The sequence below is a fragment of the Aulostomus chinensis genome, chromosome 3, assembly GCF_037954235.1.
Source record: "Aulostomus chinensis isolate RoL2024-O1b breed Wild chromosome 3, RoL_Achi_v1.0, whole genome shotgun sequence".
In the NCBI taxonomy this organism is placed as follows: domain Eukaryota; kingdom Metazoa; phylum Chordata; class Actinopteri; order Syngnathiformes; family Aulostomidae; genus Aulostomus; species Aulostomus chinensis.
Window position 1 is genome coordinate 8208453 of NC_141322.1, and position 56162 is coordinate 8264614.

At 41.3% G+C, this 56162-nt stretch overlaps 3 protein-coding genes and 1 long non-coding RNA gene across 11 annotated transcripts in view; 1 reads left to right on the forward strand and 3 right to left on the reverse strand.

Moving 5' to 3' along the window:
- Positions 1 to 7722, reverse strand: part of pdrg1 (p53 and DNA-damage regulated 1) — a 15812-nt gene extending 8090 nt beyond the window's left edge. Inside the window, exons 1-2 of one of the 2 annotated variants that reach the window (XM_086198456.1) lie at positions 7560 to 7722; positions 5928 to 6003 (exon numbers count right to left, since the gene is read on the reverse strand). In XM_086198456.1, coding sequence (XP_086054582.1) covers positions 5928 to 6003; positions 7560 to 7643 — 160 coding nt within the window. In that variant the 5' untranslated portion in view covers positions 7644 to 7722. The remainder of the gene's footprint in view (positions 1 to 5927; positions 6004 to 7559) is intronic. The other variant, XM_086198455.1, reaches the window with a different exon arrangement.
- Positions 7723 to 19968: 12246 nt separating this feature from the next.
- On the forward strand, positions 19969 to 29321 carry LOC147267553 (uncharacterized). The gene is made up of 3 exons (XR_015112046.1): positions 19969 to 20057; positions 20377 to 20517; positions 28496 to 29321. It is a non-coding gene; the product is annotated as an uncharacterized LOC147267553 (long non-coding RNA).
- Positions 21512 to 27397, reverse strand: LOC147267554 (uncharacterized). Of its 5 annotated transcripts, none has more exons than XM_086198457.1 (6): positions 27247 to 27397; positions 25772 to 26016; positions 24365 to 25363; positions 23257 to 23412; positions 22863 to 22955; positions 21512 to 22535 (listed from the first exon to the last, which is right to left on the reverse strand). In XM_086198457.1, exons 3-6 carry the CDS (start codon positions 24593 to 24595, stop codon positions 22212 to 22214), a joined length of 804 nt encoding a protein of 267 aa, XP_086054583.1. In that variant the 5' UTR covers positions 24596 to 25363; positions 25772 to 26016; positions 27247 to 27397; the 3' UTR covers positions 21512 to 22211. The 5 variants fall into 5 exon arrangements, with proteins under 5 accessions (XP_086054583.1, XP_086054584.1, XP_086054585.1 ...); XM_086198458.1 differs by having other exon boundaries at positions 27236 to 27345; XM_086198459.1 differs by lacking the exon at positions 24365 to 25363.
- A 1273-nt stretch (positions 29322 to 30594) lies between the features above and the next one.
- LOC147267555 (uncharacterized) lies at positions 30595 to 54175 on the reverse strand. 3 transcript variants are annotated; one of them, XM_086198462.1, is made up of 5 exons: positions 53926 to 54175; positions 53708 to 53780; positions 50965 to 51033; positions 34333 to 34394; positions 30596 to 34251 (listed from the first exon to the last, which is right to left on the reverse strand). In XM_086198462.1, the coding sequence occupies exons 2-5, from the start codon at positions 53771 to 53773 to the stop codon at positions 32976 to 32978; spliced, it is 1473 nt and encodes a 490-aa protein (XP_086054588.1). In that variant the 5' UTR covers positions 53774 to 53780; positions 53926 to 54175; the 3' UTR covers positions 30596 to 32975. The 3 variants fall into 3 exon arrangements, with proteins under 3 accessions (XP_086054589.1, XP_086054588.1, XP_086054590.1); XM_086198463.1 differs by lacking the exon at positions 50965 to 51033 and having other exon boundaries at positions 30595 to 34251; XM_086198464.1 differs by lacking the exon at positions 53926 to 54175 and having other exon boundaries at positions 50936 to 51033; positions 53708 to 53781.
- Between the last annotated feature and the right edge of the window lie 1987 nt (positions 54176 to 56162).

The window sequence follows — 56162 nt, forward strand, 5'->3', positions numbered from 1 at the left end:
AGGAAAATTAGTTCCTCCAAAGGGAACTTCTTCTGTAGCTTCTACAGTTTTATGTCAAGAATGCTTTGCATTCCATCTTAATATCAAATCCTTGTGTAGAATGCTGTCCTAGAGAGGGTTATGCAGGAGCTTTAGGACTGAGATGGCCTCCTTCAGAGGTTTCACTTTGCAAAACACCCAATGAGTCCTGTGGATAACTTAAAATTTATGTTCATATGAAACATGTATATAAAACTGAAAATATAACCTATGTACACCAAAGGATGGAAAGATATTTGTTCTGTCTACACAACAGAAACAGAATAATGGCTCAAATGAAAATATCTTAGAATTGTAATTTAGTGCTAATATTTCTTCAACTTGTTTTTTTCAACCTATTACAATGAAAAACATTTGACATTTACAGAGTAAACAGATTCATTTAGACTTACAATATATAATTAATTTACTATTTCTTCTAAACAGGCTAGTTTTCATTAATGCACCTTGACAGTTTCAATGACTGCTTCTGCCATCTTCATCAGAAGAATCACCAGGTGTTGGTTTGAGATGTCAACAACAACACAGCACAACACGACACAGGCAAAAAATGGGTATGTAATCTATCAAAACACCAACTAACTGACATAGAACAACGAGTGTTCTCAGGCAGTTTAAACTTCGCCATAACCCCACAATCGATACCAAACGAAGAATTCATAGTAGCAACGGATTTAGCGTGCCAGAAAATAACAACCATAGGTGAGAAAGCACGAAGTAACGGGGATACTGGAATCGGCCAAAATCACACACAAAGACAATCAGGGAAGAATGGGAGGCTATACAGGAAATAGCAAAACAGAAATCTATACGGATATTACCTGCAGACAAAGGCAGAACAATGGTTGTAATGGACAGAACAATACGAAAGTCAAATGACTACCATGCTGGATGATAAAACCACTTACGAAGTTTCGAAAACAGATCCCACAGCGGACAAGAAAGAGAAACTGAAAGCTCTGCTAAATCCATTAGTAGACGAGGGCAAAATAGACACAATTACAAATATCTAGTACACCAGACCAGTATCACACCTCGAAGATAGGGCGGCAGGGACGGCAGCATCAGGATCGAGGTTAATAGAAAGCCAATACAGACTGACCAATACTTACTGTGGCCATCAAACACCCAACAGTCCATACACTTTCAGTGGTCCGCACATTGTTTCACAGATCAAACATAATACCAGACACACAGGACAGGGATGAGGAGGAGGAACATATCACAAGGGCACTCGAAGCCTGCCAGTACCCCAGCATGGGTAATTAATAAAAGGTTAACGTGAGGCCAACAGAAACAACAAACCAGAAACGAAAAGGAAGGGAGGTTCAAGACCAGAGAACCTCTGCCTTGGCATGGTCACCTTACCATATGTCAGAGGGGTTACAGAGCGTCTTCAGCTAATAATGCGAAAACATCGTATCAGTACCACTGTCAAACCTCATGTAAAACTATGGCAAATACTGGTACACCCCAAAGATCAAATCACCCCAGAGAAAAAAAGTGACATAATATGTGAGATACCGTGTAAAACATGCAATAAGACATATATAGGAGAGACAGGCAGAGTTAATATTAATTAATTATTATTAATAATTATTATTAATTTGCCATTTACAATTTCATCAACATTGTGTTTGTTGTTGTTTTATATAGTAAATTTAAAAGTTAGGTTTCTGACTGCTTGATTAAAAATTAGGGCCAGCCCATTATATTGGTTAGCTGATATGTTGTCCTTAATCAGCCTATCATGGGCCTGTCACAAATATATTGCATTGGTGTATATGTTTTCCAAAATATGTTGATATAAAAAAACAACTTTTTACTGCACTTAAAATGCATTTAAAAGTGCATATGGGGATTTAAAAATAGTGTAACAGTTTGTCCAGCAGAGAGCACTCCAGTGCCTCCGCCTTGTTTGTTATACTAATTTATTTTTCTACAATTCTACAATTTCATTTAGCAGACGCTTTTCCCCAAAGCGACATACAACACAAGCAAGAATTCAGACTTAAGGAAAAACCCATAGTAAGCGCAAAAGTGCTTCAGTTGTGATTTGGTCTCTATTCAAATAGTCATGTATGACAATGTTAAATATTTTATAATAAAGATACATGTTTAAGAAATTAGCCTTTTGAGTACCTTTAGAAACTCATATCGGTACAAAATTATTTCAGAATGAACAAAAAAGGGTCTATTTTCAGTCCAGTATAAAAATTCACTTACTTGGTCAAGGCAACACATACTTTTTACTAGTCAGTAGTTGCACATATCAATTATTGGTGACAATTTGCTGTCCAAAATTGATAACTGGCTCAAAAATCCCAGCCCCAAATAAAAGATAAAATAATTTGCCATTTGATGGTCAAAATCAATTGCATAGATTAATCAAATATTTGTTAGTTGCAGCTCTACTCACTTCATCAACACAAGTCAATGCTACTTTGAATGGAGTTCTGTTTGGCATATGGGTTTAATCCGGTTTTGATCCCTCCTCTGATTTCACTGTATTTTAATCCAATATTGTACATATTATAATGTGTCATGGAACATTATTACTTGCACTGGCATTTCTTGGACAAGCTCTCTTGAAAAAGAAGCTACTTCTCAATGAGAACATGTAGTATAAATGAAGATATTGCTTTTGTGCTTTTTCACTTTGTTTGAGAAAAGACCACAGACACAGATCAAACAAATTATTAGGCCTATCTTCAGATAGACAGATCAAGAGACAGAAACAGTGCAGCACACATAAGATGAGAATCCTTACCTTTCATCAGTTGAAAGTTGAAACATATCAATTCTGAGGAAAGGTAAGATCAGTTTATCTGTCTGATAGAGGGTGAAGAAGGGGAGATCTCTCTTGCAATACTGCTGAGGATCATCACTTGTAGGATGAGCAGGGGATCCTTGCAACTGCCCTCGACAGGCTCAAAAGACTAAACCTTAAGCTCCAGTAGCAGTGCTTCCCCACTTCCTAGATCCCTGATTGACGCTGCTGCTGGAGGACGCTTCAGAACTGAAAAGGCTCAAGCTGCCACCCTTTGCATCAGGATTAGTGCAGTATTCACAATACTAATATGAATATTACCAGTACTAACATTAACACCAGCACTGTGTTTTTGTTGTATTTGCTAGCACTTAAATGATATTATTAGCTGAAGTTGATGCAAACTGTTGATGTTGTTATTGTTTGCTTTCTGCCCCCAGTCTCTCTCCACTCATCTTTCTCCTTCAAGTCTGTTTACCTCCCTGTCTGTCTATCGTTCTGTCCTTCATTTCATCCTCTCTTTTCTTCTCTATATTTTTCTAAATTCCATTACTTTTTTTTGTCTCTGTCCTCGCTTGCTCTCGTTCCCCACAACTGGTCAAAGTAGACGGCCATTCCCAATGAACCTGGTTGTGTTTTATGTTCCTGCCTGATAAAAGGAAGATCTTTTTCATTGCAGTCTGTGCTTGTTCATGGAGAATTGTGGGTGTAAACTAATATAAGGAGTGAGGTGCTCGACCTTCTCTAATTGTAAAGTGTCATGAGATAACTTTTGTTATGATTTGGTGCTAAACAAAATAAACTGACATTTCCTGAAACTTCACTGCATGGAAAACACTATGAACTATGATACATAGGTACAAAATTTTTATCACTAAACACTCACAAGCATCTATAAAAAAGGTTCCAGCTTGCAGTGTTTCTGAAAATGGAGCAAGAAGCAGGGTTTGACCACAGCCATCGAAGAGGCGTCCAAATGGGTGGTGTTGGTTAGTGGACATCCAAATGAGAATGAAACTGACAGCACTTTTTTTTTTTATGACTGGGTATTTCTGTCATCTGCATATACTATTGAAACAATATCTAATCATATTAACCAATACTGAATCAAATCTATATCAAATTGTGACCCAAAGAATAAAAGTCAAATCAAATTGTGAGGTCCTTGACAATACCCTGTCCTAAAGTTTTACCTCATAATTGTCTCCAGTGTGTCTTCACATTAACAGAATACTACTTACAAATGTGTCCAGTTTTGATGCAAATACTTTGATTTTTGAGTGTCACAAGTTTATGCAATGATAAGACCATTTTGAGTGTCATAGGTTCTTCTCCATGAGTGGTTTAGTATTATGAAAAATTGATTTTTTTTGTTTTGAGTACTGCCTTCAGAGTCGTGAGAATAAGGTTAGAGTTTCAGGAAGTGCATCTGAGCAATTGAGAGGAACTAACTTTTCAAGCCAATGGTGTCTGCAGAACTTGACTTCACAGTGCTACATCAAGTGGCAGAGGCACAGCCCTCATGATGAGCAGGAAAATCATGGTACGGGCTCAAGAGTGTAACCAGGCTTTAGACTAACTTTTCCCTCTGGTAGCACTGGTGCTACTAACTTTCTCAGTTGGTTGCACCTTTTCTTGGGTATCAGCATAGTACCCTGACCTTGCATGCTAATAAATAGTTATCTTCATTTACATAACTCCGTCAAACAATGACAATGCTCGAAACTTGACATTTGCAAAATATTTTACTTGATGATGTGTGCCTGCACAGTGTATGATGTGCGTACCACACAGGGGCAGTGCAACAGCATATGTGCAAATGTGGAGGTGCTGCACAACGGCAGTGCCGTGGCAGCCTGAGCTGATCGCCGCTATGCTAGTCATTGCTAACATGTCCCCCAGAAATGGCTTGGCGTGCTGCTTTGCAGGAAATACACAATGAGTCTATTTTTTGGCAAACAGCTCATCAGTCTTCACAGAGCAGATCCAGCCACATAGGAAGTCCCCACACAAATGTGCTTGCACGGCTTGGGTCAGTTTATTTTTCCAGCCCTAAATTGTGCTTATTTAAAAAAAAAAAAAAAAAACATGTGATATTGAATATGTACTTCCATAGCATGTTGTCAGTGTAGTCCATTTGCTACGGCTACAAGTGCCTGTAAACAGAGAGCCAGACTGTCACACACAACACCGAAATACCTTGACAGTTACATGCCAGTTCACATTTTATTTATATACTATCTTTTTACTAGGCTAGGCTCCACAACTTTGGAATGCACTTCCACTAGCAATCAGACAAGCTAGCTCAGTGTCCTCTTTTAGACCCCTCTTAAAAACTCACCTTTATAGCTTGGCTTTTAACCGAGTTCTCTTTTGCCCATGCTTTTATTTGTTTTATCGTCTCATCTTGTTTGTTTGTTTTGTCTTACTGAAATGCGTAGATAAATTGTGTTGTATGTCTGTGAAGCACTTTGTTAACTTGTGTTTTGAAAGGCGCTACACAAATATGTTTATTAATTATTATTTTTTAATTATTATTTTCATTATTATTATTATTATTTAGTAGTAGTAGTAGTAGTAGTAGTAGTATTGGGTCATTTAGTAATTCTATTTGATGCCTTTTTAGCTCCACTTCCACGACTTTACCAAAACCTATAAAAAATATAGTGTTTCCTACAACTTTTCAAGGACCTTGAAACTGTATTTTAAAATTGAATGACTTTTCCTCTTTATTCCTGACCGTAACAAAACCTGAGCTCAGAATTGTAGTCTGAAGCAGGGATGTCATTCGATTTTTTTTTCTTATTCCAAACTTTTAGTCCTTTGACCAAGCAATCTATTTTGAGGCCACAAAGGACTTTATACATCCATTATAACAGGTTAGCAGTGATCCTGGATCAGAATACATGAGCCAACAAGGTACACGCTTACAAATTCATTCTGGTGAACAATTGCTTATAGTATGATTTCATATACAGTCATCTACAAGCAAACTATCTCCACATTATGTCAAGTCATTCACTGTAATCACTGTTGAGTTGAACTAAGCCATTGCACACAAACACACACAAACACACACACACCACTGAGTAAACTTCCTGTCATGAGAGTCACCTACCAGAATTTGACACTTCATTCTTCAAAGCATGTAATGCTTCTCTGTTTCTGTTTCTCTTAGTGTCCAGGTCCATGATCTGAAACAAAATTGTTCACACTGTGAGACTGTAGACCAGTTTAGTTGGGTGATTATTGAGGCTAATAACTGCCCTGGATTCATACCGAGAACAAAGACAACAGTTGGTTAACAGGTTTATATTATGGATATACAATATTAAGGAATATTGGATATAAGAACAGCGGTTTGCGGTTATGATCTCGGCCAATTTCTAAGGATGATACAAAAACTACACCAAAAAAAAATTAATTTTTAAACTTTTTACCACTTTTGTTAATTCTATGAGCCAAGGTGTGTTTCGGAAATAGAGTATTCAGAGTTTAGACTGAGTGGCATCACACATAGAAAGTTCTTTACTGATGTCCTCAAACAGGTCTTTTTTCAAGTTAAACTGTTCATGACAGCAATCATTCTAAGGTATGGATCGAATGTTTCTACTGACTCGGGCAAATCTGGGCAATAAGTAAAGGACTGTTCTCACACGTCTTGTTTAATCAATATGCGTTTAATAGTTATTTATCTATTATGTGCGTGTGTATAAGTGAGGGTAGGATGGAGCAGGAGATTGACAGGCGGATTGGGGCGGCATCCGCAGTGATGGGGGTGCTAAACCAGTCCGTTGAGGTAAAGAGGGAGCTTAACCAAAAGGTGAACATCTTAATTTACCGGTCAATCTTTGTTTCAACCTTCATCTATGGTTATGAGCTATGTGTAATGACCGAAAGAACAAGAAATGAGTTTCCTCCGCAGGGTGGCTGGGCTCTCCCTTAAAGATAGGATGAGAAGCTCTGTCATTCAGGAGGGACTGAGAGTAGAGCTGCTGCTCCTCCATGTTGAGAGGAGTCAGTTGAGGTGTTTCGGGCATCTGGTGAGGATGCCTCCTGGACGCTTCCCACGGGAAGTCTTCCAGGCATGTCCAACCCAGAGGAGGGCTCAGGGCGACCCAGGACATGCTGGAGGGATTATATCTCTCGGCTGGCCGCTGCTGCCCCTGCGACCTGGACTCGGATAAGTGGAGGACTTTTTTGGGTTACGTTATTTAATTCTTTTACTTTTCATCAATGACCTACATACCACACACACTAGCCAGCCAAGAGAGCGAGTAAACACTCAGAGGAGAGAAGTGTAAATGTAGAACAGACAAGCGATGAACGAAAAAAAGCCAAACGGCAGTCTGAGTAAAATTACAGCCCAGCGATAAAGCTCATGAACAATCAAGACCATAAGTAATATTATCCATAGACAAAACCCAATGTACTCCACGGAAAACCCTTAACGTTATAAAAATAAAATATCTCACTGAAATCGGTAGAGGAATGAAATAAAAATAAACGTGTAGGTCAACGTCCAAAGTTACACATTTTTAAATCTTAGATGTCTCACTTGATAGATACCGAAATGGGGACGTATTATTTATGGTGAATGATACATTTTGAAACGAAAAAGATGTAAGACTTCAACTTGGAAAGTTAGCTTAGATCAGCTACCTTCCCATCTAAATTTGTATCCGTTCTGCAGGTGGCTTGTTCAACTAATTTTGAACAGCTTGTCGATCCCATATGAGTTCGAATGTACCTGTTGTTTACTGGTGAGAACATCCTCGGCTGCTTCTTCGACCTCCGACAAATAATACACGGCCTGCTGAGAGGTGGCGTCCATTTGTTCAAGTAAAAGTACTTTAGCCACTTCCTCTCAATTAAAGGCGAATCACACCAGACGTCATTTGGTGCGTATCGCCACCTACTGTACCGGAGTATGCTAGGCTAAATTGTATAGCATCACTTTTTCCATATCGTCACCTTCTTATGATATTGCCTTAGTCATTTTTTAGGGCCTGAGCCAGAGGGTACTTCAGGCGAAGACCCAATGGTGTTTGTAAGCACACTCAAACACTAAAAACTTTTTTTAAAAAATCACACTAAACAAGGTCCAAATCTCACCAAATTTCACAGGCAGGTCACAGGATGGGAGAGGGGGTGAGGTATAACATTGGTTTCAATGGGGGGGGCTGGGTGGGCAAGAGAACATCTGTTTCGCAAGGAATTGTTTCTTTCTTTATTATTCTTTCTTACAACGTCACTTCGATCCTTAATTTGACCCCCTAAACATGCTCCGAATTTTGCGAATTTTGGCACACACGTCGGCGACGGCGAAAAATTTTATATTCTGAAAAAAAATCTGGAAAAGCTCAATAGCGCCACCTAGAGACACAAAAAACACCATAACACACCGTAGGAACGTCCTAGAGACACGGGACTGACACCGTTGGATTCGTCTCGTCGAGACCGAAAAATCACACACGTACCACTGCTCTAACTCTAACCAGATTTGGACACAAAGGTCCAATTTTGGCCGATAACACTCCCCAAACAAAAACTATCTCCTCCTAGACCGTTCACGCGATGTCTTCGAAAATTGAACACATGACTCAAGACACTTTAAAGATCAAAAGTTGAGAAAGGCGACAATATAACCCACTCAGTTCCCATTTTATAAGCCCTCAAAGTTGGGCCACTTTTTTCACTTATAATGGAAGTCAATGGGGAGCAGATCTCCTCTCAGGTACATAGTCTCAAACAATCACTGATCACATCTAAACTACAACTCCCATAGCTTAGAGAAACACACCGTTGGATTCCTGACAAAAATCCCTACAAGACTGTGCTATTTGATTACACTTTGGGCCAGGATCTGGGGAATTATTAGGCTTTGAAACAGTAAAACTGTCTCGGTCCTCCTCTGCTCTCCAGTCTGACAAAGCTGGTAGAGAGCAGGGGGCGGGTTTATTTTAAGGGCCAGCTCTCAGCTCAGCACTCAGACTGAGCATCGCATTGAGGCTTCTATCTCCTCAACTACAAGTCGCACCGATTTCGTTCTCACACCGTTGGAGTCAAGCCGGCGTTTGGCACCCGGCCGCGGCCGCGCGGGGGCTCAGGCCCTAATAACGCTGCTTGCGGCTTTAATTTTAATTTTTTTTTTACCTAAATCAACTGGTTATGATGTTTTCCCTCCAGCTTTTTGTGTTTTCTAAAAAAACTTGAAAAAATGATTTAGGCTATTATTTTAAGGGGGGGGGGTTATGTAACTTTAATTCATCATCATTTAATATCAAAGCTCTCTTTCCAATTCCATATGCTTTCCCTTTACCCTCCACACCAAAATCAGCAGGAATCCAACAAACTGTATTTTTAATACAACATTCTCAGCATGATTGTAGACATTTACATTAACAATTCATTATTTATTGCTTCTTTTAAATTCGTTCTTTTAAGAGCTGCATTAGAGTTAGAGCATATGACAACTCTCTCTGAGGCTGTTCCACATTTGTCCATGTGAATCTAAAAAAATTAACATCTTTTCTACAGTAAATTCAGATCATCTATCATGAATGATTTTACATACAGCCACATTAAATAAATGTATTATATACTCTAGTTCATTATTCATTAGTTTTACCAGCAAATTTTAGCATGTAATTAAAATAATTCCTTAGATTTATTTTGATTAATTCATTCATCCATCAATTTTCTACCACTTATCCTGTTAAGGGTTGTGTGGGGGCTGGATCCTATCCCAGCAGCCTTTGGGTGAGAGGCAGGGTACACCCTGGATGGGTTGCCAGTCCATCACAGACCCAACACATCTAGACAGACAACCATTCACACTCACAGCCACATCTATGGTCAATTTAGAGTATCCAATTAGCCCAGTTCCCTCTTGCATGTCTTTGGACAACTCTGAAGCCAGAGTACCCGAAGAGAACCCACGCAGGTACAAAGAGAACATGCAAACTCCACACAGAAAGACCCTGTGCTCGAGCTGGGGCTCGAACCCGGAACCTTCTTGCTGTGAGGCAACACTGCTAACCACTGCACCACCGTGTCACCCCCATTTTGATTAATCTGTTATACAAAAAAAATCCAATTAATTTTATGTTGTTATGGCAAAAACATGAGTTAAGGTGCACAGTACAGAAAATTTAAATTAAGAAGAAAAATAGCAGCTTCGTTAAAATGAAAACCACTGCTCCAGCAAACCAACCCAGTTAAACTATTAAATGTGGTTTGCTAAATATTCGATCTCTCCCATCCAAGTCTCTCCCAGTGAACGATTTAATTAAAAATTATTAAATTGCTGTATTAGCACTTACTGAAATCTGGGTGCAGCAAGATGAATATGTTAGTTGAAATGAATCTTCCCTTCCTGGTTATATTAACTACCATGTACCTCGTACCACTGGCAGAGGAGGAGGAGTAGCTGCAATTTATCAGTCAAATTTGCTTATTCACCCTCGACCTGATAGTTCATTTAACTCATTTGAGAGCCTTACTGTCAGCTTTTCCCACCCTGACTGGAAAGCAGAGAAACCACTGTTACTTGCAGTTGTGTATTGTCCTCCTGCACCTTATTCTGAGTTCTCAAGAATTCCCTGACTTTCTGTCAAACTTAGCATTGAATTCATATAAAGTCATTATAGTGGGTGACTTTAACATCCATGTGGACGTTGATGATGATTGTCACTTCTGGATTCAGTTGGCTTCTCTCAGAGGGTAAACAAACCCACTCACACGTTTAATCACATCCTTGATTTAGTACTCACTTATGGAATAGAAGCGGACAGCATCACAGTTCTTCCTCAAAACCCCGTCTTGTCTGATCACTCCTTAATTACATTTGAATTTACTTCAACAAATTACATCTTACCTGGGATAAAAAAACAGCGTCAGTAGATGTTTGTCTGACACTGCTGTTTCTAGATTTAAGGAGCTTATTCCAGCAGAGCTTGCTGCCACATCTTGTAGTAATATAATCGGCAGTTATGCTGATTTCACCCCCACGCAGGTAGACTATCTTGTGGACAGCGCTGCAGCAGCACTCCTTGTGACACTTGATCCCGTAGCTCCCCTGAAAAAGCAGGTTATCAACCAAAAAAGAATAGTTCCCTGGTACAGCCCAAAGCTGCATGCCTTGAAACAGAAGACCAGACAACTGGAAAGGAAGACACATTCCAGCCAGCATGAGGAAGACCACCAAGCCTGGAAGGATAGTTTATTAATATATAAAAAAGAACTCCGAATGCTTGAAGCACTTACTACTCATCCTTAATAGACAAGAGTAAGAACAACCCCAGGTTCCTCTTCAACAATGTGGCCAGGCTAACCAAGAACCATAGTGCTGTTGATCAATGCATCCCCCCAACTCTCAGCAGTAACGACTTCCTATCTTTCTTTCCTGAAAAAATTGTGAACATCAGAACAAAGATTGCCAGTAATGGAGGACAGATTACAGTTCCCAAAGAAGCACCTCCCAGACTTGGTGCATACTTGGACAGCTTCTCCCCCATCGACCTGTCAGACTTACGTAACTTCTGCAGTTACTTCCTCCAATTTAGCCACTTGTCTGCTGGATCCTGTCCCTACAGGCCTACTTAAGGATGCCTTCCCCCTTGTCAACACTTCTATATTGAAACAAATTAATTTTTCCTTAGTCACAGGCTATGTGCCACATGCCTTTAAGGTGGCTGTCATTAACCCTTTACTTAAAAAAAACTTCTCTTGACCCAGATGTGTTAGCCAACTATAGGCCTATATCAAACCTCCCCTACATCTCCAAGATCATTGAGAAGGTTGTCCTGGAGCAGCTACATGAACATCTGCAGAGCAACAAGCTCTTTGAAGCCTTCCAGTCTGGATTCAGGGAACACCATAGCTCTGAAACAGCACTGGTCAGAGTCTCTAATGATCTTCTTATAGCTTCAGACAGAGGTCTCATCTCTGTACTTGTACTTTTGGACCTCAGTGCTGCATTTGACACCATCGATCATAGCATCCTGCTAAAGAGACAAGACCATGAAATTGGGATTAAAGGACCTGCCCTAAAATGGTTTAAATCATACTTATCTGACAGGTTTCAGTTTGTGTATGTTAATAATGACCATTCGGAGTGTAGCAGAGTTACATATGGTGAACCACAGGGTTCAGTTTTAGGACTGATTCTCTTTATTCTTTACATGCTCCCATTAGGTGACATAATCGCAACTCTACTTGTCGATGGAGCTAGATGACATAATCCAGTTTACTAATCTGCAAGACTGCTTGAAAAATATTAAATCCTGGATGTCCTCTAACTTCTTACTTCTAAATTCAGATAAAACTGAGGTCATCGTGTTTAGACCTAAACACCTCAGGGACACCTCTCTAATCGGATCACTACTCTAGATGGCATCACTCTGACCCCGAGTACAACTGCAAGGAACCTTGGAGTCATTTTTGACCAGGCTCCTTTACTGTGGAACCAGCTCTCTCCATGGGTCAGAGAGGCAGACACTCTGACTACTTTTAAGTCTAGGCTTAAAACTTTCCTTTATGACAGAGCTTTCACTTAGGGCTGGTTCAGGTAACTCTGAACCATTTATAGTTATGCTGCTATAGGCTTAGACTGCTGGGGGACACATCAGGATACATGGAGCCCTCTCCTCTCCTCTCCTCTCCTCTCCTCTCCTCTCCTCTCCTCTCCTCTCCTCCTCGCACATTTTGGAACTGTCATTACCATTACTTGTTGCACTTTGTAGTTTGGCCTTGGTGTCTCACAGTTGCTCTGTTTCCACAGATCCACCGGAGCTCCATCTCTCTGCTCCAACTGCTGCCTGCATCGCCCCTCCTACCCCCCCCCCCCCCTTTTTCCCCTGCTGTTACACCAGCCTGCTCTCCCCTCCCATGAACCAGTCTGCCATCCAGTGCCCCATCAAGCTGGCTTGCTCTCCCTGCCTCCCCTACCAGAAGCTAGCTTCCTTCTTCAACTGTTATTAACATTTCCATGTTTCCCACATTTTGTATTGTATACTGTTTTCTTCTCTGTAACAACATCTACTGCACGTCTGTCCATCCTGGGTGAGGGATCCCTCCTCTGTTGCTCACCCTGAGGTTTCTCAGATTTTTCCCTGTTAAAAGGGTTTTCTGTGGAGTTTTTCCTCAGTCGATGTGAGGGTCTAAGGGCAGAGGATGTTGTTATGATGCCATGTAAAGCCCTTTGAGACAAACTGTTTGTGAAAACGGGCTACACAAATAAAATTGCCTTCCCTTGCCTTGCCAAATTGACCGTAGGTATGACTGTGAGTGTGAATGGTTTTCTGTCAATATATGTTGGCCCTGTGATGGACTGGCAACCTGTCCAGGGTGTTCCCCGCCTTTCGGCCAAAAGACAAATGTGTGAACAAAGCAGCAGAGAAGCCTGATATAGAGATGGATATTAAATATAGCAAAGCAGAAATTAAAAGTAGAAAGAAAGTGGAAAATGGCAGTTTTTAATGGGATAAAGAGCAGTCTGGGAGACACCTGTAATATTCAAAGGCAAGTGGAAAAAGAATGGGAATACAGAAGTAAATGAGAAGCTAGGCTATTATATAAGGCTATTATGGATTGTCCTAAATACCATTGAGCCATTAATCTCACAACTTCATGAAAACCAGATGACATTAAATCTATGTGGTTTACTGCAAAGAAAATCTAGTGACATTTCTTTTCATTTTTTGAAGAATATTGAGTTGTTTCAAGAATCTAAGTTGACCACTTGATCCACACTCCAGTCTAGTTGGTGGCGTTAATGCACCAAAAAGCTGGTTGCTAACCACATCAGTGTGACTCACCCGCCGAGAGTATGTTTTTTTTACTGCGTTATTTTTTTAAGAAATACATATACAGAAAAAAAAATGTATGTATATACTGTACTGATAAAGTTCCTGTAAGAAAACTGTAAAGCTTGGTTTGCCGTCGGACCATTTCCTCTTATGAATATGAAATTTACCTAAGCTGTCCAAAGAAGATGAAGTCCTTCTTGACTTGGTTGTCTTCAAAATAAAGAAGAATTTCCTTTTCTTGCAGATGTAAAGAGTGTCCTGTTTTCCTTTAAATAAAATTCTCCACGTTGGACCTGAATGTTCAACAATATAAGCAGTGATAAAATAAATGTTCAATAGATTCTTCACACAAGCCACAGAAATTACTCACGTATTCAATTTCAATTTTAAATCTAAGGTTTTTTTAGCAGGATAATTTATTTGTGTAATTTTGAAAGATCCCTCCTGAATCTTATTAAGACAAAATTTGCCTCTGATCAGCCACACTTTTTTCCAATCAATGTCATTGTAAAGAGAATTCCAATAAATTTTTGCAGAACGAACATATTCATTTCTCAAAAGATTTCTAATAAATTTGATGGATTGATTTGATTCCCAAAAAATAAATTGCATACTGGAGCTGACACATAAATTTCAGCTCTACAACCAAAAAGGAGCTGCACTCACCCGCTGGGAGTTCCCCAGCATAATTTGTGTGCGACACAACAACAATGGAAGACATGGAGTGATGATAACCAGCATAAAAAGACCAGGCTATACGATGAAGCGTCTATTGCCCTGGAGTATACCGTGAATACGGTAGGAAATGAGGAAAGACCTGTGTGTGTTTTATGCCCCAAAACTCTGGCAGTGGACAACATAAAACCAAACCAATTAAGACAGCACCTGGAGACTTTATACCCCAGTTAAGTCAATAAGCCTCTGGACTTTTTTCATCAAATACTCGATTATTGCAGACAATTTGTAAGCACGGCATCGGCCTTGTACAGAGTTGCCCACCACATCACAACGTGTAAAACACTTCAGACATTGCAAACATCCTATATCTGTGAGATTGCCTTTTCTATTGTTGCTTCACTAAAGAATACTGCACGAGTTAAGAGGAGTAATATGAAGTTTGAAGCCCAGATTTGAAAGGATGTGCAGAGCAAAAAGGGCTCACTGCAGCCACTGACTACATTTATTTCCTTCCCGAATATTTGCAGAATGTATTTTTTTTGTATTTGTACTTGGAGATTTAAAGTGCATCTGGCAGTGTGATGGCAAATTGTATTGATTTTGAATGTGTTCAGAAAAATGCAATGAAATAAGTTTGAAAGAATTGAGAAGTTTTTTATTTAAAAAAATGCTCAAACTGAGGTAGCTGACAGTTTCAAATGTTTCAGGGTTCAAGGTTTTTTTAATGTCTTCTGGATAGACAATATATTCAGGGAAAGTTTTATTTAATTAATTAATTTATTTGTTAAAAGCGGGACAGTGCATATTAATGTACATTTGCATGTAAATATGCCAGATTGTAGCCAAAGGCTAGTTTCCATCCGTAGTCCCACTGGCAGGTTGTTCTTACGTATAGACAGACAAGGTTATTGTTATGTCTACGTTACGTACATTCAGAAAAGTAGGAAACCACAGTTATAACAAAACAAAGACAGTCCCTCAGAACCAGCGAACCAAATACAGTCATGGACAAGAAACAAAACAAAACAACAAACAGACAGTACTGACTTCAGTGTACTGAATTCACACATAACTACTGCACCAGGCCCAGTTTGAAGTGCATATAGGGATTGACTGTAAAGTGCAAGGTGCTTGGTATATTGCAGCTGGAATGATTGCACAGTACCCGGCAAGGTGTACAAGATGCACAGAGCATAGTAAAAAATGATTTGAGTAATTGCACAGAACCCAGTATGATGCAATAAAGTTCAGAGTGCATAATATATTACAATTTAGTTAAACATGTTCACAGATTTGGCGTCCTCTTAACAACTGTTTAAGTTGTTTCTTGAATATGCTAAAACTTGAGCACCCCCGTATGAATGTTGGGATTTCATTCCAGAAGGAGCACCCCTTGAATGATAAGGTGTTCTGAGCAAAAGATGATCTCCTAAAATGGAGTTCACAGTCTCCTCTTTCCGTGGCTGTACTCACTCGTGTGGTAGGGCCACGGACAGATCTCTTTTGAATGAACTCATTCAGTGGTTGAGGCGCCAAGCCATGTAGAACTTTAAAGATAAGACAAGATGACTTAAATTGTTTTAAGTTATCGAAATTTAAGAAATCATATTTGTCGAGAATGCTACAGTGGAGGTATGAAAAGGACTTTTTATCCTGGACTTTGAGGGCTTTTTTGAGACAGGATTCTATGGGTTTAAGAGTAGAGTCACAAGTGTAAGATCAGCTGGTGATACAGTAATTAATATGCGAAAAAATCATGGTGTGGAAATACGTTATGGCTGCTCTGTCAGTCAGGGAAGATCTGATCTGTTTGAAGTTGTTAAAGTTAAAGTTAACAATTTTTACAACATTTTTAATATGGCTTTTAAATGATAAAGTTGGGTCCAAGATGACACCAAGATATTTAAATTCATTAACATTCTGGAGCTCCTCACCCCTCAAATAAACTTTAGAAGGAGACCTGTGTGATTTGCTAAATGTGATGCAGACCTTTTTTTTAGCGTTAAGTAAGAGGCACGAGTTAGTCAGCCACTCCTGGATTTTAGCTAATGCAGTTGTTAATTTTACAGCTGCGTCTTGAGGGGTTTTAGCAGGCCAAAATATTACCATATCATCGGCGTACATAATGGTATCAATGTTGGGACAGACATTTGGCAAATCATTAACATACAGGGAAAATAATAACGGACCTAAATTGGACCCCTGAGGGACCCCCACGGGGCAATGTAAGCAAGGAGATTTATGCCTATTAATTCTTACACAGTTCTTTCTGTTTGATAAATAAGATTTAAACCAGGTAGTGGCACTGTCAGAAAAATTAAAACCAGAGAGTCTAGAGAGGAGGACCTCATGATTAACGGTGTCGAAGGCCTTTTTGAAATCGATGAAAACTGCACCAACACAAGAGTTCCTATCCAGGTAATTCTTGACCTTTTCAACAAAAGCACAGACGGCTGTCTCAGTCGAGTGGTATTCACGAAACCCAAACTGCATGGGGTGAAGTGGTGGGCCATGCATATCGAGATGCCCTTTGATGGAACTAGCAATCCACTTTTCAGTAATCTTAGAGATCACTGGGAGAATGCTTATAGGTCTGTAGTTGGCAGGGTCAGTTTTGTCGCCAGATTTTAAGACAGGGGTTATCGTTGACACTTTCCACATCGATGGGACAGTCGCCTGGTTGATGGATGCACTAACCAAATGTGTGATTGGTTGAGCTAAGGAATGCTTGTGGGATTTTAGGAAGCTGGTGTCGAGGCCGTAAATATCCTTCGCTTTTGAGTTTTTGGTAGCACTTTATAATAACTATACACTATAAAGCATTAGTTGAGCATTAGTAAATGTCTTATTCATCATGAACTTATCATTTGTAAAGGATTATTCATGTTAATAATCATTAGTAAACACAGTTATAAATGTTGAAAATACACCTTATTAAGCAGTAGTAAAGCATAACTGGAATTCTTAATTCATCATGAAATTATCATTTGTAAAAGATTATTCATACATTACTAGCTATTAGTAAACACAGTTATAAATGTTTGAACTATATACTATTGATGATTACTTAAGCGTTAGTAAATTCTTAATTCATCATGAATTCATGATTTGTATAGCATTGATGATACATTACTAAGCATTAGTAAACACAGTTATGAATGTTTTATTGTACCTCAAGAACCCAATCCTTAAGTGATTAATATTTGTATGCTCATACTTTGTAAACGATAATTTCCCATTTATAAATAAAGTGCCACGTCAAGTACAAACGAGCTAGTTATGAGTCGCTAATGGTCCTTTATATCATTTGGAAGGTCTAAGGATAGACCATATACAAACCATTTATATGTACATTTATACGCACATTTGTTCATGGTTAGTGGGTGTACTTATACATGTTTTATAAACACTTATTTATACTCAATCGATGAATTATTTAGGCTGTTACTACTCATCAGTTAAGTCATTTCCGTGAGCCCATCTAAAGTGAGGACTATCTATGCCTTATAAAGCATTTATTAACGAGATACTGTACAAGCAGTAATATAGAAAATGACAATATTTATTTGAACAAGGGCTGACACAAAATATTGCAGTTTCATAAAATAATACTTCTTACATGGCACGTAAAAAACTAAGCACTCTGCAATCATATAAATGTAAATCCAAACAAATAAATAAATATTTATATACAGTAATTGTATGAATGTAAAAACAAAACACAAACATCTCTTATTTTTTTTGTCATTTTAGTGAGAGTTGTAGAGCTCCCAGCAATGGTGTCCTCCATCAGGCCAATCTGACGCAGGTGTAGACCCTGAGAAAATCTTCAAAGACAAAAATAAACATGTAAAGAAATGTTAATTGAATTTCCTTACAGGTATTGTTGGACCGTATTCATCCCTGTGAGCCACAGTTCTTGGCCCCTTACGTAATTATGCAGATGCAAGTGGATATAGAGCATAGCAGTGGGTGTGTTTTACTGGTGCAGGGGAAAAACCAGCCCATCCATTTTCCCCATAGACTTTTACAAAAATATTGATAACAATTATTTTAGGCCTACAAACAAGCCATCCACGAGGCTGGTGAGTCATGATCATGAAACCTTTGATCCTTTGTTTAGCCATTATTATCATCAAAGGTTTTATGGTGACGATTCACAGTTCTAGGCTTAAAATAATTGTTATAAATATTTTTATAAAAGTCTATGGGGAAAATGAATAGGCTGATTTTTCCCTGAACCAGTGAAACAAACCCACTGCTATGATCTATAGTGGGTGTTGTGTGCTGAAGAGCGAATTGGTCAAAAATAATGAAATTGATAATTATGAATATAATTATCGATTAATATATAAATTACTAATTAATATTAAATATGAATTACACGGGGCACCACCCTGATGAGTTCAGGGAAAATATAATATGACCGAACTTGTAACAGTTATCAGTCTTGAACAGAGTTTATCTACTAAACAGTCAATATTCTGTAATATTAACTACCTAGGGACAGCTCTGATGATTGAAGGATGAGATCCGAGCACTGGCTATTGCTTAGACACGTGACCACAAGTTTGTACACAAAAGACACTACTACTTCTCTCATGTAATAAAAATATATTTATTAACACAGTGTATCAATCAATCAGCAACACGTTGGTACAACTGTTATCTAACGAAAGACACAAGTGATAATATGTGTGTGTGCGTGTGTAAACGTGTGTGAGTGAATGAAGGGGGGGTATGGTTGCCTAGCAACCAGTTAGCGTCGCAGCAGGGCTAAAAGCTACGCTAGTTAGCACCGTGGAGGTATAACTTACGGAATGTTAATCACTAAGCGGAGCGCTTAGCGAGAGAGAGAGAGAGAGAGAGAGAGAGAGAGAGAGAGACAGACAGACAGACAGAAAGGAAGAAAGGAAAGAACAAAGATGAACCCAAAAATGTGTGTGTTACCACACTTGCGCAGTATTAATAACCGGTAACAACTTCTTGAGGTCACGGTTATTAATAACTAACATCAATAAATAATATATAATGCTATGTAATTTCTGCAAATTACAGGACTTCGTCACATAAACAGAGCATTCATAGACATTATACAACACACTAAGCAATTTCTCTGCCCAGAAAATGCCTAGTAAAGGGAATCCTTATTTGACCAGGTGGAGCGGTAAGGGATTCAGTTTCCGTGTTCCGGAGCGCGGTTCGGCTTGACTCGGAAGGCAGCAGAGTGCTCCTTACCAAGCATACTGATCTTGGGTGTTGAGTCTCTTCTTGAGCTTCATGTTGTGATGACAAAGTCTACATTTCATTTTCCTTTTTAAAAAGTTCTTCTTTTGAAGCCACTTTATCAGCTTCAAGGATTTTCTTGATGAAGTGCCCTGAATGAGCTTCTTTATTTACCTGAATCTGCTCATCACCAAAATTGCGTGTGTTCCTCCCTCCCAACTTTGACCTGTTGTATCAAAGATTTATTTGCGCTCCTATTAGATGTAGCCTACTGTCAATATGAGACGAAATGAAAAGCCCGGGCTCTGATGGTTCACGTGATTGACTCAACCACTCAGAACCGCGGGGTCTTTCCGTCACGTAACTCACACAACCACTCAGAAAGGGGGAGGATTTTTGAAGCAACTGTATCCTGGTGGCCAACTCTGGTATTGCAGAGTTGTAACTGACTCATGCCGGCAGAAACGCTCGTGCGCCTGCTCTGTGGACCAAATGCGGAAGTAGATGGTACATAAGCGCCCTCCGCGTGTCAGGTGAGGAACGTCATTGACATCGCACGCTGAAGAACGCACATGGAGGGAACAGGGGCGACCATAGGCGACCTTTCCCCCCAGCAGTGCACTGACAGAGATGGACGTGGAAAACACCGAGCCAACTCAGCCAACTCGCAAAACAGCCCGTGGTCGGGGGAAAAAGAAACCCGACAGCGTAGAGATTAATTTGGAAGACAGGCCTGTTGACCTGACTAGTGATGAGTAGCGTGTTTACGTTAGAAGTGTGTGTGTGCGCGCGCGTGCGGATTCATTCAATCTAGACGATAGATTAATCCCATAATTATTTTTTTTTTATCAGGCACATCCATAGCCCCAACTAAACAACTGGCACAACAGAAACTCTGCTGAGTTGGAGATCTGCAAAATGAAGATAGTCAGCAAGAGAAAATTGTTGATTTAACAAAGGAGAGAGACTTCTTAAAAGAGCAGCTCTCAGCAGGTAAATTATAATAAACTGAATGTAGTAAGATTGGTTGCCTACAGTTGGATCCAGACTTATTATAATGTTAATGCATTTTACCTTTGTTTTTGTTTTGTTTTTGTTTTCTGTTCATTTCTTGCAGTGACTTTGCATTTAGGTATGTTCAACCATAGACCTGAGGCCAATTCTACAAATGTCTCCGAAATCATTGGTTCGAAAAGTGAGGTCCGGGGACCCCCAGGGGTCCTTGAAGGAGTTCCAGGAGGTCCCAACTAAATGATATTTAGTAACCAAATGGACCCTTATGGATCTGTTTATCAAAGAGTGTATTTAATGGAATGTTATGGACACAAAATTAACTTTAGTTTTACATTATAAATCGGGTCACAGAGATAGAAAATGCCATTAGGGGGTCTGTAGCCTAATGCATGCCATACTGCTAGAGCTGTAAAAATATTCCCTTATGTATTTCGCTACGAACACCCATCTGAAAATATTTTGTTCCAGGGACCCCCCAGAAGCAACTATGTACAGTATTTGTGTACAAATGTATTCTCAGGTATATTCAAAGATTTGCAAATCTGTTCAAAAATAGCGTGTAGGCTCCTATGTTAAGAGTTTGTACACTGAAAAAAGAAAATAGTTGGACCAACTTAATTGAATTGTTTCAATTGGTAACACCTAAATGAATTAAGTTTGTTGAAATTAAGTTAATAAGTTAGAATAACACAATTGATTTAAGTCACGTACTTAATAATTTAATTGTTCTCAAATCAACGTTTTGCATTAATCCAACTTAAAATTAAGGCAAGTCAACTTAAAGTTTTCAGTTTTTCCAGCTCAATAATTTGCATTACCCCAAAGTAAAATACTGCTTCTTTCTAACCTAATACTATAGTTTCATGTAAATTACTTTTTGTAGTAACCTCAAAATGAAATTTTAGTTTGTTAAATATAACTGAAATGACAATTTTTAGTTGAAAATATATTTAAAAAAAAAAAACTCAAAATCTGATGTTTGTTTTATACTTTATTTTATCCATATAAATTATTTTATCAATGTTAAGAACCATTAACTTTATGGCCACCAACACAGCTTTTGGCCCAACATATTACACATTTGTCCTTTTCAAAAACATATATACACAAAATACATAAAAAAATGTAAGTAGGACCAAACCTTTTTTGTCAGCTAAGTGCAAAATAGTTCAAGTATTACACAAATATGGCTAACAATCTCAACACATACAGTGTTATCACAAATATGAAAAACTGCAAAGAGTATACAAAAACCTCTTTAACCAGCTATAGCCATTGAATATTATGCATCTGAACAGTGTTACTGAACAATGGGGATGAAAAAATATGAACACTTATTGTGGAGTTTTAAATCACACTGTTACACACTTTCACAAGTGTTTGTTGTTTAACTGAACATATCAAAACTGAAATGCGACCTTTCGCTACAAACGGGAGGAAATATGTCTGGAGAAAACAACAATAAACTACTGCCTTAAATCTGTGTAAAAGCATTTCAAATTGTGGTTAGAGTTGTTGACTCCCTTCATTGTCTCTTGGAGCATAAAAAAGGCCCAACATCAGAAAGAGACTCAATTTTTTTTACATGCTATATGTCCAAACACCATTGTTCTTTCACAATATGGCACTGGGCAATTTGTTGGCCCAGAGGTGGAATACATCGTGGTGTTTTGTTACTGCGAGTTTTGAAGTTTGCTATACAGATTATGGACTTTGGGGGACATCTTGTGCTGATCAAGCTGCATGATGACCTTTTGGAGCACTTCAAAAGTGAAGCGAAGGGGTTTTGGATAAGCTAGGTTGAGTGCATAAATCAAACCTAGAAGCAGGGCACAAGCTGAAGCAAATGAGGTCAGTTCATGCAACACTTCCATGCCCTCAATGACAATGCCAATGTCTTTAGGTGGCTGCTGCAGTCCTTCCCCCTTCTTCCGAATGACAAACACTGCCATGGTGAGCTGCTTCATGTCCCTCTGAGCATCATCTGCTCCAGAGTCCTACAGAGGGGTACAGGACACAAACACAAATTATCAGTGGCCTCACTTCTTACTGTGACGGTGTTTTTCCGTGATGTACCAATATGTGTTATGTGCTGGGCTATTTCTTGGCTGGGTGTCATCACACACCACAACCAGCAGAGAGGTTTATCAATCTGACCATCTAACTGTAAGCAAGAAAGATAAGATTTCCTAAAATGTCAAACCATTTCTTTGAACTTGTATAATCATCTATGCCACTTATGACAGTTGAAAAAATCTCTCTTATAGTACACTAAATCTAGGATATTTTGTGTGTCCCTTTGACAAGTAACTGTTGAAACTTACAAGATACTCCTTGATCAGGTCATCTGCATCTTCTCCCAGGAAGATGGTGAGAGCTTTCAGCACACATTCCCTCCAGAGATTAATGTCCACAGTCTAGAACAACAAAGGTTGATTTATTTTATTGTTCTTAATCTCACAAGACAGACATCATTACTCTTAAAGCTTATCACTTACACTTACTTTATTTAAAAACAGTCATTTACAAGCCCAGAAATTCATTATAGAAAGAAAAAGTGATGAGCTTGGTGGTGTAGTTTTTGAGTCGCTAAAAACATCATGCATATGAAATCCATGATGAGCATTGGCCTGCCCATATTAATGTTTTATGAACGATACAGATATATTGTGACACCCTATTAGTTATGAAGGGTCTCGTTTGATGGTACAGATTTACCTGGTCAAAAATGTCCATGATATCTGCAGTCTTTTGGCGTATTGCCCCTCCTTTGGCACGGATGACTTTGATCAGCTGACTTGAGTGCATGTCTAATTGGGCCATGAACTTCTCCTCAAGAGGAACAGTCATGAGCCTCTGGAACTCTGTATTAATCTAAAAACAAAACACAAAGGACAGTATACAAACTCAGAAGACACAAAGTAACCACTGAAGCATACCTGCCAAAAGGTCAATACCCCAAAAAGTATAACATATGTGGAAATTACAGTTATACAATCTCAAGAAGCATACAGACTTTGATCACTTCAGTTCCATTCTTATCTCTTTCTGCGAGAAGAGTGCAGGCCATCTGGCCTTGAAGTCCTCAATGCTTGGTTCTTGGTTTACCACCTCATGTCGTCTGTAGGCAAACGCGTTAGCCATTTTGTCTGCAATGACCCTTTCGTTGTTCCTTATCCCGATCTCGGTCAGAAGTTCCAATCTCACTTTTTCCAAGCTATCCAGAGTCTCACCAGTAGGAAAGGATGGATAAAAGTTAGCTTCAGACCGTTTTGGCTTCTTCACTTTTTTAGCAGGGAAAGCATCTGTAGTAGCTTTAGATTTCAGGGAGTTTACAGAGCTCTGGACACCCCTGCAATTTGAGCTGAGTCCTGTAGTTTGCCATTTTGTACTTAAGTCGCTGTTTCCAACCGTAGCAGCCATTGAATGAGCCAGGTTCTTTCAAACATGGGTGCTTTTTTATTAGGGCCTCTGCAGCTGCGCAGAAATGTGCTTCCTCTGGGTAGGCCTTGTATCGGTAAATTTCTTCTGCTACTCTTTTCAGGATATCAGACAGCATTCAGGAGCTCACAGTCAACATTTTTTGGCTCACATGGTACTCAGCATTCCCCTTCTCTAGCTGTAGCTCTGTGTCATATGAAAATTGGGGAATTGCAAAGTCCTCTGGCCACTGTTGTTTTCGAGATGACACAGACTCAGGGGATGAGAGGATTATTGTATCATTTGAGGCCAATGAAGCAGCGTCATCGGACTCAAATGAAAGAGACAGAGATGAAGAGGACTCAGTGGCACTGATCAAAGTTGGATTTGTTTGCTGGTGGATCACCTTGATTGTCCCCAAATCCTGAAGGTCAGTGGTAGAATTCAGATTGAAGAAGTCGTTGCCAAAATCTTGGTCCATGTATTGCAGTCTCAGGTTACCCTTTAACCCAAAGATAGTCTTTATCTCGCTGAGAAGGTCATCAAGTGACTCTGGAATGCCATTTGGAAGAGTCAGTTTTTCAGTGTTGTTCTCCCCTAAAATCACCTTCAGTCTTGCAGCTGTCGAACCAGCCATGATGGGGTGGTCTGAGAACACTGGCTAGCTTTTCAACAATTGACCGGTCAACCTGGCATCCACTGTTTTTTAGTACTTGGCTAATAGTCCTTTGGGTGATCGGCAGAGAAAGAGAACCAATCAAATAGTTTAACTCTTGCAAAAGCTCGTCTACAGCTGCATTAGACACAAGAAAGATGTGTTCCAACTTAAGGAGCACTGAAGCTATTTTAAGCTCAACATCCTTCTCCAAGTTGTCAGAATCCCCATTGTCAAAAGCAGAATTTAAATTGATATTACTCTCTGTATTTTCCCCACATAAAATATCACTGGCAACACTGGCACAAGATTCTTCAACAGAACTTATCCCGGGCTTAAAGGTGTTCACTGTACCAGAGTGTTTTCTGTATTTGTGACTCTTGAAGTTCTCATCGACATTGGTTTTATATTCACAGTTTTGGAACACACATGTAACAGTCTCCTTATTTTTAAGATGCTGATAGATATGTTGAAAATATTCCCTTTCTATGGAGAGTTGATTATGGCCACAAATATGGCATGTGAACGTGGATACAGCTGTGGTGACTGTTTGTTGGGCAGGGTGATTTCTTGATAGATGGCTCAGTAGGGCATTCCAAGTCTTGAACCTACATGCACAATTTAAATAAGTGCATGGATATGAGTAGCCCCGTCCTAAATGCCTATGAATCAATTTGTAGTGCTTGAGCAGTTCAGATCTTTTTGTTAATGCTGTCCAACAGTCCTTGCATCTCCACATGAAGCACAACACTGGAGAAACAAAGAGATGGCTTTATTTGGCGTATATAAATAATTGAGAAAAACACAGAGTAGGGTTGGAAATATTACAATACATCAATATGGTGATATGAGACTAGGACAAAGCGAATCATTTATCGTTTATTCATCAAATGTAGTCAGCCCTCTAATTTGATTTTAAGGGACACGTTCACAAGTCTGTCTTAAAGCAAAACCCAAATGCCCATATATACATTGAAAACCATTTTGTTGCAATTGTTTCCTCTGTCAATACTAGTTGCTAATCGATCTATTTCCTAAGGCAATTTCACTATAAATTAATACATATAAATAAATAAAGCTGATCTTTGTTCTGTGTAAAACCGAATTAAGATAGTTAAAATGAGACATTGCTATTTTTACTATTTTGGGCTTACATACCTTTGTTGTTGATGAAGTGAAAGTATGCAGGTTCACAGATAAAACAAGCTGCATCACATGCCTCCACACAGGACTGTCCCTCTTGAAGTAGTCAGAGAGCTGAGAATACAGTAGGCAAGGTGGGGGGAGCTATCACATTGGACACCAAGCTAAAGGTTGTGGAACTGATCAGAGTCCCAACCACAGGTCGTGTAATCCTGCTGCCATCAGCAACCGGGAAAGGTGGACAGGAATGAAAGGAAGCTCTGGAGTACAGAAGTCCTGAGGGTTAGTTTGTGCAATCATCTTATGACAGTGTGTCTTTCACCATGTTTACAGTGTTGATCTGCATCTATGTACTTAAATATATGTACTCAGACTCATACTGGAAGTGTGCTTGGCCTACACAAAATCTGACAGCTCTATTTTCTGTATTAAATAGTGTCATACTTTTTTCTATAATTTCTAATTTTGATTTACAGACATTTGTCCTCCATTCTACAAAGACTGAGTTGTGCTGATTATAACAGTGTGTGTGTATGTGCTTATCAATTTGTTTCTGTATATTTTTAATTGTTGTGATAATTAGAAAACCATTAATATTAAGGAAAAGGGCATTTTTATTCCAGTGTTAAGTTTTATTTGTGTATGGTTAAGAGTGTAATACAGAACTGTCACTGTTCATGACCCCGCCTGATAACTGATTCAGGACAGGGAAGACAGGAGTCTGCAGCAGCAGACACAAACTAACACAGGTGCTTATTAACACACTGGCCCAACAACACAGAGCTGGGAAACTCTTCACACAGCAAACGTTCATCACAACTTCTTCGATAATATCCAACGTAAATACAAGGGCAGCCCTGCCACCGAGGCGCCGCGCACCATCCACTCCCTCTCCCACAGCCGATTCGTACGTGTACTAACACTGCGCACACCCACTGTCCTCTCCTCCTCGCCCGCTTTACGTTAAATACATTGAAAACAACGCAGGCGGCAGTAAATGTAGCTCCCTGGAAGCACCACAGTTAAAGCATAATTAACCTTACCTCCCATATCACCCGTGGCCGTGAGGACAATACAAAAAGTGTGACCGCATGAACTGTGGGCGCCGACAGGCATATTGCGCGATGTCTTGCATACCGCGCCCAAAGTAATCCGAAGAGAACTGCGGGCCCAGCTTGCTGTTGTAATGTGCTAATGCCAATTAATACCTAACACTAAGCCAGTACCAACACTCTGCATGAATAGACAACTTTTAGCTAACGTTACGATATCAAACCAAGAGAGTCCCGCACGCAAACGACTAACCTACCTGTCCAAAGCCAAACTACCAACTGGTCAGATATTTAAGAGCTAACGTTAACATAGCGTTAGTTCGTTAACAGGACTGAATGATAGCTGGTTCGGTTCAGTTAGTTTACTAAAAATTTAACTATACAATATGACCATTTTATATCTAACATATTAAATTATTTGTTTTACCTTTGACTTACCTTCAAGACGATGGAGAAATTCAGTATATCGGTATCCTTGTTACCATTCCCAAGTTGTTGGCACTGAGAAAATGGCAGCACAAGTGCAGGTAGAAAATTCTGGAGAAGGCGGAGACGTCATGACGTCAGACTCACAACACGAAAAACCTAATTGATGCAGGTTCCCTCAAATGAGAATAGCAGGTTAGATGTGTACTGAGGGAATAACATGTACTTCCAAGTTCATATACTCCACAAATGTAGACTGCCTTGACTAAAGCAGAAATCTGAATGAAACGCACTCAGAAGTCTATGTTACTTCAACTACTGCTGAAATACACTATTTAGAGTGTAGATCTGCTCTTTTTGAATAGCCAAAGTGACACAAATGCCTTCCGGGTCTAAATGGGTTAAGTTAAGTTATCATTTACATTTTTTTTATGTAGTATTTATTTGTTTTTGTGTTGTTTATTATATGCTGTGGAGTAAGTTGTTTCTCAAGGGCATAAGAAGGGGAGAGTAAGCATACAACGAAACTCAGCTGACTCATGTCATGTAGACATAGAGCTCTCCAGTCTTGACGTCCTACCATTAGATGGCGCTATTATCTGGGTTTCTACTGTTTTAAGTTGCATTGAAACTGCCATTTTCTTAGATTCTTAGATCGCCTCGTATAACAACTGTGTTCCAAACATAAACAAATCATCCACTCGTGTCTGTCAGGAGGGTGGCTTTGCATTATTTATGATATTTATGATATTCATTCACATTAGATATAGCCTGTTTCTGGAGATAATTTAGCTAATTCTGCAGATGAAAGACAGAAACTAAACTTCTAGGTTTTAAATCACTGTTCATGGGAAACGTAGACCAGTCGAGAGGGTAATATGTCTATATTTGGAACACAGTTGTTATATGAGGCGATATGAGATTTTCCTATGGCAGTTTCAATGCAACTAAAAACAGTAGGAACCCCGATAATAGCAACATCTAGTGGTATGACATCACACTGGAGAGGTCTGTTGGTCTCAATTAACATTAGCCCTTATGATTTTCAACCATCTTTGTATCATGACTCATTATTTCAAACAATTATTGAGAGAGAGTTGATTTGAGTTAAGTTGTGCATCATCTGACATCACTGGTCCACCACAACTCAAATTAACTCTCAATAACTGTTAAACTAAATGAATGCATGCAAAGCCAGCTTACTTTTTTTCCCATTCTGTGCTGTGTAACCTTATATTTGAATTTGTATCTGTTTTAACAGCTCTTAAAAAAGATGACAAGGCATCAACCTCTACCCTAGTCACAACATCCACCTCTGTCCAGGCAAGCTGCTTGTCTTCACTCTCCTCCGACAGCTCAATGGAATCCTCCTCTGAGAGTAACTCTGACTCCTCTGTCAACACGTCCTCATCAGAAGATAAGAAGAGGAAGAAGAAGAATGGGAGAGGGAAAAAGAGTGCGAAGAAGTCGAAGAAAAATGACCCCAAGACACGTCAGAGAGGCACAAAAATAAATAACTCAGCACAAAAAGTAGGGAAACCTGACTTCGTTATATATCTTCTTTTAATAATACCAATTGGTCGCTTGTAAGCATCGGGCATCCGTGGACTGAATAGCACAGCTAAACGTGTGGCCCTGCCCCACATTTGCCAAAATGGCCTGAGGCTTGCATTCACTCTTTACTTATTTTAGGTTTCACTGCACAGAGTTTAAAATGAACCAAGTGTAAAAATGGTCTATAGATCTTGTGTTTTCTTTTTTTTATTACTGTTTGCGAGCGCAATCATTCAGTGCACCAATTGCAACAAAGGTGCCTACCAACAGAACAGTATTGCAGGCCTGCTAGGCCATTTTAACAATTTTGGGGGGAGAGCTGTCCAGACAATTGGCTGTGTTGCTCTTTCCAGAAATGCCCTCTGCATACAAGCTATAACTCATTGTAAAGGTGACTTATCAATGATAAAAATAACCCCAAACGCAATACCAATTGGCATTATTAAAAGGGGGGATATGATGGAATGAATTTTGTCAAAAGTCTGTGGGGTGCTACCCACACATTTGGCTGTGCTGCTCATTCCATGAATGACATATGCCTACGAACTGTACCTTGTTGTAAAGGTGACTAAACAACAATAAAAATGATACATAACACAGTACCAATTGGTATTATTAAAGCGGAGGTACAGTATAAAAGACTGAAATCAAGTTTCCTTACTTTTTTGGTTCAAAATGAAACCATCCTACATTCTGTATTCATGTGTTTAATTGTGTGGATAAAACTAAGTCTCTGTTCTCTGAATTATAGCCCAAAATCCTGACCAGCTGGTGGCCAGGTACAAAAAAATCCTGAGGATTTTTAATAAAGGATTGACCATGTCAGCAGCATTTAAGCGTGTCAAGGTGGACCGCAACACAGTTGTGGCCAATGCTCCAATCGCAGAGCTGTTCATTGCGGCACCTGGCAAGTACAGGGATCTGGTTCAGAAGCACGATGTTTGCACAATGAAACTCTCTGAGTTTAAGGTAGAGTGTGAAGCTGCAAATTAGCTAGAAAAAGATGTACAGGATAAAATCAAAGCCTATAAGGCATCTGGAAAGCTGCTACCCATCAACAGAAAGTGAGCTTTGATGCTGTAGGGGAGGTGACCTATAGGGATGTAGGACGGTTTTTTGCTGCTCTGAAGTGGTTTGGTTTACTTTTTTAAAAAATTGGGTCATGTTATTGTCTATTCAGACTCTTTGGAACACCCAAGACAGTGTTTAAGATGCTTGATTTATTTTTTAGATTGTTGATATTTATTTTAACAGACATGCCCCTTTCCTGTGCAAACCCACACTAACTTCAAAGTCCCATTTTAACCATGATATATAGATTTTTCAAAAACACCAGTCCTTGGTCCTGATGACTCATACTGCCCTCCTAATATGTGAGGGGACTGTGTTCTCTTATTAGGAGTGCAGTATGAGTCCCCAGAACCAAGGACAGGTGTTTTCGATGAACGGTTAAAATGGAGTTTGAAGTTGCAATGGGTTTGTATAGGAAGGGGGATGTCTGATTAAATGAATAGAATCAAGCAACTTAAAAACTGAAGTCTTTATTTTGTAAAGACTTGATCAACATTTAATTTGTATTTGGCACTGTTTCACTTTATACTGCCATGTTACATTTTATATTGTAAGACTGCAGATCTTATTTATTTTTAAGTTCATACAAGTATATAAATATTTTGTTATTTGGATTTACATTTATACGATTGCAGAGTGTTTCGTTTTTTTCATGCCGTGTAAGAAGTATTATTTCATGAAACAATGTGCAATGTTCTGTGTCAGCCCTTGTTCAAATAAATATTTTCTATATTACTGCTTGTATCTCATTAATAAATGCTTTATAAGGCATAGATAGTCCTCACTTTAGATGGGCTCATGGACTTAACTAATGAGTAGTAACAGCCTTAATAAATTATTGAGTATAAATAAGTGTTTATAAAACATGTATAAGCACACCCACTAACCATGAACAAATGTGCGTATAAATGTTCATATAAATGGTTTGTATATGGTCTATCCTTAGACCTTCCAAATGATATAAAGGACCATTAACGACTCATAACTAGCTTGTTTGTAACTGACGTGGCACTTTATTTATAAATGGGAAATCTATCGTTTACAAAGTATGAGCATACAATTATTAATCACTTAAGGATTAGGTTCTTGAGGTACAATAAAACGTTCATAACTGTGTTTACTAATGCTTAGTAATGTATCATCAATGCTATACAAATCATGAATTCATGATGAATTAAGAATTTACTAACGCTTAAGTAATCATCAATAGTATATAGTTCAAACATTTATAACCGTTTACTAATAGTTAGTAATGTATGAATAATCTTTTACAAATGATAATTTCATGATGAATTAAGAATTCCAGTTATGCTTTACTACTGCTTAATAAGGTGTATTTTCAACATTTATAACTGTGTTTACAAATGATTATTAACATATGAATAATCCTTTACAAATGATAAGTTCATGATTAATTTTTTTTTAATTTACTAATGCTCAACTAATGCTTTATAGTGCATAGTTATTATAAAGTGCTACCGGATATCGCTGCCTATTTGCAACAGGTTGTGATTGGGAGGCATTCGAAATCTCAAGGACTGAGTAAATGCAAATGTTATGCATTTTTCATCCCATCTGATAAGGCTCATCATAAGGGATGACAGCTGAAATATAAGCAATGTTGCTGCAAATTTTTCACAAAAAAACAAATGTTAAAAAGTCAAATACCTTTTTTTGAAAAGGAATAAGCTGATGAAGCTGTCAAGTGAACAATGTTTACCAGTTCAAAAGGATTTTGAATGTTACTGTGTTAAGTGAACCATCGCCTTTTTTCTGTTGTGAGAATCACACAGACTGAACAGTCTTATGTCAATATTACAAATTAAGCTAATAAACTGAACTTGGAAATTGTTCTAGATGTTGTACACAGTTTGAATGGTTCCCAGCTTCCTCTCCTGATGTAACAGATGGTTTGCCAGAAGCCCTTTGTTGAAAGTCCTTCTCCATCGCTTCTCTGAACTCCTCCTACACCTGCTGCTTTGCCTCAGTCAGGGACAAGGCCACTGTCTCCCAGGCAATCTGTACCTTGCAAATGCCTCTGGAGTCCACCTCTTTGACAGTGGAAGCTTTTAACATTGACCACTCTGGTTCAGTGCTTTCACTGCCACCCCTACGGCAACATACCTGATCCCAGTGGTTCTCCCCAGAAGTGGTGGGTGTTTTTTGGGGGGGATCAGAAGAGTCTACATGTGGCTCCAGAGGGTGGCCCCATATTCCATAAATTCAATTCCACTCCATATTTTCCAGAGACAGGTCAATGGAGCAATAAATCGTAAACAATGTAAAACAGCATGAGTAAAGTAAATCCTGTACACAGCAAAGTGGTTTCAGCACTTAGAAACCTGTCAGCAGTGAGCTCTGATTCTCAACTCTATTTGGAAGAGGGGGGCTGTGTATCAGTGAGAAGAAAAAAAAAACTTTTCTTCATCCAAGCATGGATAGACACATTGTTACACATTTTTCTGACTCAAAGTGTACTATAGGATTATTATGACCATAACAGTATAATCATATTAAGCCTGAAACACACCCCTACCATCCATCCATCCATCCATCCATCCATTTTCTTCCGCTTATTCCTGTTAAGGGTCATGGGGGGCTGGAGCCTATCCCAGCGGCTACGGGTGAGAGGCGGGGTACACCCTGGACAGGTCGCCAGTCCATTGCACACACAGTTTTATATATTTAAGCACATTCCTGGGAAAGTTGAGGTACTCAATAATAGGATTTGAGCATATTTGTAAACTTAAGATATGTGGCTATAAAATCATCCAAAATGTCAGAACTTTTGAGGGAATGATAACTTAAGTCCTATGATTCTGCAAAACATCAAGTCCTTTCAAATACTGTATGACAAAGAGATACTTTATTCACATCACGACTAAAACCACTGTAAAACTGCATACCTCATGTACTGACTGGGTTAACTTCAATAGAAAAACATTACTTGAATATCTGTCTGCAAATAAAATATATAAACAAGATGCATCCATGCATTTAGAGGCCACACACATGAAAACATCCAGTTACATACATCAGTGGTTACTACATTCACAATATATTCAGAATCCAAAACTGAGTTTGATGAAGGTAGCTGTAATCAGTTCAAATTACTGTCATGAAACAAATGCAACCTGTTTTGGCCTGTTCATATGAGTGTTCTTGGATCCAGGTAGGTTGTCCCTTATTGCAGCTACAGCATCAGGATTGATCACATGTTCCTTTAGCTTGGCTGTTCTCCTCCACGCAACTCCTCCCTGTGTACATTCAGAACCACTTCTCTGCTTCACTGATGCATCTTGTTTTCTTTCTACATCACTTTTTCTCCGCTCAGAGCCACTCCTTCTCTTGAACCCCACTGTCCTGCAGTCCATGCATGTTCCAGACTTATTCCTCCCAGCCTTGACATTGCAGACTCTCGCCATGGAATGAGAATTGCCATTTGAACCTTGAGCAGGATTGCGAATGTTCCCCAAAGCTTGCATTCTCTGAAGGTGGCTGCTGAATGATGGAGTATGGGAGGCTGAAGCCCTTTGAGAGGAGTGCACCCGGCTCTCACTGTAACTCCTTCTGGGGAGAACCACAGGACTCCTGTAATCAAGTTGTGGGCTCAGTCTCGACTGACGGCTTTGACTGTGGGTGGAGCGGCAGCATAACAAGGTAGTGGTGCGGATACAGCACTGGGTGCAAGCACAGCTGGACAGAAGGGTTGAGTGGCTAGCCAAAGAGGAAAGGAGGCTGAGGGGGAAGGAACGCTGACATTGTAGGATGCACTTTGGAGAGCTGAGGCGTGATGAGGCAGTGATGGATGACCTGCCACAGCTGTAGAGAAAATCAGGTACAGCAGACTTCAAACTTTCTTCCTGGACTGTCTGTATTTGTTGCCACTCAAGTTGCAGCAGCCTCTCCAAGTACCTTTCCAGGGGGCCCAAAAGCCTGGGTCGCAGGGCCCCCCTACTCTCCATGTTGTAGAAAACAGCCAGTTGACTAAGGCTCCAGGAATTAAATGGGGGTGGGAGGAAGTCTGGGAAGTCAAACTGATGGCTTTGTGCTTTGGATCTGAGGCTGTGAGAGAAACAGTCTTCAGCTTTGATGACCTCTGGGAGCAGCTCAAGCTGTGGAGGAACACCACCAGAGGGCAACACAGAAAGTCTTTCTGAGTCTGACAAGTCTGTGTCACTGTTCTCATCGTCACAGACACTCAAAGTTTGTGTGTCTGAGTTTTGACCTGTATCAGACAGGGGGTGTTGGAGAATGTCAGCTGTGTGTCTGTTCCCACTGACAACTGTGTGCCCCACACAATGCTGAGCTGCCTGCTGGACCTTTGGCTCCATCTTGCCCTCTGCAGGAAGGGGCGGTGGACAGGGCATTGAGTCTGACGTACCATGATCACTGGAGGGACAAGTACAGGAGATGCCATTATCTCAGCATGCAGCCAGAGAGCCAGAAGAGCTGCACAATCAGTGATCTTACCTGTAGCGTGAGATGGAGAAGGTGGGAGGGGGCTTGGGCTCTCTCACTTTATGTAGCCACTCCTGTTAAGGAGACACATGTACATAGATTATTTTCTAATAATCACTATCCTTCCTTTTACTACTGCTTATGCTTTGAAGGGTTGCAGGGGTGTTGGAGCCTATCCCAGCTGCCTTTGGGCGAGGGGCAGGGTATACCCTGGAAGAGTCGCCAGTCCATTGCAGGGCCAACACAAATAGACAGACAACCATTCGCTCTCACAGCCACACCTATGGTCAATTTAGAGTATCAATTAGTCTAGTCCCCTTTGCATATCTATGGACTGGGGAAGCAAGCGAAAGTACCCGAAGAGAACCCACGCAGGCACAGGGAGAACACGCAAACTCCACACAGAAAGACCCTGTATTTGAGCTGGGCTAAGTGTCATGCCACAAAATGGTCAATCCCACACACAATTACATGATGCCAATAGACAAATGCACTTCATGTATAGGTTCCGGATAACAAAGTTCATATTACAGAAGTAGAAATATAATAATGTATCTTATAGAAAACTTTATATACATAAATTAACTGTAGCCTGTATACCTACTGAAATTATGACAAGAAATTAGGGTCAAACTAATACATTTGTTGGCCAATATATCAGCCGTTATCAGCCTATCATGTGCTTATCAATGATAGTGCTCCAATCTTCACAGACGCTTATGTCGTATATTGTTTTCTGGTATGCACAGGTATTGGAAAAAAACTTGTTAGAGCACATAAAATCTAGAAAAGAATGCCTATGGTGATTTTAAAAGGGTGAAATATACTGTGTCCAATAGAAAGCATTCCAGCACCTTGGCCTGCTTTTATTTCTGTTCTATTTTGGCCTTTATTTAAATGGTCATGCATGAAAATGTTCAATATTTTTAAATAAAATTAGATTTTTGTAAAAGAAATTAGCCTTCTGAGTACCTTTACATTGCTGTTTCTGTACAAAATTGGTGCACAGTGAACATAGAGTGGGCGTTTTTCAGTCCTGAACAAAAATTCAATATATTAGACTTATTGGTAATCTGATTTTTTTTCTCCTCTATTGGGCTCAAAATTCCCTGGTCAATCGTCTCCTCCAAGAAATTTTACATCCAGTCACAGAATCCTTCCATTTTCTACTGCGTATCCCAGTAGGGGTCGTGGGGAGGTTGGAGCCTATCCTAGTCACAAGAAGCGAGGTACACCCTGGATGGATCACTAGTCCATCGCAGGGCCTACACATATAGACAGACAACCATTCTCACAGCCAAACCTATGCTCAATATAGTATCCAATTAACCCAGTCCCCTCATGTCTTTGGACTGTGGGAAGAAGCCAGAGCACCTAGAGAGGACCCACGCAGGCACAGGGAGAACAAAGAAAGACCCCATGTGCAAGCCGGGACTCAAACCCAGGAAGTTCTTGCTGTGAGGCGACAGTGCTAACCAATGCACCACCGCACCACCCCACTCAGAGAATCATCTATTAAATATATAATCTTTCTTTCAGTCCTTGCTTGTTTTATTAAGTCTGTAAATCAAAAAGTTTTCTCCTTCAACAACCATGCTAACAACTCTGAATTATATCCCAATGCTTTTACTCCAATTTTGTTGAATCTAAATCTTGCTTTTAATATGATAATCCATCCATCAATCCATCCATCCATTTTCTTCAGCTTATCCTGTTAAGGGTCGCGGGGGGGCTGGAACCTATCCCAGTGGCTTTCGGGCAAGAGGCGGATAACATCCTGAACAGGTCGCCAGTCCATCACAGGGCCAACATATATTGACAGACAACCATTCACACTCACAGTCATACCTTTCGTCAGTTTAGAGTATCCAATTAGCCTAGTCACAATTTGCATGTTTTTGGACTGTGGGAGGAAGCCGGAGTACCCGGAGAGAACCCACGCAAGCACAGGGAGAACATGCAAACTCCACACAGAAAGATCCCATCCCTGAGCCGGGACTCGAACACGGAAACTTCTTGCTTTGAGGCGACAGTGACAACCACTGCACCACAATGACGCGTCTGCCAATTCATTACCTCCTACACCTATATGACCTGGCATCCATTTAAATGTAGTACTAAGTATGACAGTGCTAACCACTATGCCCCCCTAATATGATAATATACAGAGCAAAATTTCATTTTCAAAATCATTGTGATCACATAAGTAGCAAAGTCTGTCATCCTCATTTGTGCCTAACAGCATGTTTTCACAAAGACGATGGAGTATATCAGTCCTGTACTGGGCCAATATGTCATCATTCAATATTTTCTGCCGTGGAGGATCGCGGCTTTGATACCAGTGGTTACGTACTAGGGCTTGACTGATTAATCAGCCAATTATAGCCATTAGAGTATTAACGTTAATCAGCAAAAAGCTGGCCAATTGACACCAATTTTAACAAGTAATTTTCAGAAATGAAACGCCATTCATATCGTTTTTCTTAGAAATTATGTCCTTGTGTATCCAGTACATGGCACTCCGACTCCTCTTATGTCATGCTCTAAGGGACAGGCTAGGCCCCTAATTCAGCCAGGGAAGTAAAGCTGTAGAGGCCCCCTAGGCACGTGGCCAACAAGCGCATTTCAAGTAATTTTAGGCACAAATCACTGTCAGTGGGTCATGTTACCATATTACCATTGTACTGAATCAAAACAAGTCCTAGCCTAAGTAATATTCACTGTATTTCAAACTACTGCTAACTTCTGTACCAAAACGTGAACTACTTTTCACAAAAGAAGACACAGTGCTGCATTATTTTACAACATAAAAGGCATTTTTTAACAGCTGAGGAAACAAAGTCCATGAATTCTAGCTGTAGCTTTATCAAACCAAGTGGTCCAGACATCCGTGGGAAGAAAAAAAAAATCACTGAGGCACATTCCATCTTAAGGTACAAAAAAATAATTATTGTATTGTTTTTATAATGGCAAATTCAATAAAATCATACACATAATCAGTGACAAGCAACAAGAAGAATCTACACTGCTCAAAAAATAAAAGGAATACTAAAATAACACATCCTAGGTCTGAATGAGTGAAATATTCTTTGTATAGTTGAATGGGCTGACAACAAAAATCACACAAAAATCATCAATGGAAATCAAATTTATTAACCCATGGAGGTCTGGATTTGGAGTCACTCAAAATTAAAGTGGAAAAACACACTACAGGCTGATCCAACTTTGATGTTATGTCCTTAAAACAAGTCAAAATGAGGCTCAGTAGAGTGTGTGGCTACCACATGCCTGTATGACTTCCCTACAATGCCTGGGCATGCTCCTGATGAGGTGCCAGATGGTTTCCTGAGGGATCTCCTCCCAGACCTGGACTAAAGCATCCGCCAACTCCTGGACAGTCTGTGGTGCAATGTGGCGTTGGTGGATGAAGCGAGACATGATGTCCCAGATGTGCTCAATTGGTTTCAGGTCTGGGGAACGGGCGGGCCAGTCCATAGCATCAATGCCTTTGTCTTGCAGGAACTGCTGACACACTCCAGCCACATGAGGTCTGGCATTGTCTTGCATTAGGAGGAACCCACGGCCAACCGCACCAGCATATGATCGCACAATGGGTATGAGGATCTCATCCCGGTACCTAATGGCAGTCAGGCTACCTTTGGTGAGAACAGCCCCCCCAAAGAAAAGCCACCCCACACCATTACTGACCCACTGCCAAACCGGTCATGCAATCTCCAGGGCAGAAGTCGCCAAGGCAGGTAAGCCACTCTGTGGTAGCAGAGCTCCGGGGTGGATAAGATCTGACCTGGGTATCTCAAGGCTCTGGACACTCCTCAACCTCCCTGGAAAGGCCTACGTCAGGGTACTAGAAAGGAGGGTCAGGGCGATAGTCGAACCTCAAATTGAGGAGGAGCAGTGTGGTTTTTGCCCCGGCCATGGAGCCATTGATCTGCTCCTCACCCACGCAAGGGCGCTGGAGGGGGCATGGGAGTTTGCCTAACCAGTCCACATGTGTTTTGTGGATCTGAAGAAGGCTTATGACCATGTTCCCAGGAGCACCCTGTGGGGGGTACTCGGGGAGTATGGGGTGGATGGCTCCTTACAGACTTGTTCCCGGTGAGGGTTGGACTCCGCCAAGGCTACCCTTTGTCATGAGTTCTGTTCAGAACCTTTATGAACAGAATTTCTAGGCGCAGCGGGGTGGTGGAGGGAGTTGAGTTTGGTGGCGGGAGGATGTCGTCTCTGCTTTCTGCGGATGATGTGGTCCTCTTAGCTCAATCAGCCCACGACCTGCAGCTCTTGCTGGGACAGTTCACAGCCGAATGTGAAGCAGTGTTGTTTTCGTCACGCTGGACGAAAACGAAAATGACGACGTCAGACCCCTTTTTTCCATGACGAAAATGAGACTAAGACGATTGTCACCATAGCCCTGTAAAGACTAAAATGTGACGAAATTGTATACATTTTCGTCTGATGAGAACGAGACAAGACTAAAATGTTAGTGGGTGGACGATCAAAGTTTCAAAACATGCGTTTTGTTCCGCCAATTATAACATGCGTGCAATGTCAATCAAGACCTCAAACACCAGCACGGAGCCAGCTGTAGCTGTTGGTCCTAATGGCCATGCCCCCATCATCAGTACACACGCACTAAAAGCCTCTCTCTCACGCGCACACAAGACAAGTCTGGGCCTGTCTGCAGCGGAGGAGATACACAATGGCAGCAGCAACGGGATCGAGTGGTCGAAAAAAGAGAGATGATATATGGTTGAACTTCAGCTACAGTCCAAAAGATAATAAAACTGAATGCCTTGTACGGACCCAGGGAGAGTCAGATGACGGAGCCACCACAGCTTCCTCACGTTGTGGCTTCAAACTCATGGGAAAAAATACAACAAACCTCAAAAGGCACCTGAAGGCTAGCCATCCTGCTATTTTTGCGAAGGTAAGTTGCCTGCAACAAGACCATAAAGCATAGCTTTAGTCTATGTTAGGCTAGCCATGTGATGCATTTTCTTTTTTGTATGAAGCCTAAAGTTTTGTGGTGGTGGTGGTGGTTACACCTCCCCCGTGGTGCAGAGACCGCTTCCTAGTGCTACATGCTAAAGCTAGAATGAATGGGGCTGCCAGGGGCCCCGCTAACGTTGGCTGGTTTAAACCAGCCCTTCTATTTATTTAGCATGTTATGAATCATCAAATTGCAATATGGTTAGGGTGCCTTAAACTGCTACTGCTGTGAGCACAATCATATCTTGAATTATACGTAATATTAAGTCTGTCTTTATCTGTAGGCATTTACAGGAGGTCTAGTGTGTATTACTAGTATAGTATTAAATGTATTTCTTTTGCCCCCCCCCCCCATCTAGATCCCAGAGACCATAGCCCCAAAGAAGAAACCAGGTGGAGTGCAGACCTCTTTAAAAGCGTCATTTGCAGCGTCAACAAAATATGACGAGGACTCTCGAGAACAACGGAATAAGGAAATGGGAATTGCTTTATGGATTGGTCGGACAGGGCTTCCTGCTTCCATTGTTGAGGATGAGGAATTCATCCTCATGATAGAGATGTTTGACAAAAGACTGACCATCCCCAAAAGATCTAATGTGAACAATTTAATTGAGAAAGTATGCAATGATGAAAAACTAAAATTCAGAGAGCAACTTGCCACAGCACGAAGAATCACCATTGGCCTGGACATGTGGTCCAAAAAAGGTCTCACAGACTCGTTTCTTGCAATAAGTGCCTGCTACTATTGCCCAGAGGACAAAAAAAGCACGTCACATATTATTAACTCTTACCCAGCTTACTCACCCACACACTGCAGAGAGTATAAAAATGTGTGTTGACCGATGCACAGGGGACTGGGGAATACCGCAAGACAAAATACTGACAGCCATATCTGACAACGGAAGCAACATGGTTGCAGCATTCAAATCTGTACAGGATGTTGAGGAGACCAGCACGGAGGAGGACTCTCAAGACAGCAACACTGAAGATCCTGTGCTGGCTGCTGACGAACAGAGGTAAATTATTTCAGTTTAGCAGTCAGTCACATGTTTAGATGTGTTTTTTTTCTCCACAGTCAGCTACGATTGGTTTTATTCACTTTTGGAAATGAATGTGTGCATACTATGAGTGTACATACGGTAGATTGTTGTATTACATGGTGTTTCTTGTGATAATTGTAATGAATTTACTATGGAAGAGTAATTATTTCTTTTGCTGTGTTCTTGTCTTTTCTATCAAGGTATGGAGCCATGGTGAGGACCCCATGTGTTGTACACACACTGCAGCTTGTGGTGAACATGATCAAACAAGAAGCAAGTGTCAATCAACTTCTGGATAAAGTCCGAGTGCTGGTCAAACTCTTCCGCAAGTCATCAGTGGCAACAGAGCAGCTGCTTAAGGAGTGCCAACTAACTCTTATGAAAGACTGCGCCACTAGATGGTCCAGCACATACCTGATGATTTCCCGGCTTCTCCAAGTCAAGGACTCTATTGTTAAGGTTGCTGATGGGATGACCTGGGACTATCTACTGCCAAGCGAGTGGCAAAAGCTGACTGCTGTCAAACAATTGCTCCTCCCCTTCGCTGAGCATACACAGATGCTCCAGACAGACACACAGTCTTTGTCACTTGTGATTCCTGCCCTTCTGGACCTGCAAGCTCACCTGTCTGACTTCCTCCATGCCCAGGGTTGTACCTTCAAGGACCTAGGGTCCTTGGCAATGAAGATGAAGGAAAACATAGACCAGCTGCTAGTTCAGCTGCTTTCTTGACAAGACAAGCTCAAAGTTCTCACCCCTTGCTGCTGCTGCATGCTTCCTTGACCCAACAGTGAACACAGAAGCACTTCTTACAAATGATGATGAACAAATTCAGGAGATTTTAAGCAAAGCACAAGATTACATTGTTCAGGTGGTGCCACCAGTAATACGAGAGGAGGAGGTTGAGGAGGAATCAGTGAAGGGAGAAGAAGGAACAGCAGAGGAACTTGCACCAGAGAGAAAGCAGTCCAGATTCAAATATTTGTCAAAAACAAACCGGCCATCTAGGTCTAGCCACCCAAAGCCGTCTGTCAGGCAGGAAATGGATAAGTTCAAGCAGCAGCTGTCACAGCCCTTAACAGAAGAAGAGACTGCCCTAAGTGCCATTGACTTTTGGGTTGCACAGTCAGATTATGCGTATCCACTCCTGAAACCGATTGCCTTAGATCTTCTGGCCATGCCTGCATCTCAAGCATTTGCTGAGAGAGTCTTCAGCGTTACAGGTGACCTCAGTCGTGGCCGTTGTAACAGAGCCAGAGTCATTTTAGAGAGAAGCGCTTTCCTCAAATTGAACCGGTAGGCTACCTAACGGCAAGTCATTTCAGGGGTAGTGTCATAGTACAGGTCCTAGTGTGCTTCCATGTTGCTTCTGTTTGGTTGCCATAAATAGTTGTTTTATATATGCAGAGCAGGAAATTTTGTTTTGATGTTTACATGTTTGTAAAGCCATTCATGGCCATGTTGAGATTTTCCCATCCTACTTAGTATGGAAGTAAGTGTGCTTTTATTTTTTGTTTAATATTTCATTGTGATTCACCATGATACAATACTCTTATTGTGTGCCAGTGTGTTGTCTGCATCTGCAACAAAATAATAAAAATAAAAGGTAGAGAAAGAAAAAGAGGGGTAAAAACTCATCCTTTGAAAGTAGATCAGTTTCAGTGTGCATCATTCTAGTACCTGTATTGGCCTATTAAGTACATACACACATATCTTTTATTTAGAGGTATCTTTGATATTTGACAAAAACCTTGTTGAGTTTTCGTCGACTAAAACTAGACGAAAACCTTTTTGAGTTTTCGTCGACTAAAACTAGACTAAAACTATCAAGGATAGAAATGACTAAAATGTGACTAAAACTAAGAAGCATTTAGTCCAAAAGACTGAGACTAAAACTAAATCTAAAATGCCTGCCAAAAACAACACTGATGTGAAGCATCTGGGATGAGAATCAGCACTTCCAAGTCTGAGGCCACGGTCCTCAGCTGGAAAAGGGTGGTTTGCCGACTTCAGGTCAGGGGTTCCTGCCTCATGTGGAGGAGTTTGAGTATCTTGGGGTCTTGTTCACGAGTGACGGTAGGAATGAGTGAGACATTGACAGTAGGGGTGTGCCAAAAAATCGATTCACATAAGAATCATGATTCTGATTTACTACAATTCAGAATCGATATAAAATGTCCCAAAATCGATTTTTAAAAAATCAAAAAATAAGACAAATCTGCTGGCTGTCCACCTCCTTTTTGTAGCTATGCGGGACGCACGGGACTTCCTGACATCACCACACAGCCAGATTCTGTAACTTAGGCATGAGCAGAAAGCTCCAAAACAAAAAAGAAATTAGACGAGGCAAACGTTAAAGGCAAAGATTTGGACACATTTTGGTTTTTACCGAATGCCCGGGAAGACCGAGCTTGACATGGGCTTCGCAGTGTGCAAGATATGCAAAATGAGGATGAAGCACTTCGGCAACACCACCAATGCGTGGGCTCATATCACCAGGAATCACCCAGAGTTAAAGGACATGGTGCAGAATCAGCCACCAGCGGCAGACCAACGCACACTGCAGTGCTTCACCAAACTCTCTGCCAACTCAGAGCGGGCAAAAAAAATAACCAGGTCTATGGCCTGCTTCATCGCCAAAGATTTAAAGCCTTACAGTGTAGTGGAGAACGAGGGGTTTATCTGCATGTTGCAGACAGCGGAGCCAAGATACGCTATACCATCCCGTAAATTTTTCACTGAGACAGCTGTGCCACAGCTGTACCAATAGACTAAAAGAAAAGTTGCCAGTGCCTTGACCAAAATGACCACAGTGGCACTAACATGATGCATGGACATCAAGAGCAACCCAATCTTTTGTGACATTCACCGTTCACTATATAACTGATATGTGGCTGCTCGAATCCCATGTTTTGCAAACTCGCATGATGCACGAAAGCCACATGGCCGTGAATGTCAATGCAATGTTTCACTCTGTTGCTGATGAATGGGAGCTCACTGTTGCGGATCTGGTGATTGTGACTGATAATGCTGCCAACATGCTTGCTGCTACACAGATTGACAACTTGGCACACATTACATGTTTTGCCCATCCTCTTAACCTGGCTGCTCAACGAGCTCTGAAGCCAACTGCGGTGTCACGATTGCTTGGGAGGATCAAGCGAATAACTGCCTTCTTCCACCGCAGTACCATCGCAAATCATGAACTGCAAGAGAAACAGAAACTTCTACAGTTACGGTGCACAAACTGAAAACGGATGTCGATACGCGATGGAACAGCGCACTGGACATGATCGAGCGATTCCGAGAGCAGCAGCATTTGTGCTGCTCTCCTCACCCCACAGGTGAGACGATGTGGAAGCGACATGTGGACACTCAGCAAGATGGACATCTCCACTGCTGAGGAAATGGCATCAGCACTGAAACAATGAAAGATGCAACCCACATCATGTCCAAGGATTCTACACCTTCACTCTCAGTTATATCTCCTTTACATGCTCAGTTGCTGCACAACACCGAGGCAGCTGGCGTTGCTGCTGACACTCCAGTTATTCGGGAAATCAAACTGTCAATCCATGAAGATCTGGTAAAAAGATACAGTTGTGCGCAGGATAAGTGGATGCTCTACACTGCTTCTTTCTTGGACCCCAGATTCAAGGCCCTGCCTTTCCTGGCCAAGGAGGACCAGCTGGAAGTCCATGCCAATGTAGTTGCAGAGGCTGCAGCACTTATATATATATATATATATACCTGTATATGTGTATATATATATATATACCTGTATATGTGTATATATATATATATATATATATATATATATATATATATATATATATATATATACACACACACACACACATATATACATACATACACTATATTGCCAAAAGTATTCGCTCACCTGCCTTGTCTGACATATGAGCTTTAGTGACATCCCATTCCAAATCAATATGACGTGGGTCCACCCTTTGCAGCTAGAACAGCTTAAACTCTTCTGGGAAAGCTGTCCACAAGGTTTAAGAGTGTGTTTATGGGGATTTTTTGACCATTCTTCCAGAAGTGCATTTGTGAGGTCACACACGGATGTTGGCCGAGAAGGCCTGGCTCTCAGTCTTTGCTCTAATTCATCCTAAAGGTGTTCTATCAGGTTGAGGTCAGGACTCTGTGCAGGCCAGTCAAGTTTATCCACACCAGACTCTGCCATCCATGTCTTTATGGACCTTGCTTTGTGCACTGGTGCACAGTCATGTTGGAAGAGGAAGGGACCAGCTCCAAACTGTTCCCACAAAGTTGGGAGCATGGAATTGTCCAAAATGTCTTGGTATGCTGAAGCATTCAGAGTTCCTTTCACTGGAACTAAGGGGCCAAGCCCAGATCCTGAAAAACAACCCCACACCATAATCCCCCTTCCACCAAACTTTACGCTTGGCACAATGCAGTCAGACAAGTACTGTTCTCCTGGCAACCGCCAAACCCTGACTCTTCCATCAGATTGCCAGATGGAGGAGAGTGATTCGTCACTCCAGAGAACGCACCTCCACTGCTCTAGAGTCCAGTGGTGGCGTGCTTTACACCACTGCACCCGACACTTTGCATTGCACTTGTTGATGTATGGCTTGGATGCAGCTGCTCGACCATGGAAACCCATTCCATGAAGCTCTCTGCGCACTGTTGTTGAGCTCATTTGAAGGCCACATGAAGTTTGGAGGTCTGTAGTGATTGACTCTGCAGAAAGTTGGCGACCTCTTCGCACTGTGCACTTCAGCATCTGCTGACCCCACTCCGTCAGTTTACGTGGCCTACCACTTCGTGGCTGAGTTGCTGTCGTTCCCAAACACTTCCATTTCCGTATAATACAGCTGACAGTTGACTATGGAATATTTAGGCGCGAGGAAATTTCACGACTGGATTTGCCGCACAGGTGGCATCCTATCACAGTTCCACGCTGGAATTCACTGAGCTCCTGAGAGCGACCCATTCTTTCACAAATGTTTGTAAAGACGATCTGCATGCCTAGGTGCTTCATTTTATACACCTGTGGCCATGGAAGTGATTGGAACACCTGATTCTGATCATTTGGATGGGTGAGCAAATACTTTTGGCAATATAGTGTATATATATATATGTATATATAAACTGCATAACACATTTATACATGGTAAAAATAGATAGTAATGTAGGTCAAAGTTAAATAATCCATCTCATACACCCATCTTACATGGTTTTATGTATGCATTATTTTACCATAAAATGAGGGACTGGTGGTGATTGTATTGCACATCATGACTGATTTTTTTTTCCCTGTAGCATCATTTGAACTCAGAGGAGGCTGAGGACAAGCCTGAGACACCACAGCCAGACCCAGATGAAGGACCTGCCTCAAAAAGAAGGCCCTCTGCACTGGTTAATCTATTGGGCAAGACATTTACTGGAGTCAGTGTCATCCGTAAATCTCCCGGCACCATGGCTGAAGAAATGTTTGGAATCCCCTCCACTGTCCCTGTCAGAGAACCCCCTAAGCTGGTGGAGGACCCATGAGACAGACTTCCCTCTCTTGGCTAGACAGGCTAAACGCTACTTGTGTATCCCTGGCACTAGTGTTGCAGCAGAGAGTATTCTCCACTGCTGGGGATATAGTGACAGCTCAGCGAAGCAGTCTTACACCAGCACATGTGGACCAGCTTCTTTTCCTACAAAAGAATCTTGATGTTGCACCTGCAAATGGACAGTAATCTTGGACACAATTCATGTCCAATTTTCTTTCATGATTTGTTAAAAAAAATCATACAATCAGTTGCACAGTTGTGGAGAGTTCTATTGTAGCAAGAGGCACTTTCATGAAAAATTCAGAGGCAGCTAGCTTACGGGTACTATTTTTCATTTGAAAAAAAAGGCACTTTTATTTTCGTAACTTGTGTTTCTTAAAGCTACTGAGAAATATTAATGTTTTTCATTTGTGCAACAGTTATGCTCCACATCATATTTTTGGTACTGCAACTTTCCAGTGAAATGAAAATGCATTGTGTTCAACTGTACCATTTTTATTATACAGAAGCACTTTATTTTTGTTCCAACTTATTTTATAGCTTGCTCCTTAGAGTAGCAGTTGTGGTCCACACACCATTTTTGGAAAAAGGCACTTTCCTTAGAATATAAAACTTAGTAAATGTAAAAAAAGACACTTTACTGTCTCCATTTGTCATTCTGTCTTGCAAAGCAGACTAGAGTAGATCATGAGGATCCTTTGCACACCTACAGATTGTAGCAGAAATCATTATGAATCAAATTGTTTTGAATCAAAAATCAATTTTGAATCGAATCGTAGACCCAAAAATCAGAATCAAATTGAATCGTGAGATCGTCAAAGATTCCCACCCCTAATTGACAGGCGGATCGGGGCGGCATTCGCAGTGATGCGGGTGCTAAACCAGTCCATTGTGGTGAAGAGGGAGCTTAGCAAAAAGGCGAGGCTCTCGATTTACCGGTCAATCTACATTCCAACCCTCATGAGCTTTGGGTAATGACCGGAAGAACGAGATCGCCAATACAAGCACCTGAACTGATTTTCCTCCGCAGGGTGGCTGGGCTCTCCCTTAGAGAAAGGGTGAGAAGCTCAGTCATTCGAGAGATGCTCAGAGTAGAGCCACTGCCCCTCCATGTCGAGAGGAGTAAGTTGAGGTGGTTCGGGCATCTGGTGAGGATGCCTCCTGGATGCTTCCCTCAGGAGGTGTTCCAGGCATGCCAAACCGGGAGGAGGCCTCGAGGCCAATCCAGGACATGCTGGAGGGATTATATCTCTTGGCTGGCCTGGGAACACCTCAGGATTCCCCCGGAAGAGCTGGTGGACTTGGCTGGGGAGAGGACAGTCTAGGCTTCCTTGCTGGGGCTGCTGTTCCCGTGACCTGGACTAACCAGATAAGGGGAGGATGACTATCAGTCCTCTGTAGGCTTGGGTGAGAGGGCGTTGGTTCAATCCAGCTTTCCTGAGCAGCCTGATGAAGTACAGCTTTTGCAGGGCTTTTTTCACTGTGGCTGTGGTGTTTCAAGTCCAGCTCAGGTCAGATGTGACCTACATTCCCCGGAATCTGTAGCTGTCTGCCCTCTCCACCTCAGTCCCTCTGATCAACTGGCTGAATGGCTGTAGAGGGGGAGGATTCTTCCTGAAGTCCAGGATTAACTCCTCCGTCTTGTCTGTGTTGAGGAGGAGGTTGTTCTCCTCTCCATAGACAACGATGTTGTTGACCAGGGCCCTGTATCCTGTCTCGTCTCCCCCTTTGATGAGCCCCAGGATGGTGGTGTCATCAGCATATTTAATGATGATGGAGCTGTCCTGGGTGGAGACAGTCACGTGTGTACAGGGGTGATCCAGTGCTGACTGTGATCTCAGCAGATGCCTGTCCTCCCATCTTCACCACCTGTGGTCTTTTGGTCAGGAAATCTAGGATCCATTTACAGGTGGGAGTAGGAACTCCGAGGTCTGCCAGCTTCATGATCAGTCTGCCAGGATGGATGGTGTTCAATGCAGAGTTGTAGTTCAGGAAGAGCATCCTAGCATACACTCTGCTGCTGTCCTGGTGTTGCAGGGTGTGGTGAACGGCTATTGCCACCGCGTTGTCCACTGATCGGTTGAGGCAGTAGGCAAACTGGAGGTGGTCCACAATGTCTGGAACCTTATTGTTGATGTGGGTGAGGACTAGTTTTTCCAGGCTTTTCATGGCGACTGATTTGAGTGCCACTGGCCTGAAGTCGTTTAAGGTGGGTATATCTGGTCTTTTGGGGACTGGTATGATGGTGGAGGTTTTGAAGATGCGGGGGACTTCAGCCTGGGAGAGTGAAGTGTTGAAGATGTCAGTATACACACCAGCTAGTTGTTCTCCACAGGCCTTCAGTACTCTGGGAACCCCTCTCAAGGACTTGTGGGGGTTCACCTTCTTCATAGCCTTCAGGACCTGGGTGTATGTGACCTGAAAGGCAGTGTCCGTGGGGTTCCAGGGGCTTTTGAGGGTGTGTCGTTGTTCAACCTGTTGAACCTTGCATAGAAGTTGTTCAGGCTGTCTGGGAGGGTGACGTCCTGGGGGTTTGTAGTTGTTGTGGTCTTCCTGTAGTTTGTGACAGACTTGATTCCCTGCCACAAGCTGCATGAGTTGTGGTTGAGGTAGTAGCCTTCAAGGTTTTGGGAGTGGGCACTTTTTGCTGCTTTGATGGACTTCTGGAGCTTGTACCTGGCTTTCTTGTACTCCTTGTGGTCTCCTGATTTGAAGACCTCCCTCCACTTGCTCATTTTCTGCTTTATGTCCCTATTAAACCAGGGTTACTTACGCATAGTCCTGGGGGGTGCACAGATGGGTGTGCAACAACTGATGTAATCACTAACAGTCTCTGTGTATTCATGGATGTCGTTGGTGGCCTCTTTGAGAGTGCTCCAGTGTGTTATCTCTAAGCAGCCCTACAGGCTAGCTTGTGCACTGTCCAGGTGTTAATGGTTCTCACTGTAACTGGTCTTGACTTGAGCCTTTTATTGTAAACCGGTTTGAGTCGGAACGCCAGGTGATCAGACTTTCCGAGGTGGGGTTGTGGTTCAGCTGAAAAGGTGTTTTTAATGTTGCTGTAGCAGTGGTCCAATATTTTGTTTTCCCTGGTGGGAAAGCTCTCAAACTGATGCAGTTTAGGCATGGTTTTCCAGAGATTACAGTGGTTGAAATCTCCCAAAATAATAACAGCAGCATTGGGATATGTATTTTCATGCCTACTGATCACGTCGTGTAGCTCCTTCAGTGCAGCCTCGTCATTGGCAGAGACGGGGAGGATGTACACAACACTCACAATGATGCACTGCAGTTCTCTGGGCGAGTAAAATGGTCTTCGTCTCAAAGTGAGATATTCCACATTTTCAGAACAGGATTTTGAGATGATCTTACAGTCAGTACACCAGGATTGTTTGAGGGCAGCTGTTCCTCCTCCGCTGGTCTTGCCGCTTTGTGGAGCGGTGCGGTCCTCCCTGAAGAGCGTGTAGCCATCTGGTATTCCTGCCTCGTCGGGTGTCCTCTCCCCCAGCCATGTTTCACAGAAGCACAGTATGGAGCAATCCTGTATGTCCTTCTCGGTGGAAATCCTGGTCTGAAGTTCCTCCATCTTATTTGCCAGCGACTGAGCGTTTGCAGACAGAATGATCGGGAGGGTTAGCCTGCCATTGCTAACCAAGCATCGGAGCTTCTGGTCCACTCCTCCTCGTCTACCGCGCCTCCGCTTCAGCCTGTTGTTCTTGGGAGAGCTCCATTTTGGGGGCCAGCCTAGCATCTGGTCCGCGTAGCATGTTAGCTCTGGGTAGGACTCCAGCAAGTTCGGGTAAAAAAGTCCGAAACTGCTGCGCTCTCTCAGCTTTAGTGGGGTTGCCTGGTCGAAGACACTCTTCGCAGTGTGTGCCTTAGGTAAGGAGTAAGGAGTAAAACAAAGAAAAGAAGCGACTGGACTCGGAGAGCTCCGTGATGTCGCACACCGGGGAGCGCCATCTTGGATGGAATCCTTGACACTATGCGCACCATCACCTGACGTTTGTGTTTCCCTTGCTCAGCACGCAATGACATTTGGTTGCCAGTTAACAGGCTTTTCACATCTGCCTTTTGTACATACAGAAAGTAAGCATCTGCATCACACTTTTTTCGTGTTCCACTATCCTTTGGTGAATGTTTTTCCAGTCTTTCATGCCTCCCTTTATGAAAGGGCCATCACTAAGCACAGGTGCAAATGCCAGACAAACAGAGCAGTACAGAAACTGATTTTTTTTCACAGTTAAGTCAGCCACTTGCAGTTGGTTCCATCTTTGCTATTGAAAACTTTTGGTATAGCAATATTAGGGGTTTGATGAAGATGATAAGAAAAAAATGTATGTATATCCTGTGATTAAGGGCAAGCAAAGTAATCAAAACTATCAACAGACTCATTTTCATCTGTCTCATTTCTAACTTGTGGTTCAGGGTTCTGCTGCTGGGCTGCTGCCTCTGTAATGAGTCCCTGAGTAGACTCTGCTCTCCCTTTCACACTCCATCCAGTTTCCCTAGACTTGACTGCACCTGTATCACATAAAAAATAATAATCTGTAAGGCTTCATCACATTTGATATGGAAAACACATTTTGACATAACCAATTAAGATATTTTCAATGGCAAAATATGTAGACCTATTTCATATAAGTCATCCTATTCCCTTTCAATTGTAGGTTTCGTGTATTTACTATCTTAATTTTAATAATAAAAAAATACATAAATTGGCATATAAAGTGATTGTATTGGAACTAACGCTTGTTCGCACACTCTGTCTTCAACAGCTCACCTGTTCCTTCCATAATGACAGGAGCAATCCCCTCATCACAAATGGCTCCTGGCTGTGCTTGACACTAAATCACATTTTTTAAATGGTCATAATTCTCAGCACAAATCTTCCCCTTTAACAAAGCCTTCTGATCAGTTCAGGTCAGTTTCAGAATATAGTGCTGAATCATCTAGCATCTTAGGACACTTTTCGTATGGAGCAGGTCTACACCATACTCTTCATTATATTAATTCTAATACCTGTATATTCACTCAATGAGCAATCCTACCTGCCCACTCTGGACTTGTGGGCTCATGGCTGGTGCTTGGTGCTGGAACTTGCTTCTGACTCTGAGGGGCTACAAGACAAAAGTTTCCCAGTTATATGGCATCATACTATTATTTAAATTGTACCATTATGTTATATGACATAACGCCACACAATTCATTGACTTGATAATGAATTAACTTGAACGGTGGTTTGCAGGCAAAGTTCAACATCTTGCCTTACCAGTTAAATCGGTCCTCATTGGTCATTTCAAACCGCGAGCTAATTTTAGTAAAAAAGCTGCCAATTTTGGCACAATTTTGGCTGCGTCTTGTTTCCAGAGCTTTCCTCTTTTTAATTCTTGCCTTCTCCACGCCACCCTTGCTCTTTCTATTTTCCATCTTTCAAACACCACTAACCAAGTGCACGGATGTGTTACGTCAGGGTGAGTCTATATATATATAAAAAAAAAAAACCTGCCAGAGGAGGCCGAGACCCAGGGACAGCGATAGCAGCATACGTGATCAAAGCAGTGCTGTGACTGGCCCTCCCAGCCCAAACATCAGACTGGCCCACCTGATTAGCCACACCGGGCTTGTAATTCATAAATCTTCTGCATAAGGAAGAGCATTCACAATTTTCTAATGCCACATTCTAGCTGTTAAATGACAGAAATGAGATCATTGGTATATGCTGCTTAGTGTTGGAAAGAGAATATTACCCCCTTGTGGTGAAAACCATCTGCCCTTCAATCATTCACCCAATATAAGACTTTACATAACCACTACAAAGTTCCTTCATAGAATTTTAAAATTTACCCCAATTCAATTAATTTACACAATAAAAGTTTTCTTTTTTATAAAATCAAAAGCTTTCTGCAAGTGGATATAACAAAAGTATCACATGAGTGTGCAGTAAATATTATGAATGCTCTTCATTTCCTACACCCATTTTGCTGTTCAACCAACACATTTGTTTTCTCAAGAAATGTTATAAACTCTCACTTAAAATAGAGAAGTACTGTTCATATACTGTACTCAAGAAACTATTTCCTCTATAAATTAAGGTTATTGTGAGAGATTTTTCTGTAAGATGAGTAACAGACCTGTATAAGGGGGAGGTTTCAATTCCCAACAATAAAACTTTTTAAAACAATAGTACAAAAGTTGAAAAGGTCTTTAAATTTCAATAAATTGCTCCTCAAAACCAAAACTCCCCCACCTCCCTTGCATTTAGGATCACTTTTGTTGTAATTGCAGCATTTAGATCTTCAGTCCATCCATCCATCCATTGTCTTCCGCTTATTCCTTTTAAGGGTCATGGGGGTGGGGGGTGGGGTGGGCTGGAGCCTATCCCAGCGGCTACGGGCGAGAGGCGGAGTACACCCTGGACAGGTCGCTAGTCCATCGCAGGGCCAACATATATAGACAAACAACCATTTACACTCACATTCATACCTACGGTAAATTTAGAGTATTCAATTAGCCTAGTCCCCAATTGCATGTCTTTGGATGGTGGGAAGAAGCCGGAGTACCTGGAGAGAACCCACGCAGGCACAGGGAGAACATGCAAACTCCACACAGAAAGATCCCGGGCCCGAGTAAGGGGTGGGGTGGTGGCACCAGCAGCAGAGGAGGAGGAGGAGCCGGGACTTGAACCTAGGACCTTCTTGCTGTGAGGCAACAGTGCTAACAACTGCACCAACGTGCCGCCATTTAGATCCTCATAATTGTGATTAAATTTGTGACATGAAGGATTAATTTCCAAAAAGCAGACAACTCTGGTCTCTGAACTGAATACAGGAGAAACATGTTGGAAGCTCCACATTCACTAATGCAGCATCTTCAAAATTAGAAACAGCTTCAGTAGGCTAGCACATAATCACATACACGCCGCCCACCTTCCCTCCCCCGATGAACCCCTAAATTCCCTAAACCCCTCAAAAAGAAACTACATAACCAAACATTTTAAAAATCTCTGGCCACTACTAAACAGAACACATATGGCACAAGTATAATATGGGAATTATTCAAATAGAGTATGTAATCATATACAGATACATTATAATGCAATAATCCAAAATGAAATACTCCCTGGGCTGCACGGTGGTGCAGTGGTTAGCACTGTGGCCTCACAGTAAGAAGGTTCCGGGTTCTTTCTGTGTGGAGTTTGCATGTTCTCCCCGTGCCTGCGTGGGTTCTCTCCGGGTACTCCGGCTTCCTCCCACCGTCCAAAGACATGCAATTTGGGGACTAAGCTGATTGGATTCTCTAAATTGACCGTAGGTATGAATGTGAGTGTGAATGGTTGTTTGTCTCTGTATGTTGGCCCTGCGATGGACTGGTGACCTGTCCAAGGTGTACCCCGCCTCTCGCCCGTAAATGCTGGGATAGGCTCCAGCCCCCCTGTGACCCTTACTAGTAAGGAATAAGCGGAAGACGACGACAATGGAAATACTCCCCCAAACTGTTACAGGCAACCTTTGTTAACCTTAGTAACCACTTACTCTATCTGTATTTTGACAGACAAATCGTCAGGTCTCTGGATTTACAGGTAACAAAAACATTTAGTTGATAATTATACACAGTACAAGGAACACTGCTACACACACACACACACATATATATATAGAACATTTTATATTATATAAGCTATACTAATTTTTATTGGTTTTCCAGCTTAATATGATCTTATATTTGATGCTTAAAAGCTTAATTAGGTCCCTGCTTGACAGATCCAATGTTGAAAAACAAATCAATATTTACTCGCTCTTCATGATGACTGGGGAAGATGCACTGTAGCCGCGGAGACCTCTGCTGTCGCCGACCCATTTTCGACCTTGAAAAAAAAAAAGATTCGATAATAAACCCTCAGAGATACAATGCTCACACAATGATTAATGACTCCCGTTGTTTTTGAAATGCAGGCTATGCAAATGAAAAGCCAATAAAAACACAAGAACAGAAATATGTCCCATTCCTACCATCACTTATTCCCAAACAATTATGGCGTCTGTCTGACGCCACCTCAGCCCATAAGGCTGTTGCTGCTCCACGACGCCTTCTTCTTACTTTTCCCCTCTCCAGTGATGGCGCGTCACTCATTGCATCGTTATGAAATCTGCTCCAGAAAGACTACGCCCTTCCAACAACATGGCTGGGTGGGCGGCTCACGCTAATTATCTGTAGCTCTCGAAACACAAAACTCACCCCCGTTTACTTGGCTCGATTCAATGAATCATACAACTGCCGTCCAGCAGAGGGCAGTGGAGCTGTGATTAAAGGGATAGGACACAAGCGTTGAACTTAATCATTTGAAGATACAGTCAAAAAAAAGAGTTAATCTGTCATCATTGAATTTAGTAATCAAACAAACTCAATAAATAAATGAATAAATGAAAGAAATACACTACTAAAAAAGTGAAATTAAACTTCCAAAATGTACAACAATTTTAACTTTTAAAATTTGACATTATGCTTTAACAGGAATGAAATCCTAGTTACGTGCACTTTTACTTTTACGTGGGATGCTTGTGTTTGTCACCTGTGTTACTAGTATAAGCTTGTATTTTCATGTGTTCTTTGTGCAAAAGTGGGAAGTGCTCCCGAAATGTTTATTGTGGGCTATAACATCAGTGTTTCGATGACATATATCTCTGTCAGGATAAAGGACAAAAGAGACTTTTTTAACTTTATTCATCATGATTGGAAGCAAATTAATCGTAAGAATGTCAGGTTTTCAATGATGTATAACATGACTCATATGTTGTTGTATGCTTTTTAGAAATCGTTGAAAACCGAAGGTGTTTATTACCTGTACCACTGGCAGTAAACTGTAACTTAAGAGGTTAAAACAAAGCTTTGCTGATCGACTTTTGGACAGGTTTTGGTTGGCTACTGCCAAGAAGTTCCCCATTCTGATAAAAAAAAGCTATTTTGACATTGCTCCCATTTTCCAGGACATGTCTGTGTGAGGTGAGCTTTTCAAACCTCACTGCTATAAAACTATATTATACTGTGTGTGTGTGTGTGTGTGTGTGTGTTTCTTTGATTCTCTCAGGATATCAACTCTCTGTTCATCCAGACAGGCCGACCACAACTTTAATACAATTTTGACCAATCGCAACACTCCTTCTTTTTATGTCATCCGTTACGTCGTCATTTACACTTCCTGTTTCTACGGTCGAACATGAACCCTGGCTGCGTCCGAACTGCCAAGTGGCAAGCTACGTCCTACCAACTGTACAGCCTACTCCTACAACCTAAACACGGCGGCACCATTCGTACACTCTAGAAGATTAGTGGTGAAGCACGACCTCTGCTGGCAGAGCACCGATACTGCAAATAGGCACCAACGAAAGCCCCCACCTGCTGGCCTGACTGTCGTACTGCACTCCACTCTGAACGCACCTTTCACTCGTTCTCAATTATTAAGCACATTAACGCACCTTATAGTCATTAACAATGACTATAAATGCAGTGGCCTTAGCTGTGGCACATTTGCTGCCGAAAGCACCATGTCTGCTGCACAGTTTCTTGTGTCAGAGAGGACGGCACGGCAACGCCGGGTCAGGGCTCGCAGACGGCTCCTGTTTCAGGGTTTATTTAATTTCTTTGCAGAAGTAAGCTATGACATGAAGTGCAACATTTGAGAGCTTTAACGTCCTCCTGTTATATCTGTCCTTTCTCTAGTATATTTTTGTGGTTTGTGTACACACCTAAAGAGATACACTGATACTGCAGTCAAAAAGCAGTGCTATTTGTCATATAGACCTGTAATACAGCCTATCCATGTTTCTTGTTGACCCAAGGAAGTAAAAAAAAAAACCTATTGTAGTTTTTAGGTTGTGTTGGAGCATCTGAGGTTTGGCACCTGAAAACCAGGTGTTGTCATCAACATAGCCTAGAGCACAGCCGACATAATGACTTTCCAACATTGGCTCAATATAATATTATTTCTTTCCACTGACAGTCCAGCGTGGACCCCGTGGTCCATACTGCCGGCCGAACACCACCGTGCCCATCATTCAGCAGTTTTTGGACGACACCGTGGACCTGCGCCCCAACCTTCGCCTCTCTCATCAGTCCCTTGCTGCATTGACTGCTGCCCTCGACCTTACAAGACCCGTGGCTGGACAAAGGACATTGAAGTTCTTCTTTTTGTTTTTTGGCTGGCCCATGCCACATCCTAAAGGGTGGTGTGTGCAGCCTTTGACATGCC

Coding starts and splice junctions, on each gene's coding strand:
- LOC147267554 (XM_086198457.1), bottom strand. CDS start 24,595: ATGGCTGGTTCGACAGCTGCAAGACTGAAGGTGATTTTAGGGGAGAAC. Junction 22,956..23,256: donor TCATGGACATTTTTGACCAG/GTAAATCTGTAC, acceptor TTGTTGTTCTAG/ACTGTGGACATTAATCTCTG. Junction 22,536..22,862: donor ACCTGATCAAGGAGTATCTT/GTAAGTTTCAAC, acceptor ACCCCTCTGTAG/GACTCTGGAGCAGATGATGC.
- LOC147267555 (XM_086198462.1), bottom strand. CDS start 53,773: ATGGGTCGGCGACAGCAGAGGTCTCCGCGGCTACAGTGCATCTTCCCC. Junction 34,395..50,964: donor CACAAGTCCAGAGTGGGCAG/GTAGGATTGCTC, acceptor TCTCCTTAACAG/GAGTGGCTACATAAAGTGAG. Junction 34,252..34,332: donor TTCTCCATCTCACGCTACAG/GTAAGATCACTG, acceptor TTGTCCCTCCAG/TGATCATGGTACGTCAGACT.